Here is a 60,948-nt window from a genome sequence, read left to right as displayed (position 1 = left end):
CTGTGTGCAAGGTTTCTCTATCATAATCATGCAACCAATAGTGCATGATTACTACATAACTACTACATAATAGTGCATGAATAGTGCATGAATACTATACATAAATCGAATAGAAAGCAAATTACTGAACAATAATCATCAAACAAATCATCTGCCATGGCTGGGGAAAGTTCACTAACCTTTTTGTTGTGTTTTTATTTCTGTGCAGATTCTTTTAAAGATGAAAGCAGTGCTAGTTGTGCACGGTGGGGCGTGGGCCATCCCAGAAGAACTGTCCAAGCCGTCTGTTGAAGGAGTGCAGAGTGCAGCACGTCAAGGCTTTTCAGTGCTGAAGAGTGGAGGATGTGCTCTGGATGCTGTCGAGGTGGCCGTGAGGGCAATGGAAGATAACACTGCATTTGATGCAGGTATGCATCAGACCTATTGGTATTGGTGACAGGTGTACAGTAGAACACGTCATCAGTTGACTTTTACAGCAAAACAAAACAAGCAGGAAGAGGGAAAAAAACATGAACTTAATAAAATAGGTGGTGAAATGGAAAAGAAGAGCAATAAAAAAGAGAAGAAGTTCAAAGCAATAAATAGAAGTGTGTAAAGGAAGTGCTGCACCTTGCTGTGGAGAATAAGATCAAGACAGTCTTTGATGAGTTGTAAAGCAAAAGGTATTTTATTGCGGATGCAGGGAATGGGATCGAGGGAGTTGCTGTGGCTGCTTGTATAATCTGAGTTGGTGTTTCTATTGCATGGAGTGAGAGTGACGGTAAACCTGAGGAAGACACAGAAATCGGGATGAAATATGTAGACAGAAGAGGTTTACACTGGCGTGTCTACTTTATCCCCCATCCAGGAGAGGCTCTCTCACTCTTACCTCACATTAGTTTAGAGCAGTGGTTCTCAAACTTTTGTGTCTCAGGTTACCCCAACGTTTTCGTCCAAGGCACCCCTGAATTACATTGTTACAGAACCTTACATTTTTGTTTGAACCCAGCATACATTCTGGGGGGAACATTCACCAAAAATAGCAGATTTACAAGCTCACAACGAGCTTTTAGGTCAGCTAATTTTGGCAAAGAGGTTTGGTGGTCAGTCTTACCAATTGTTATTATAGAGGGTTTAAGTGGTTAAACTGAAGTGATATTGATGAATTCCAAATATTATCACAGTATTCTGCAGCACCCCTGGACTAGTGTCACGTCACCATAGAGTATTAGTATTTACAAATCGTGAAAGGAAAATCGTCAAAGGAAAATCGTAAAATCGTAAAAGGAAAATTGTAATCGAAAACACTGTGAAGAAATCGTTTCATGAACCTAGTATCGTGAAAGAAGAGCTAACAATGGTGTTCTCTCTCTCAATGCTTGCTAACTGGTACAACTGAATTCAATGTACCCTCAGCCACAAGTAATTGCGTAACTGCAGCTGTATTTAACCTATTATGACACTGTGGAAACGGTGTCTGCCAGTTCAGAAATAAGAACACTGACTGTACACACCTCATTGTGATTCATTGTGACATGTGACTATGTAGTACACTACATGGTAATGATTGCGAACGCAGTGAGCCACTTACTATGACAGCAAGGGCTGAATGTCTGTGTGTGTGTCTGTCCCACTGTTACACCACCCGCCCGCCACCAGAGGGCGCAGCTGTAGCACACACACACACACAGGGCGCAGCTGTAGCACACACACACACACACACACACACACACACACACACACACGCACACGCACACGCGCACACACACACACACACACACACACACACACACACACACACGCACACACAACCACACACACACAAGCTGCGTTCGCTTCACGCGTTTGCGCGTCTTACTTGTCATATAATGGATGCTATACTGCAGAGCAGCATGCACAATACTGTAGTATACAGTACATAATTGTGCTGTTTTCAAGTCCAAGGCAAGCAGAGGGAGATCTGAGCCTTCCCACACCCTGTGCCGAGCGGGTTTCTCTGTGGCCATGGGCTCTGTCCAGGGTGCTGAATAACACACAAGTCACACATTTTATCTAGATTGATCAGTAAATGAAATAAATAAATACACATGTAAGCAAATCGGCATGTCAGAGCTGTTGCTTTAGTCTGCAGAATGTAGCTCAGGGGCCAAAGCACGAGAGGAGTACGTTTGAGGTTGTAACCTTGTTCTTGGACTCCAGCTGAAGAATGTGACTCTCTCATTGCAGGTCATGGATCAGTTCTAAACACTGATGGGGAAGTAGAGTTGGATGCCATAATCATGGATGGGAGGACACTTGCCAGTGGAGCTGTGTCCTCAGTAAAGAACATCGCAAACCCTGTGTCACTTGCACGGGCTGTGATGGAGAAGGTGATTTTTGTTCTTAATGTTTCACCTTCTCAACAAAGGTGGTGGTGGTGGTGGTGGGGGGGGGGGGGGTGCAGGCTAATTAGGCAAGTTACCAATGCACTGATTTCCTTTGGAAATGTTTATAACATAAACTCCTTAAACACTATACTTAGTCAACTTGGCTCTGTTTATTGGTCTGCTCTTTTTTTCCCCCTCTACACCAAATCTCTTTGATGAAAATAGCAGATCAACAAGCTCGCAGCGTGTTGCGCTGCAATGCATTATTAGCTTGTAGATCAGCTAATTTCAGCGAATGTTCTCCCCAGAATAGGGATGCGAGGGAGCTTCTCTCCTTGGAGGTGCTGAAACCGGAATTTTGTAAATGAACAATATCAAACAATTCACAATTATGTTTGAGAAATGAGAACACAGACTGCACTTAATATTTCCTGTAAAACTATCATATTGTAACTGACCGATGAACTGACCAGAATGGAGGTAAATTAAATTGTATAATTTTAATGTAAATAGTAATACTATTTCTTGCTGGGCAACCAAATAGAACACCAAAGACCAAACCATCATCTAACTCTCAAAGTTGTAAAGTATGTCATCTTGCCCTGAAAATAATTATCAAGTAATTATTCAATGAGATTATAGGCAAATATCAAAAGTGAGAGACAACTGAATCAACTTTGGCACTTTGTTGTGTGCCAGACATTTATGGAGACAACACTTGTCTTTCATAGTAGTAGGCCTACAGTGCACTGCACAATACACAAATTCCTAAAATATATGGCAGTCTTCTCTTCATTGAGTGTGACTTACCGTATGACTCAATGCTGACTTTTTTCCAAACCAAAGCATAACATTGTATGACTTTGAAGGAAGCTACTCCTATCCATTCACTTCAGTACAACATCAACTTTCAAACGCGTTTGAAATAAGTAATACAACACAGTGGCTCTTATGCCACCTTTAGTTTTGGTCAAAGTTACACTATTGCGTTTTAACCGATTTCACTATGAAAACACCATTGAGGAGGTTTGAAGGATTTTATTGAATGAAGAAATTAATGAATGGAATGGGGCGTAGGTTCTGGGGGGTCGCTGACCCTGGGGTCTTTGGGGAGGGGGTCGTGTGGTGATCAGCTCGCAGCACATATGGACACAATCCCCCCGTAGGAACCTGTGGAAGGAAGAGAGGTAGGGAGAGTGAGGGAGGAGGGGATGGAGCAGTGGGGATGCTGCTGGGCCTGTGGTGGTGGCGGGGATACGGAAAGCATAGAGGATTCTGGGTGGTTTTGGGCAGGTATAAGTAGGCTCAGGTGGATTGGCGTGGAGGGCGGAGAGTGGCGTGGAGGGCAGGGTCAAGGTGTGTTCCTCCGCCTCCTGAACATCTGTTGTTCCAACTCCATTAAAACCGGCGGGAAAGCAACTGTGTCATTTTAGATTTTAACTATACATGAGTGTGTGTGTCATGAGGTTTTTCAAAAATAGCAGATGTACAAGCTCATAGTGCACCACGAAATCTGATATTTTTCAAATATTGCGAAGGATTTATGCAAATCCTTCAAATACATATACATGTATATATTTTAAAGCAATCATTTTTTAACTAAAATCTTTGCTTCTGGGGGTCCCTGGAACAACAAACGACATTTGTAGAATCTTGCCAAAACGGTATATTGTGTGAATATGCTGTCATGGTACGATCTGTGTGAAACTCGATTGTGTTTTGCTACAGACTGACCACGTCATGCTGACAGGCAGAGGAGCAAACCTGTTTGCAGAGAGAGTCGGTGTTCATACAGTTCCCACGGAGACCCTGGTGACTGAATATGAGAGAAAAGAGTGGGAAAAACAGAAGAAGTATATGACTGGAGTGAAGGAACTTTTTAATTCTCAGTGGTATGTATCAGCATTGTTTATTTGATTGCCCGTTCCCTAAGTACCAACTTATTTAATTAACATGACAACTTTGAGGGTTTGAGGATCTAGTTGGACTTTATGACCTGCTAAGTGGACTAGAGTAGCCCTGCTTATAGCTCAGATGCTTAATCTCATTTGGCGAAGTGGAATTGGCAGAGGCATTGCTGTTGTTTGGTTTCATTTTTGAGGGGCGATACAGGTTTAATGTTTGTCTTTAGTTCAATGTTTTGTAATGTAATGTAATGTTTTGTAAACGCATTGACAATGAAGGGAAACTTTACGTCATAATGTGTCATTTATGCCATATTGTCTCTATTGTTAATGGCATTTAATGTTTGTGTTTGCACCGTTTGTTTTACATCACCATTACATCACCTATGAGTTAGACTTTAATATATTAGCGCCCCTCACTTCACACGGGTGGGATTTTTGTATTAATTTGTAAATGTATTTGTTGATGTATTTGTTCCAGGGCCCATGATACTGTGGGTGCAGTTGCTGTTGACTGTTCCGGTAATGTTGCTTGTGCAACATCAACTGGAGGGATAAGGAATAAAATGGTTGGCAGAGTAGGAGATTCTCCTGTCATTGGTATTACTCTTATCTGTTGTTATTCATCATAATGTATCTGTTCTGTCTCTATTTGCCTATTTATGAGTGTATTGTTGCATATCAGTTACACATCAGTTACATAAATTTAAAATATTAGTTGTGAGAAAGTGGCATCCTTATTCCTTAACATTGCCATGGCAACGTAGTCTGAAGGTTTTTATCCAAACAATTTCCCAGTCGGTTCTATTGGTATATGGTCTGTATCACCTTTATAACCCAAACATCTGTTTAGCAGCATTTCTTGGCAGATTTCGTTTAATCACCTGTGTCACAGTGTCACATTAACATGTTAATCAAGCCATCAATCATTCCATTTGGTATTTTTCCAACAGCGCTATTTTTGAACATTTCTGATTGATTGATTGATTGAAATATTTATTAACAGTTTGTAGAATTTACAGTACATTTTAAGCACAAACTCAATACAAAGACTGTCAACTGTGAGTGGACGACCCAATTAAGCATTACACTTGTTTACAACAGGGTCCACATTGTTCAATTCATCAAAACATTTAAAGACATACAGTGTTTGATTGATTGTGTAATTGCATTTTAAAACACAAATATTCTCTTCTGTGTGTCCCTGATCAGGTACAAAACATTTTCAGATGGGGGTCTGTGGCCAAATAAATATCATTTTCTGGGTCCTGAGAAGTCTGCTTTATAGGCATTTGTAGAATTGCCTCCAGTCTCAATGGGTTAATTGGTGGTGAATACATCTTGAAGTGAAGTGAAGTGAAGTGTGGCCTTTCTTCTGTAATTCAGGTTCTGGAGGATATGCAGACAACCATAGCGGTGCAGTATCTTGTACTGGCCATGGGGAGTCAATTCTTAAAGTCACCCTGGCCAGGCTCATCCTTTTCCACGTGGAGAAAGGCTGAGTATCACTCCTTTTTAATATTCTTTTTTTGCACCAGTGTCATAAGAAAATACTCAATACTGCAACATGGAAATAAAAAATATATTTTTTTAATTATTGATAGTAAGTAGAGAAAAATAATCACGCACACTGTCTTCACTTGAGTTTAGATTTTTATTGAGCAAGGTTTCGGTCGTCAGACCTTCATCAGGCATCTGACGACCGAAACGTTGCTCAATAAAATCTAAACTCAAGTGAAAACAGTGTGCGGGATTCTTTTTCTCTACTTATCAGTTCCAGTTATCCGACGCACCTGTCCATTGTAGGTGTGCAGAAGGACTTTTTCTTATAATTATTGATAGTACAAATCAATAATGAAGTACAAAAAGTATTGGTATCAAAATGTATTTGAAGTCTCAAAAGTAGAAAGTACTCATTATGCCGAAATCTTTTGAAAATAGCAGATCTACAAGCCCACAGTGCATTGCATCGCAACAGATTGATGCAATATAGATCGGTTATTTTCAAATGGCCGAAATGTATATAGGGCTGAAGTGTAATTATAATTAAAATCTACAAAGTACAAAAAATTGGAAATACCCCAGTAAAGTAATACCTCAGAATGTGTTTTTCCTTCCTACAGGTAAAGAGGTGTCCCAGGCTGTGGAAGTGTCACTGAGGTACATGGATGAGCGGGTCCAGGGTGGAGGTGGTGCCATAGCAGTGACGCCATCAGGGAAGTGGGCGGTCAACTTCACCACAGAGCGAATGGCTTGGGCTGCAGTGGAAAATGATGTTCTGTCGTATGGACTAGACCCAAGTGACAAGTTTCAAGAGGAATTACAGTGATTTATTTGACAACATTCCTATAATGTATGTAGTTAATTTTTATTTATTTATTCCTGAATTGTAGTTTAGAATTGTCACTGAGATCCCATAGATTAAGGGATATTTCACTTTAAAAAAAACCTTTTGGTCATTTCATCGTCTACTGACTCTACTCAGTCTTATGTGAACACCCAGACAGTTTTTAAGTTACTTGATTCAGTATTTAGATATTTGATATTCATTTTAGCTGCCCCACCCCCTTCCTATACAAACCCATTATAACTTCAAACTCCATTTTAACCATGATAGATTTATCAAAAACACCCGTCCTTTTTCCTGGTGATTGATTTTGTCCTTCTTTTTCATTTACTGTTTTCATTTATTTTTAAATATTGTTTGGATTCTTTAGTCTCCTCGGTCCTGCAGCAGCTTCGCCCTCCTCCTCTTTATTTTCCAACAACAATATTTAAAAATAAATGAAAACTGTAAATTAAAAACCACCCCACCCCGCCCCCTCACGTATTAGTAGGACTCCGAGGACAAAATCAATCACCTTATTTCTGTAAGGTGATATGTTCTGTTTGGGGAGTGGTAATAATATAATCTAAAACGTGGATGGGTGTAACATTTTTATGAGACTCCACAATTGTATGAGATTCAAAGCTTTCAAAGTTTTCAACTTTCATGCGTTTCTCTCCTGATCAGTGCTGAGCAACGGTCTTCTCGTATATTATCAACACACAATGAACATACTGGGGCTTTGAAGTAAGGGAGAAGGGGCTTGAGATGGGTGGGGCATAGTAGCCTACATCCTACAGCCTACATTAAATTTACAATTGTACTGTGATGTTGGACCTTCAAATGAGTAAATGGGGGAAAACCTAATTTTAAAACATTGTATGAGACACTGGAGAAGCTACTGATTGGATTCTTATTTTGCTTGATAACTAATGTATAAAGTATGCCTTGCAATGCCAATGATTGTGGATTTACGATAATCTCTTTAAAATGTTAAATATAAAAACTAAAATATGAGCTTTGTGTTGTGTGTCCTGTTTTGTTCACGGGACTTGGAGGAGTTATACTGCCTCCCTGAGGCTAACTGCAGGCACTGCACTTTTGTGTTCTAGGCACAGCTGTTTTCTACAAATCTGCATACTGTGTAGGCTACCTGAGTCCTACCCTAGCTCCTGGATTCTCAAGGAGTCACATTTCTCCTTGATTGTCATTGGCTATATAAACTGAACTAAAATCTGGAGAAATATAATTTTTATTCGTGGGGCAAATTTATCAAAGGCAGAGACAGTCCATTAATTTAATTTAATTAATTTGCATAATAATAATAATTCTCCAGAGAAGGGAAAGCGGGACTGAGCCTTGCATGGTTTTTGCTGACCAGTTCAGCCCATAGGTTCATCCTTGTTATCTGGCTAATAAAATAAAATATTTTGAAAACGGTCTCAAGTAATGTGAAGTACAGACAGTTCCTACACATAACTTGGGTCTAATATTTCTACAATTGCTACAATGTGTACAAAACCTGTAGTCATATCCACTGTGCATGTTCAAATCATGTATATTTTACATTACTAAATATATATATCTTTTTTTCTTTTTCTTTTTTTACATTTTGCACAAAATATCACTGCGCCATCTAACGGGCAAACTGATCTCAACAGAACGAATGGTCTAGCCTGGCTAATAGTCTGGCTTATTAGCCAGGCTACGAATGGTCCCCCCGCCATCTCAACCAGTGTCCGGTCACGGAGCCAACACAAACACAAAAAAACACAAAGCCATTCCTTCAAACAAGGTCTTATGCAATATGTGTGTAAAAACTAAAAACACGCATGCATTAAATTGTAAACACGGCCCACGTGACCCAGCCAGCAGCACGCAGCAGCAGTAGCAACCCACCAGCAGGCTGCCTAGGCGAATGACGGCTGACTACTTGGAGGAAGTTACTGTCTGCAGGGACCCTGGATTTGGCTGCAGTCGATGAAATGTAAACTCCTCTATTACCTTAAGACAAACTAACACAACATTAACACACATTGGGTAAGAGTCGTTGCATTTATAGGTCCAGTTGGGAACTTGGGAAGCGTTTGGAGCGATGCAAAGGGGGGGGGGGGCGTGATCAGATCACGTTAGCAGCTAATATAGGGCTACAAAAACAAACTCGACAGGCCTTTGCTATGATGCTAAAGCTAACCACAGCTAGCATCGGGGAGAATTATTACACCAGTTGTGGTTTTGTCTTTTGTGCATAATTTGTTTACATCGATGGTGGAACTTTCTTTTGGTGACGCGAGGAGTATGTTATAGGTAACTTCTATCTGTGCTAAAGATTCAAGAGCTTCTGCTTATTTCTGCTGCTGCTGGTGGGAAGTAGTAAACCACTATGGTGTGGTGGTTAATGTTAGCCCTGATCTGCTAATGTGAGCTAATCCTTCACATGTTAACGTGATGGATTATAGAGCTCTATTGCACACGATTAGACACTTGTGTTGCCATCAAGGAAGTCAAGTCACCACAGCGTTTTGTTAAAACAACCACAACAACCGTGCTTTTAGTGTTTATTATCATCTACAGACAGCAGGTGTTTGCTCCAGTTCAACTTTAGGCCTACACGAGTTTCATCGTTTTAAGTGCTATCGCGAGATTATGCGCTTGTCTGGCATGATGATGCTACTATGATGCTAACGAGACACATATTTGTTTGTTGTTGTAGTGCGAACGGATATATGGCTGATTCTGTGCTGCAATTGCGTTCAGATAAGGCTATGTAAACGTAAGACATGCATGAGTTACAGTTCAGTGCTCACACTACTGTACTGGAATGACAGTATATGTGCATGTATGGCTGGCTGAGTTTATCGGTTAGCATGGTAACGCGACCGTTGGACATGGCTATTTACTGGAACCGACTTGCCTGCTGCTTCCCTCAGATACCACGCCATGGTAACTGTTACTGTACAAACATCAGTGGTGGTAATCCTATAGCAGACCTTGTATTGAACTCTACTTTCCTGTGCTTTTTTCTGTATTAAGTAATCAATCATGTAATACGTCATCAATCAATCAATCAATACTGCAATATAGAATGACTCTGTTACAAGTAAAAGCCTGGGATCCAAAATGTACTTGAGTAAAGTAGTAGTAGAAACGTTGAAATGCAGATCTATACAAGCACACAATGTGACCTTGTAGATCTGCTTTTTTCAAATGGCCTAAATGTATATAGGGTTGAAGTGGTTACTGTATGTTTTGTAATAATAATCCAAATCTAGTAACTAAAGTTTTCAAATAATTGTAGTGGAGTAAAAGTACGATATTTGCCTCTGAGATGTTACTGGAGTAGAAGTAAAAGTACTGGAAATACTTCAGTAAAGTGTAAAAAAAAAAGAGAAGAAGAAACACCTCAAAATTGTACAGTACTTGAGTAAATGTACTTAGTTACTTTACACCACTGGTTTATGGACATTATTTTAGTTGTACATAATTGCTTCGTTGGCTCTTGGGCTTGTTTTTGGTTTCACGTGAAGCTCAAGCTAAGTGTGTGGTTTTTCTGCAGCACTTGTGGTTATTATGTCACTTAACAGTCATTAATGGCTGGACAATGTTTATATCGATTTGTCAATATCGTGATATGAGAGACTATTAGATATAGGCTGGCATTTTATTTTTAGACACTTGTTTCGTATTATTGTTGTGTGACATGGCAGTAGTGTTGTTTCCTGGTTGTATTCCTGGTTTTATTAAGGCTGCGTTGAGTAAAGGGATGCAGTTTCCTGAACTTACCTGACCTGACAGTTCTAGCTGTTCTATTAGTTTGCATTTACCCACTTGTTATATCATAACATCAGGCATTACTGATCTGATGACTACTCATACAAAATATCATTTACCAAATATCATTTGGTAAATAATATATGTGGTGTTTACCTGGGGGCTCAGCCAGTGTGTGCCCACTGCCCAGACCTCGTCGTGAGTGTGAATCTCACCCCCAGCCTTGCCTCCGATCTCTCTCCTCTCACACACTGCCATTGGTTTCCTCAAAATGTCAGTCAACACTTCATTCACAGACATAGCTAGAGGCAAAGTCGTACGATTAGTCACACGTTTCCGCAGTGAAATCTGTTCTCCGCATTTGACCCATCTCTTGGAGCTCTGAGCCGCAGCGTGCGCCGTGCTCGGGAATCAGTAGTTGATTTGACCCCCAATCCAACCCATTGATGCGGAGTGCCAAGCAGGGAGGCATTGGGTCCCATTTTTACAGTCTTTGGTATGACCCGGCCGGGGATCGAACACCCGACCTCTCAGTTTCAGGGTGGACACTCTAACCACAAGGCCACTGTCTGGTCAGGCAGCATATTTTACTTAATTCTAAAGTGACTGGGTTGCATTTTTAATGGTTGTGATGTAGCCTAATATACTCTTGTATTTATGCAGGCAGACAAGAAGGCAGCAGCATTCATGGATATTGTGGACACCCTTAATCATTTAATCCCTAGTGACCAGCTGGATGACTCCCTACTAATAGGTCAGAATCTGGAGTGTGAAGCAAGTAATGAGTTTGGAAGTGTCGTCCAACTGGAGGATTCACTGAAGAACATGCTCAGTGACAAAGATCCCATGTTAGGATCTGCTCAGTTCAATCTCTTGGACAATGAGGACTCCAGCTTTCAGATTGCCGGTCCAACGGGTATGTATATGTACAAAGACAGACATGACATTTACAGCACAACATTTAAATTAGTTAACATTTAATTGACATCTTAATATTTTAAGTGAATCTTTATATTCTGACTAGGGTTTTGATCCTTCAGGATTTTAACAATTCCGGTTCCTTAATGGTTCCCTTTAACGATTCCTATAGGGGGTTCCAAATTAACCCTTAGAGGTCTGGAACTCTTGAGAGTGTACAGATGGAGCAAAATGGACCCTTATGTGTCTGTCCTTTTGGTTCCACTTGTACACTCCCAGAGTTATTATATGGTAGTCCTTGAAATTAAAACAAGTTTGAGAACCACCAGTAATGACTTTTAATCTTTCAGGATTGCTTGCTGACCTGGGAGCTGAGTTGCACTTGATATGATAAAATATGGCATAAACTACAATTGAAAGTCTTTGTAATTGCAGGTCTTGAGGTTGCTGCCACAGAACCAGGCCTCGGTGTTGCTAGTGGTGAGCTGAAGAGCACGGAGACTGCAGTAGTCAAGCGACCTGTCGGGCGGCCAAGGAAACATCCACTTCAATTAGAATCTAGTAAGTTGGTTATCATTCAGTATTATTACATATATTATATTTATTAAGGCATATTTGTCTTAATAGCTAGTGATCGTTTTAAAACTTTTTGGCAATTTGCTTCTTTCTTTTTTTTTTAAAACAGAAGAAACTGATGGCCAGGGACTCACCAAAAAACCACCCACAGGAAGACCTGGAAGGAAACCTGTGAACAGGCTGAAGAAGTCCTTTCTAATTGAGAAAGGAGTCACAGGTGCCCAGTTGAAGAAAGAATTAAACGATGGCGGGCGGATAAATATTGATGATTTTAGTGCTGGACTGTGGATAAATCCTGTGGTCGTACTGAAGCGATTGACTGTCACAGTCGGAGGATTCAGGATCGAGCTGCTTCCAGGGCCGTCGTACGCAGCAAATGCTGACGCAGGCCAGTCGGTGTGCTTTGATGACACGTTTTCATATTGCGGAGATATTCAATATGCCATGTTGCAAGACGGTGCAGTCGATGCACAGGCACCAGAGAACCCGACTAATCTAGGCGGTATTGAGAGCATCTCCACTGAAGACGTTCCCCTTGGGCTGGGCCCATATGTAAATCCAAACGAGGTTCAGGCGGCCAACGGGGGACTCGTGAGAAGCCCCCACACAGTAGAGACCAAACTTGACAATCAAAGCGCTCCCGCAAAGCACAAGCCAGTCAGTGCTGAAGAAGATGCCGTTAAGCAGCCACTAAACACACATGGCACCGATTCAAATTGTAAGGAAAAAGTAAAGACTCTGGGCCCGAAGCAGCTCAAGTCTAAACCAGGACCGAAGTCTAAGAACTCGTCTCCAAGCAGCACGATGAAGGGACCCAAATCGCCACAAAACAAACCGGCAAAAACCGCCAAAACTCTGAATGAAAAGAAAGACGTGTCATTGAAAAGGCACGGAGAAGACGTCCAAGATGAGCATGCACCCAAAGTGCAGAAAATGCAGGACAAACATGCTAATAAAGTCAAGCCCAAATTGCCGGGTGCCAGCAAGAAGAGCCCGTCGTCTGACAGTGGCTCCGCTGAGCCGCAGGGACCAACCAAGAATTCACACGTTGGTTCCAAACTGGAGAGTTCCCCACCAGCACATGGTGCCTCAGGTAGGGATGGTCAATATGAAAATTACATGTTACGATTATTGTGGCAAAATTTATTGCTATTATCAATATTATGGTGATGATCAAAATGGCACTTTTGTTTACCACTTGAACAGCCAGCATCCCTATAGTGGTGAGAACGTTCGCCAAAAATAGCCGATTTACAAGCTCACAACCCCTTGCGATGCACTGCGTTGTGAGCTTGTAGATCTATTTTGCCGACTATTTGTGTAGAGTGAAATAAGAGCGTACCAAATGTACATATACTTTACAGGGTATATAGAGGGGTTTTAAGTGGTGCTCAATTTGCAGGTCAACAAAAGCAAATTCACCCTACTGTATGGACAATTTCACGATCAATTAATATCACAATACGATTATTGTCAGTGTTTGTTATCAAGATGAACGATTATTGTCCCATCCCTGGCCACAGGTCACTCTTCAAAATCGATGGAGGATGGCGGGCAAGAGAAGTCCAAGCTCAAGAAGCTAGAGAAGTTCCTTCAGAGGCATAAAAGTAAAACTGTACGAAGCCTGTCTGTGGACGAGCCACAGCTGTTCATTCCAGACAATGCACCGGTGGTGAAAAAGGAAACTGTTGAAACCGTTGAAGAGCAGACCACCAGCAGCGACACAATGTGGGATGGAAACCACTGTGGTCTATGCAAGAAACACCACAACAACACGTGGGTTTTGCACTATTATTATTTAAAGTTCCGTTGTGTTGTACAGTTGCTGTCCTGACTATCATTTAATTTGGTGGCGGATCTTGTTTAACAAACAAGGTGTGATGAGTAGAGCTAAAAATATATATGAATGGTGAGATTTTAAAAGTGTGACATTTCCATTTTGTTTGAGCATAAAACACCTTAATACTGGCTTTGTTTAGGTTCATGGTGGGGTGTGGACGCTGCGACGACTGGTTCCACGGTGACTGTGTTGGCCTGGACCTGACGAAGGTGGGTGAAATGGAAGAGGAGGACCAGATGTACGTGTGTCTGAAGTGCTGCGCCGAGGAGCCGGACACCCAGAGCACTGTCAAGCTAGAGGCACAGGCCAAGCCTGACCTCCAGGACAATAAACCACCTCTCAGACAAGGGCCACCACATCTGCCTACATCACCTGGGGCCAGGCCGCTCAAGAAGGTAAAGGAGAAAACCTCCAGTCCTCTTAGTATCAGGGCTGTCGCGATTACAAATTGAAGTTGACAATTCATTGTCACAATTGTCATAATAATTGCGCTTCACAATTTAATTAGCCCTTTGCTAAGCCCAACCCACTCCAGAAGCTGTCCTTCTCACACATTGAGATGCATGTTTAATGACGGGATTTCTCCATATAAATCACTAATTTCAGTAAACAAGGCTTGCAGTAGGCTATGCACTGGACAAATGTGCATGACATTTCAATAAACTAGAAATACGAGGGGGGAAAAATGGAGAAACTGTATCCATCAATCAACTTTAACGACCATCCGTCAGGAGTTTTCATGTTATGCATGGTAAGACTACGGTTATTAGTATTATTGCCATCACCTGGGTGGGTCAGACGTGTAACTTTCCCAGCTGTTTGTGTTCAACTATACAGCCATGCAAAATAATAAAATTCACAAAGGCATAAGGGCTACAGATGCCTTAAAGGACAACTTTAGTTTTTTTCAACCAAGGTTCATGTTTTAGGTCGTTATTAGAGAAAGTAAAAGATGAATGTAATCTTTTCTTCATTTGCTGCTTTCTTTCATTTTAGGGATTTTGGCTGTTTATGACAGGGGGGGCGGGGGCATTCGAGCATGGGGCTAAATATGTATTTTTTTTTTACAAAATGTCATTTTTTATTTATTTACTCTAGTCCTACTAAACCCCAAGAAATTACATCTGGCCACAAAAGATCACGAGATCTACTGAATGTGTCAAACTGACATATTGAGCCTATACACACAGTATAAGCCTTCCCCCCAGTAGGCCTCCTTCACATTCAGTAGATCTTGTGATCTTCCGTGGCCAGATGTAATTTCCTGGGGTTTATTAGGACTATAGTAAATAATAAAAAAATAAATCGCCATAATATTTTGTAAAAAAATATATTTAGCCCCATGCTCGAATGCCCCCGCCCCCCTGTCAAAAAACGCTAAAATCCCTAAAACGAAAGAAAGCAGCAAATGAAGAAAAAATAACACTCATCTTTTACTTTCTCTAATAACAACCTAAAACATGAACCTTGGTTGAAAAAAACTAAAGTTGTCCTTTAAAACCTCAACCACCAGATCCAGAAACAGCTTCTTCCCCTCAGTCATTATTCTACTGAACTCTTTAACCAAGAGATAATCTTTTTGAAGTAGGGTTTAGCGAAGGGCTAATTGTGCGTTTGGCGTTGAACATTGGAACATATGAATGGAAATTAATTTATTTTTGCCTTTTTTAGGCTTCGTAACTATTTCACTGCAATTGAAGACAGTGTGCAGGAGTCTCTTCTTTTTTTAGGCTTCGTAATCAGGGAAGATGTCCAATAGTTGATATATACAAAGAAATGACAGATATCAATTTGATACATAGTGGAAATAGCTGATCTACAAGCTTACAACGCCAATGAAGTGTAAGATTGTATATCAGCTATTCCTGCTTTCCTTTTATATGTGAAAATTCTTTCAACATGGAAATGATTAACTCAAATAATTGTGATTATGCGATTATGTAATAATTGTGACAGGCCTATCGTATTACTTAGTTGGCCTAGAAATGGAAGTGTCTTATGTGTACTGGTTGCCTTGTCACCTTTGTTCCCCAGCCATTTCAGCCATTGATTTTAGCCAGTGTTACTGCTACATAATAATGGTTTGTTGTTCTTTTTTTTTTGTCCTGCTTTTTGTGAGTTTGAGGTCTACGCATGGGTGTTTGGTAAACCACGGTATCTGCACCACAATTCAGTGTCTTTGTCAGTTTGGTCAGAAATCACATTTTTGTACACACGCGTTCCTGTCGGAGAACCTAACTACGGATGTCTTTCTGGTTCATGTGTACCAAACACGTCTGCCTCATGGGTTCCAATCAGTGTTACTTTTGACAGCAAATTTTGTATTTAGTTTTAGTCATAGACCTTTGAATAAAATGTCATTTAGTTTTAGTCATATTTTAGTCATCTGAAAAGTTAGTCTATTTTTTGTTGACTAAATATAAGATTTTAGTCGACTAAATCTACAGTGCATTTTGTCGAAAAAAAAAAAAAAATTGGCGGGCCTTGTTGGCATCGTAATGATGATTTTATACTTTGTTACTTACATGCTGAAACCACAACCAAACATAAATTGACTTCTCTTCTCCACTTCTCCACATGGAAGGACTTCCATAACATTTTAGGAAATTGCCAGTATATTTAGTCATAGTTTTAGTCATCATAGTTAGTTTTCATTTTATTTTCAAAGGTGAAAAAAGGTAGTCGACGGGCATTTTTTGTCAGTTTTAGTCGACAAAATTAACACTGATTCGAATGCAGGTTCATGACCCGTGTCACATGTCATCTGCTCACTGTCTAATCTCCCCCTTTTCCATACCTCTCCAATGTTCTGTTTACTGAAGCAGGATTGTCTTAAAATATTTAGCTTTCCTAGTTTTATGTCTTAAGTTTGAAGATTAGCTTACAGTTTTGAACAGGATTTGTATTGTGTGTTGTTGCTAAGTTGTTTGTGTTTCATTCCTACATAGGAGTCTGAAAGAAAACACTCGACAGAGGACACAAGCCAAAAAACAGGTATCTTTTTACATTTGTTTGTCTAGTTCATATTATGTTCTCAGCGTAGTAAGTAATTAACCCATTGAGATCTGAAACCAGATTTTACTAAATGTATTCTGTTTTCTGAAAAACCTATAGTTTCTAGATCAGTGCTGCTCAAACCTTTTCATGTCAGATACGCGTTTGGCCACCCATCTGAATATATTATGTTGTTCCAGGGACCCCCAGAAGCAAAGATATGAGTTAAAAACTTTTGCTGTGATAGAATATTCAATGATTTGCACACGTTTTCACGATTACAATGAAATAGCAGAACTACAAGCTCGTAGCACAGCACTCGGTGCCACGCTATGAGCTTGTATATCTGCTATTTTTCAATAGCTAAAGTATAAAATAATGGTTAAGCCTTGCCGAGCCACGAGGCCCATAGGGTAGGAGCCTATCTCCCGTTTCTGTAGCATGAGGCAGCTTCATTAGTCATGTGTACAGTACACCCCCTGGACATGACGCTAGTCAACTTATTTCTTGACTTTGTCAACCCCAATCCAACCCATGTGGCCATATATCACATAGACCAGGGGTTCTCAAACATTTTCATACCACGACCCCATATTATGATGGGTCAAAAAAAATGTTGGCGCCATCATCATCATGAGACTGATTGAGGAGTCAAGTTGCCGTCCTCTTCACGTTGGCTCACTTTTCTTTTTTCCTTTACCGTTTGTGTATATAATATCTATCTATCTATCTATCTATCTATCTATCTATCTATCTATCTATCTATCTATCTATCTATCTATCTATCTATCTATCTATCTCTATCTATATTTCTTCTTTTTACCATAGTTTGAGAACCGCTGACATGGACTGATGATTGATCCCCGGAGCGTGTCTTACTACTAAGAACATTAACTATTGATAACATATTAACTGTTGTGTTTTCTTAGTTCATCCAAAACTGGAGATGAAAAGGAAGACTTCATCTCCAGGTGTGAAGAAACCGGTGTCCGTGGACGAAATCAGGAGGAGTGTGCGGGATTCTCTCAAGGAAATCCTCTTGCAACGGTAGGCACTCTCCACATCAGATGACAATCGCCACTATTCACTTACTTCAACAGGCTGTGCTTAAAAAAAGTGTGCCACGTGTACTGTATGCTGTGGTAACTGTGTGGCTGTGAATCAGGGTATTAATGGTTCAGCAATCAGTACAGTATCACAGCAACGCATGCAATCCACTTGTTGGGTACAGTTGGGCTTAAAGGAGTAGTTAATCCATTTTATTGTCTATCAATTATACAACTTCAAGAAAATAAATAAAAGTATTCAAGGGTTCATGGGGTGTGTAATTGATATAAAATAAGTAATTTATTTTGCTGAACCAGTCATTTATTTTTAACATAATTTAACTATTGTGTCATGTTGCCCCACTTAAGCATGAACTGTACTGTACATGACATTTCTCACGGACCATGTTGACACTAACCCTACCTACCATTAAACTTTGTAGCCTTAAGCCTAACATGAACCCCACTAACTTTGTCGTAACCATAATTACTTCAACCATACTTAGTTGAATGGAGTCCCTCAGGGCTCTGTAATTGGTGTGCTCCCTTTTGTCTTCTGCACAGAATCTTTTCGCCGAATACAGCAGACCTGCTGTTTTCGCTGAATGTTTCCCCATGGAATAGCCAGTGACATTAGCATGTGCTTAAACGTACCACCACTAGTGCTTGATCTTGACTTGATGTCAGTAACTCATGGACGCAGTGTTTATTATAAGGGCATACACAGGCATAGACATTTGTTGCTGAAGCCAAGCTAAACGAGACACTGACCCCCAAAAAATTCAAGTTTTTTTTAATTTAAAACAATTTTCTCAAGATTCAAGTCTATTTTCATTCTTAAAAAAAATAATCAAAATAGCTGATCTACAAGCATGTGCTTGAGCCTCACGATTCATGAATCACTGACTCATTATTTAATCACCCAATTCGTTTATAGGGGTAGAAGCTTCGACTTAAAAAAAGCAATCGATGGTCAGCCATACTGACTCTTGGAAGTGTAAACACTATCCTGTATATAACCGCTTAAATCGCCCCCTAGACTTTACCGGAGTTAAGCTCAAATTCTGTAGAACAAGCTCACAATGCGTTGCGCGGTGAGCTTATAGATTCTTTTCAGCATGCAATCAAGTGTGAAATCGGCCATTAAATGCCACCAAGGCCTGCCCAAATACATTTTAGTCGACTAAATCAATTGTAGATTCAGTAGATTAAAATCTTAAAGATATGTAGTCGACTAAAATTAAATCACTAGCTCAAAGCTGTGAATAGACAACACAATGACGCTATGTTACTTTTCAATAAAACTAATCGATGCTTTTCACTTGTTTAGGTTGAAGGACTCAGATTTGAAGATCATGTCAGAGAAGGCCTCTGAAGTTGCCAAGAAAACGGAGAGAGAACTTTTTCATTTGTATAAAGACACTGATAGCAAGTACAAGAACAAGTACAGGAGTTTAATGTTTAACCTTAAAGATACCAAAAACAATGTAAGTTCACTGTCAACATGGAGTGTGGTATTATTGATATGGAACAAAATGCATATGGAATATTAACCACGTTTATTTGGATACAGGCATGATTTGTTGTCTCGTCTGAATTTTGAGATTTTAACTTCTATTTAACTGTATTGCAGGTATTATTTAAGAGGGTTCTAAAAGGAGAAATATCCCCAGCTCAGTTAATTCGAATGAGTCCCGAGCAACTGGCCTCAAAAGAACTGGCTGCTTGGCGCAAACGAGAGAATCGCCACGTAAGTAACCCGGTGACACTTTCATCAACATTTGTTTCAAAATGACCTGCTGGTTCTTAGTTCTGTGCTTACAAGAATAAAGAAGTCAAATTTGTGATGAAAGTAATGAAATTCAGAAAAATATTCCTCAGAATGGATTGGATAATGGTAACTAAAACGGCAAAAAACATCTTTTCAGACTATTGAAATGATTGAGAAACAGGAGAGGGAAGTGGAGAGGCGTCCCATCACAAAGATCACCCATAAAGGAGAGATTGAAATTGAGAGCCAGGAGCCAGCGAAGACATCCGAGACCCTGGAGGTGGAGGTAGGAGACGGCACAGTCTTGGTAGATTAATTTCCAAGGGGCAGTTACAAACGGATAATAATAATAATAAAACTTTATTTGTATAGCACCTTTCATGACATGAAATGCAGCTCAAAGTGCTTTACAGAACAATGGAGAATAAAAGAAAAGCAAGGCAACGACATTAAAAAACAAGCAGTAATGCAGTACAGTGAGGACATGAAAAATAAAAAATAAAAGATCAATTAAAGGCAATGTTGTAGAAGTGGGTCTTGAGCTGAGCTTTAAAAATGTCTACAGAGGCTGCCTGACGAAGGTACAGTGGGAGCTTGTTCCATGCCGACGGCCCGTAGAAGCAAAAAGCTGCTTCCCCGTATTTTTTAGTTGCCATTTTTTTGGGCAAAGCGAGCAGGCCGGCGGTGGAAGACCTTAGGGGGCCGTTTGGGACATATTTAGGCAGGCAGTCATGTAGGTAGGAAGGTGCGAGACCATTGAGAGCTTTATAGACAAGTAAAATAATTTTAAAATCAATCCTAAAAACAACCGGAAGCCAGTGCAGTGATGCCAAAACTGGAGTAATATGTTCTCTCATCTTAGTTCTAGTTAAAACTCTGGCTGCTGCATTTTGTTGTAAATCTGTCAGTTGTTTTCTTAGGCAGTCCTGAAAAAAGTGCATTGCAGTAATCAAGCCGAGAAAAAACAAAGGCGTGGATTAGCGTTTAGAAAAAGAAAACCCCACTTTGAATTGTGAGTGGGTCACACACTCACTCTAAACCATAGACTGTAAAAAATATGGACAAAGCGTTCGCCGGGTCTAACATGGACGTAAAATGAAGCCTGTTATTCCTGCACTGTAAGTCGCCATATTTCTAGATCCGTTTGGTACCAGCTGGCCATTGGCTGGCTCCGTTTTGGACCAGCTGGCCATTGGCTGCCCAGACAACGAGGCGGGACTTCCCCCCCTTCTTCTCCGTTGGTTTTTATTTTGACTCGAGTGGGAGGGGAATCCCGATCATAGACTGTAACGGTAGCCACGCCCCTCAGAACATACGCGATGTTCTTTTTTCTTTATGGTCATTTTTTTAATTAATGGGACCATAATTTTCCAAAAAGAATATTATGACATTAGAAATGAGACTTTAAACTAGTGACTGGAAGAAGAAAGTATTCATGACCATGTTTATTAAGGTAATACAGTCTAGGTGAAGTTGGGACAAAATACATGGGCCTCTATGGAGCTATGGGGCTTTTTGGGTCCAGTCCAGCGCCACAACAGGCCATATGAACTACCGATTTCAAATGAGGCTTCACGAAATATCTGGCTGACTGCCCCCCTGCTCTAAACTGGGGAGTGGCAGACCAATCTGCCAGGGCAATTTTTTTTTTGCTGAGTGATTTGTCTAGCTTCTAGGCTATGGAGACCTCCGTTTTTACATCAGAAAAAAGCTGAGCTCTCACACTTACAGTACACAACTACACAGCGTTTTTCAGACATTTCTACAATCTCACACAATTTTATCCAATTATTTAACAATGGTAATGTGCTCCGCTCCACTGTGTTTTTACATGTCAAAGTTAGTTATGATTTTGTGCATAAATGTTTGACATTTTTGGACAACCTCCAAAAATACAGATTTGGAAATACTGCTTTAACATTTAAATATGCCACAATGACTAGTTTTCCTTCTTTTTCTTTGTCCATTTCTCAGCCTGAGCCTTCTCCCAAAGTGACAGAACCCCTACTCGATCTTCTGCCACTGGAGACATTGGAGAGCATGAAGACTACTAAGGATACAACCGGACAACACAAGTCCCATTTATTTGACCTACACTGTAAAATCTGTACAGGTAGAACATTCTGAAAGTCTCATTTGAACCGCATGTTTGGGGTTTGGCACATGTATTCTTCCCTAACCCGTTTCCATTTGCTTTGTAAGGTCGCATGGCCCCCCCTGTGGAAGAGGCACCTACCAAAGTAGTTGCTACTACTGTTGTAAGGAGGCAGTCGGCCCCCTCGGAAGAGCATAAGAGCACAACCCCGCCTGTGAAGGATGAAGATCTGCACCTCACCGTTTTAGAAGAGAGCTTCCTTAAAGCCAAGTCTTTCGTCTCAGAGGGAAGGTAAAGAGGCTTTCCGTTTAACGCTGCTTGTAGCGAGGTCTGTCACAATTATTACATAATCGCCATTATTTGAGATAATCGCAATTATTTTAGGTGAATCGTCATTTGTTTCCATGTTGAAAAACATCCATACATGGCAGAAATAGCAGATCTACAAGCTTACAGCAGGTGTACAGCAGCAAGCTAATAGATCAACTATTTCCACTATTTTGAAAATTAATTCAAAAGAAAAACTATTCAAAATTATGGAATGTCTCATTGATTTCTTTATATATTTAATTTAATTGTCATATCTGCCCTGTGCAGTTTGTGATTACGAAGCCTAAAAGGCAAACAGAAATACAAATTGTGTAACGTTCCAATGTTTAATGCAAAAAAGGCAATTAAATCGACAATCGCAATTGTTTGTGAGTGTGACAATTAATCGTCAACTTCAATCTGTAATCGTACTTGTGTTGTGTGTCATTACTATTTAGTCTCGTTCCTTCGTGGCGTGTTTATAACGTGAACCTTTTCTCAGGTCGGAGTTTACGAGTGGCAGAGATGAGGAGGCAGCTTTCCTTTCCAATCTGAATAAGATTTGGAGAGGCTTCATCAACATGCCTGCGGTGGCAAAGCTTGTGACCAAAGTCTTTCCCGTCTCTGGCATTTTGGACAACTTAACAGAGGTACACAACCATGCAAGTGAACATAGTAGGGATGCAAATTATTGATTAATTGATCATTCCTAACCTTATCAATCGACTAACCGGTTAGGAGCTGGGTTTTTTGTTATATTTCCTTTTTATTTATTTATCTGGGAACTGTAATTTCCCTCAATAACGTCCAACATAAAAATCGACATTTTGATGATATACAGAAAGTATACAAAAGCCATATTATATTTCTTAATGAAATATTTATTTGACCATTTGAGATACAGGGCCAGGAAATGGCATCTTTTATGAGGAATAAAATTAAATGAAAAGTGCCACCGTCTTGTCTGTCACATCACATGTAAAAGCAGAGACGTTTTGTGGCTACCAAGGTGTCGCCCACATGTGTGTTCCTCGGCCAAAACTGCCCAATGATAGAACCGCAGAAACTTCAATTAATTCTTAACTGTGTTAAGTTTAATTGAAGAATTTCTTAGCGTTGATTAATCTGTTTCCAATTAATTGTTAACATACATAGACGGGTGTTCAGATTAGAGTAAGCTAGATATTCTATGTCACTATGCAGCTACTCATTGGGTTTCATGACAGGATCTTCCGGACAGTATCCAGATCGGTGGAAGGATAAGCCCACAGATCGTGTGGGACTACCTGGAGAAGATCCGTGCGACTGGAACAAAGGTTAGTTTGTATGTTTGTTGTCTTCGTTCTTAACCACTTATAAAGCCGGATTTATATTTTTGCGTAACTGTGTTGCATAGCAAAAATAGCCGACCTACAAGCTTGCAACGCATTGTGAGATTGTAGATCAGCTATTAATAATAGCAGTTCCTTATACATAGCTTACACATAGCTAGCTAAAACAATGCAAAGAAAATAACTTAAAAGCTTCCTAATGGTTAATAAAAAAATGGTTAATAAAAAGATAAGTACCGGTAAATTATACATTTGGTGTGATTCCTAAGACCATGGTTCATGCTATACTCCAGATAAATTCAACATTTGGTAGAATTTCTGCTACATGTGTCATGATGATAAAATGTTATTTTCTTTTTGTGCACTTGTTCTTCTAGGAGGTATGCCTGATTCGCTTCTCCCCGGAGACGGACGAAGATGAGATCTCCTACACGCTCCTGTTCGCCTACTTCAGCAGCCGCAAGCGCTTTGGGGTCGTCGCCAACAACTTGAAAAAAGTGAAAGACATGTACATAATCCCGTTGGGTGCCACCGAGAAAGTTCCACACCAGCTGGTTCCTTTTGATGGTCCAGGTGAGCGCAACAATTAAGAGGCGGTGTTACATTTTGATTTGATTTGTATTAGTCATTTGAATGCAATTCATTTTGTCATAATTTTAGATTAACACTGAAAAGATGGTTTGCACATTGTAACATATACTAATAGTGTGTTTCAAACGGTTAACCTGCCCTTGTGATTCAACAGGACTGGAAACAAACCGTTGCAACCTCCTCCTTGGACTCATCATCCGGCAGAGTCAGGGACCTAAAAAGGACTTCCTTCCCGTGGACATTAATGAAACGGCCAGGATCATTCCTGAGAGCAAGCCCCTGAGTGTTCCCATGCAAGACATTCGAGCCGTAAAACAGGAAGAGAAGCGCTATCTCACCTCCCTGGCTCCTGCACCGGCTAAGGAGGAAAAATTACTAAACGCCACCGAAGATGCTGATGTACCAGTAACAGAATCCTTTGAAGAAGCATCTGCCACTGAAGAGGGCAATAATCAGGAATCCAACAAACCGCTACGCTTTCTACCAGGTGTGTTAGTTGGCTGGGGTGGAGAGTTGCCTCCCCTGCCAGATTTTGCTAAGCCAAAGCCAGCAGTCTCAAGAGACCCAAGGACCCAGCCAGCTCCCAAGACAGACACTAAAAGTCCCACAGCGACTCCTCATCGCTTTGTCATAAAAAAGAAGGAGCCAAAGCTTGTTCAAGCACAACCAGGGCTTTTGAGTCCGGGAGCTTCCAGTGCCAACATTCTGGTGGTAAAGAATGCTGTAGCGCTATACCAAGTTGCATCGGTCTCTCTGACAGACAAGCCGGATGCTGTAGCGCTATACCAAGGTGCATCGGTCTCTCTGACAGACAAGCCGGATGCTGTAGCGCTATACCAAGTTGCATCGGGCTCTCTGACAGACAAGCCGGATGCTGTAGCGCTATACCAAGGTGCATCTGTCTCTCTGAAAGACAAGCCGGATTCTGCAGCGCTGAACCAAGGTGCATCGGTCTCTCTGAAAGACAAGCTGGATTCTGCAGCGCTGAACCAAGGTGCATCGGTCTCTCTGAAAGACAAGCTGGATTCTGCAGCGCTGAACCAAGGTGCATGGGTCTCTCTGAAAGACAAGCTGGATTCTGCAGCGCTGAACCAAGGTGCATGGGTCTCTCTGAAAGACGAGCTGGATTCTGCAGCGCTGAACCAAGGTGCATGGGTCTCTCTGAAAGACAAGCCGAATGCTGCAGCGCTGAACCAAGGTGCATCTGTCTCTCTGAAAGAGAAGTCGGATGCTGCAGCGCTGAACCAAGGTGCATCTGTCTCTGTGAAAGAGAAGTCGGATGCTGCAGCGCTGAACCAAGGTGCATCTGTCTCTCTGAAAGAGAAGTCGGATGCTGCAGCGCTGAACCAAGGTGCATCGGTCTCTCTGAAAGAGAAGTCGGATGCTGCAGCGCTGAACCAAGGTGCATCAGTCTCTCTGAAAGACAAGCCGCCAGATGTATCCACAGAGGCATTCTTGGCAAGCTTGTCAACAGATCAGGGTGGGAAAGAAGCTGCCGGCGCCACCATGTCCAAGAAAGGAACGGTTAGCCTGCCACCTGAAACTGAAAAAAGCAACCCAGACGGGAATTCCATGGCGCACTCGAAGCCCCAAGCTGCTTTAGATGAAACCAACAGCTGGAAACTCCCCTTCGCCATCAGTGGAATCCTGAAAAAATGTTCTGCATATTCCAATGTGACTGAAGAAAAGAAAACAGGGGTGGTGCCCGAGGCTACTGGGAACAATCCAGCTGCTTGTGTTCCACAACCCGTTCCTGTAGTGCCCGAGGCTACTGGGAACAATATAGCTCCTTTTGTTCCGCAACCTGTTCCTGTACTGACCAGCATTAGGCATGATCCTGCTGCGGCATCTCAACAAGAAGAACCTCAAAGCAACTTGAGTTTATCCCACACTGACAGCAAAGCTCCCTCTATTTCCCAGGCTAACATTAGTCCTGCAGTCGCTGCGACTACATTCACACTGTCAGCCCAACTACCACAAGCGGTCCCTTACACAGATACTCACACCGAAACCACAGATTTCCAATACGAGTCGGTGATGGCACAAGTTGACCCGTTTAGAAATGCTGCACCGTTCCCAGCCCAGCAGCCTCAGGTACCTGGTAGCAGTGTTTACCCCTGTGGCCTGCCTCCTAATGTGATTCCACTGCTGCAGGATCAGAATCATGCTCCGCCATGGGCCCCTGACGGACCCATGTCTCACCACACTCCGCCTGGACCACTGTTGACCTACGCTGACAGTTACTTATCCAACGAACCCCCGTCGTCAGCCAAAGACTACAAGCGGTTGTCGGACGAGTACAGCGACCCCTGGGAGAGGCCTCGGCACCCTGAGGATCCCAGACGACACAGCCACCACAGTGAGTCCCGCCACGGGAAGAAGAGCAGACACCATGACAGGGAGCGTGCTAAAAAGCACGAGCGCAGCCACGAGGACAAGTACAGAGATGGAAGTAGACACTCTGAGGACCGCCATGGCGAGCGCAGAAAAGAGAGGCACCATAGTGACGAGTACCGTTCTAAGGAGAAGGACAGGCACAGACACAGAAGAGACTCTGATTATGAGAACGGCAGGAGAAACTCAAAAGACAGTTAACTCATGAGTACGGCAGAAGTTCTAAAGACCGTTAAATCATGGGTTTTGTATGCCAGGTTGCAGCTGTGCCATTTCTTTACAATTGTACAATTTTTTAAACTGTTATTTACAGTACTGCTAATATGTTTCATCGGACATCTCTTAATCAACATTTTAATGAAACGTTTTTAAGTTTTAACATTTTCATTTTGTATATGTATCACACTTGCAGATCTGATCATAAATGCTCTAAAACGCAAGCGGTTGTTTTCAATTCCATAACATACAGCACAAGTGAGGTACATGGATTTTGAGTTGAGTTCAATTGGGTTTGAAATGAATGTAATGCAGCTGAACGTTATTTCCATGAAGAAAAAGAGAAAAAAAACGTTAAAAAAAATCTGCCACTTCTGGATATTCTCAATTTCTTTATTTTTTAAATGGCTGTTTTCTAATACATCAAATTTCTATTGACAACGTTGTCTGTACATTTTGGCTTGTCATGTAAATTAGAATTCAAGTGTGCCTTTGCACTGTGTTTATGTACAGTCCGTAATAAAGCTAATTTTTTTTTTTTTATTGTTGATTTATACAAGCCTCATGTTCCCTTTAAAAGGTTATAAGAATGTGAATGAAAATGACTACTGGATGCGCAACAAACTGCACAGACCAGCCTGTACAACGGCATGTATCGCTGTCGGGCAAAAACCTTGTATCTCCATTTTTTTGGTAAGGGTGCCACTAGCTCTCTGTGGTTTTAAGTTGTAAGTTGTTCTTCTTGGTGTCACTTTTCAAATGGGGCCTTGGGATCATGTACAGAGCATTTGAATGCTGTTTGCTGTGCATCAAAGGTGTCTTTAGTGCTTTTAAGTGTTATCGTGGATGTTAATCAGATAATACAGAGGAGGAGCCATGACAGAACACAGACAACCTGGTAATGCAATGTGTTAAGTGGCTGTCTACATGATCTAGACGTTGAGGGTTCAAATCCCACTCTGGTCTTTACTCTGAAACTTTACTTTGAATAAAGAAGAAGATAAAAGCGCCCGGAAGTCAGGCTATATGATAGTGATGGTGCAGTTGGTAAAGAAAACGACCTTGAAGTCAAATCACTTTCTACTAAACTCCATTCACACTTTATAATTAAGCTTACTGTGTAGACACATGCTGGAATTTTTTACTTTGAAATGTTTTGTAGTTTCTGAGTTATTGAACTTAAACGCCCAATGCATTCCCAATGGCAATAGCACAAACTATTGCTTACTTAGTTACTTAACACCACTACATCCATGCAGCTGACCTTGGTGGATGTGAATCATGTGATCCTGGCAGCCAGCCCAGGTGTGTTCTGGTCCTGTTGATTGAAAAAAAAAAAACGTCCGTTTTTTCTTCAATCAACATGACCAAAACACCTGGGCTATAGCCCATGGTCTGAGTGGCTTTTTTTTTCAAATCCTTGAAAGGGGCATGCTATAATATGCCGTCTGAGGCTGTGGGCTGAACTTGAACCCACAACCTGTGGCTCACATAGACAGCAGCTTATCACAGAGTGCCACCATGCTCTCTGAGGGTCTCCTCAGCTTTCCATCTCTTTCTTGTGTTCTTCTGGATGTTATTCTCCAAAACATGCTGCAGGGTGAAAGTAGGAGGAACTAAGCTGGATTTGAACTCGCAACCTCTGGCTCACATGGACGTCATCTTAAGGGTGCCACTGAGCTCACTGTGATTTCAACATGGACGTCATCTTAAGGGTGCCACTGAGCTCACTGATTTCAAGTTGTTCTTCTTGGTGTCACTTTTCAAATGGGGCCTTGGGATCATGTACAGTACGATAAGGCGAGGCCAGACGGCCGCCTGTCACAAATCCATTTCTGCCTATGCAACATGCCCAGAATCCATGCATACATTGAGAAACTAGAAAACGACAACACATCTAGCTTGTCCAAAATGTAATTCCTGGAAACGCTACTGCCCAAAACCCTATACCCTAAACCTCACCTCACAGGAAGCCACAGGTTAGTATTTTAACCCATTTCGGGCGGGAACCCCTTTTGGTGTTTTAAGCATTATGTGGTACTTTAGCTGTTGAAAAATAGCAGATCTACAATCTACAACAATGATTTTTTGAAAAATAGTGAAAATGTGGCGCAAATCTTTTAATATATATTCTTTCAGAGCCAACATTTTTAACTCAAATCTTTGCTTCAGTCAGAACGACTGACATAGAAACATGAGGGTTTTTCAGACATGCCACGCATGCCGGGAGCCATGGAGTTGTCGGACTAATGCCTTTTCGGACTGTCCTGACCACCGTATGCACCTCCCGTGTCACAGTGTGTCCGTGTGTAGGAGCTGAAACGATGGCGAACAGCAGATGAAGTGCTCCCACGTCTCGTGTGCGGACCGCTGAAAGGGGGGGTGATTCTCGGAGGCCTGCATCACGCAGTCAGACCAGATGAAGTTTTCATAAACATTTTTATCCCATGAATTATTTAAAGTCCCCCGTTGGCCCTGGTATGACAGATCATCAGACACACAGGGGGGGCAGCTGGACACAGAGAGAGAGAGAGAGGGGTGTGTGTGTGTGTGTGTGGGGGGGGGTGGTCGGGGGGAGTGGGGGGGGGGGGGTGGAGTCATAGAGACAGATAACAAGGTTGTCATCTCCAGACAGGCATCATATGCTGGGAGAAAATGCCAGGCCTAGAAGCGACCTCGAGCTGACCTGTAGTAGCTGTCGGAGAATCTGCGAACACGCGTGTACTGAGAGAGAGAGAGACAGAGCTAAGCAAAGCTTTTTCCAAACCTCAAAAATGATGAAAAACGGCGTGCTATAGTATGCCGTACGGTATGGGCTATAGCCCATGTTAAAAAATGATGAAAAACTAGGTTAATTTTTTTTTCAAAAAACGATGGGCTATAACCCATGTTTTTTTCTTTTTTTTCAAATCCTCAAAAATGATGAAAAATGGCGTGCTATAGTATGCCGTACGATATGGGCTATAGCCCATGGTCCAAAATGATGAAAAACGAGGATATTATTTTTTTCAAAAATTAAAAAAAACAATGGGCTATAACCCATCGTTTTTTTATTTTTTATTTTTTTTCCAAATCCTCAAAAATGATGAAAAACGGCGTGCTACAGTATAGTATGCCGTACGATATGGGCTATAGCCCATATCCTTGCAGTGTATAGCGGTGTATGAGAATGGGTGTTGCGGAGGATGAGAGCATTCCTCTCATCCTCCGCAACACAATGCATTCTCTATTGCAATAGCACAAACTTTGGCATGCTACTAGTCCTACATACTTACACCTAGCAACCCCATTATAGCCTACTTAGGTTCATCTTACGGTGGACATGTTTGCCTGAAAAGGAATCTTTGAAATGTTTCATAGTTTTAGAAATATAGTGCTTTCAAATTTGAGACATTTAACATGGGGCTCAATGGCAGCTCTATAGGCACGTCAAAAGTCACTTTCACCTAGAAACTCCATTCACACTTTTTATTATTCAGCTTACTGTGCAGACACATGCTGGAACTTTTTTTTATTTTTAGGTTTTGTAGTTTATGAGTTATTTAACTTAAACGCCCAATGCATTCTCTATGGCAATAGCACAAAATTTGGCATGCTACTAGTCCTACATACTTACACCTAGCAACCCCATTCTAGCCTACTTAGGTTCATCTTACGGTGGACATGTTTGCCTGAAAAGGAATCTTTGAAATGTTTCAAAGTTTTAGAAATATAGTGCTTTCAAATTTGAGACATTTAACATGGGGCTCAATGGCAGCTCTATAGGCACGTCAAAAGTCACTTTCACCTAGAAACTCCATTCACACTTTTTATTATTCAGCTTACTGTGGAGACACATGCTGGAACTTTTTTTTATTTTTATGTTTTGTAGTTTATGAGTTATTTAACTTAAACGCCCAATGCATTCTCTATGGCAATAGCACAAAATTTGGCATGCTACTAGTCCTACATACTTACACCTAGCAACCCCATTCTAGCCTACTTAGGTTCATCTTACGGTGGACATGTTTGCCTGAAAAGGAATCTTTGAAATGTTTCATAGTTTTAGAAATATAGTGCTTTCAAATTTGAGACATTTAACATGGGGCTCAATGGCAGCTCTATAGGCACGTCAAAAGTCACTTTCACCTAGAAACTCCATTCACACTTTTTATTATTCAGCTTACTGTGGAGACACATGCTGGAACTTTTTTTTATTTTTATGTTTTGTAGTTTATGAGTTATTTAACTTAAACGCCCAATGCATTCTCTATGGCAATAGCACAAAATTTGGCATGCTACTAGTCCTACATACTTACACCTAGCAACCCCATTCTAGCCTACTTAGGTTCATCTTACGGTGGACATGTTTGCCTGAAAAGGAATCTTTGAAATGTTTCATAGTTTTAGAAATATAGTGCTTTCAAATTTGAGACATTTAACATGGGGCTCAATGGCAGCTCTATAGGCACATCAAAAGTCACTTTCACCTAGAAACTCCATTCACACTTTTTATTATTCAGCTTACTGTGGAGACACATGCTGGAACTTTTTTTTATTTTTATGTTTTGTAGTTTATGAGTTATTTAACTTAAACGCCCAATGCATTCTCTATGGCAATAGCACAAAATTTGGCATGCTACTAGTCCTACATACTTACACCTAGCAACCCCATTCTAGCCTACTTAGGTTCATCTTACGGTGGACATGTTTGCCTGAAAAGGAATCTTTGAAATGTTTCATAGTTTTAGAAATATAGTGCTTTCAAATTTGATACATTTAACATGGGGCTCAATGGCAGCTCTATAGGCACGTCAAAAGTCACTTTCACCTAGAAACTCCATTCACACTTTTTATTATTCAGCTTACTGTGGAGACACATGCTGGAACTTTTTTTTATTTTTATGTTTTGTAGTTTATGAGTTATTTAACTTAAACGCCCAATGCATTCTCTATGGCAATAGCACAAAATTTGGCATGCTACTAGTCCTACATACTTACACCTAGCAACCCCATTCTAGCCTACTTAGGTTCATCTTACGGTGGACATGTTTGCCTGAAAAGGAATCTTTGAAATGTTTCATAGTTTTAGAAATATAGTGCTTTCAAATTTGAGACATTTAACATGGGGCTCAATGGCAGCTCTATAGGCACGTCAAAAGTCACTTTCACCTAGAAACTCCATTCACACTTTTTATTATTCAGCTTACTGTGCAGACACATGCTGGAACTTTTTTTTATTTTTAGGTTTTGTAGTTTATGAGTTATTTAACTTAAACGCCCAATGCATTCTCTATGGCAATAGCACAAAATTTGGCATGCTACTAGTCCTACATACTTACACCTAGCAACCCCATTCTAGCCTACTTAGGTTCATCTTACGGTGGACATGTTTGCCTGAAAAGGAATCTTTGAAATGTTTCATAGTTTTAGAAATATAGTGCTTTCAAATTTGAGACATTTAACATGGGGCTCAATGGCAGCTCTATAGGCACGTCAAAAGTCACTTTCACCTAGAAACTCCATTCACACTTTTTATTATTCAGCTTACTGTGGAGACACATGCTGGAACTTTTTTTTATTTTTATGTTTTGTAGTTTATGAGTTATTTAACTTAAACGCCCAATGCATTCTCTATGGCAATAGCACAAAATTTGGCATGCTACTAGTCCTACATACTTACACCTAGCAACCCCATTCTAGCCTACTTAGGTTCATCTTACGGTGGACATGTTTGCCTGAAAAGGAATCTTTGAAATGTTTCATAGTTTTAGAAATATAGTGCTTTCAAATTTGAGACATTTAACATGGGGCTCAATGGCAGCTCTATAGGCACGTCAAAAGTCACTTTCACCTAGAAACTCCATTCACACTTTTTATTATTCAGCTTACTGTGGAGACACATGCTGGAACTTTTTTTTATTTTTAGGTTTTGTAGTTTATGAGTTATTTAACTTAAACGCCCAATGCATTCTCTATGGCAATAGCACAAAATTTGGCATGCTACTAGTCCTACATACTTACACCTAGCAACCCCATTCTAGCCTACTTAGGTTCATCTTACGGTGGACATGTTTGCCTGAAAAGGAATCTTTGAAATGTTTCATAGTTTTAGAAATATAGTGCTTTCAAATTTGAGACATTTAACATGGGGCTCAATGGCAGCTCTATAGGCACGTCAAAAGTCACTTTCACCTAGAAACTCCATTCACACTTTTTATTATTCAGCTTACTGTGGAGACACATGCTGGAACTTTTTTTTATTTTCATGTTTTGTAGTTTATGAGTTATTTAACTTAAACGCCCAATGCATTCTCTATGGCAATAGCACAAAATTTGGCATGCTACTAGTCCTACATACTTACACCTAGCAACCCCATTCTAGCCTACTTAGGTTCATCTTACGGTGGACATGTTTGCCTGAAAAGGAATCTTTGAAATGTTTCATAGTTTTAGAAATATAGTGCTTTCAAATTTGAGACATTTAACATGGGGCTCAATGGCAGCTCTATAGGCACGTCAAAAGTCACTTTCACCTAGAAACTCCATTCACACTTTTTATTATTCAGCTTAATGTGGAGACACATGCTGGAACTTTTTTTTATTTTTATGTTTTGTAGTTTATGAGTTATTTAACTTAAACGCCCAATGCATTCTCTATGGCAATAGCACAAAATTTGGCATGCTACTAGTCCTACATACTTACACCTAGCAACCCCATTCTAGCCTACTTAGGTTCATCTTACGGTGGACATGTTTGCCTGAAAAGGAATCTTTGAAATGTTTCATAGTTTTAGAAATATAGTGCTTTCAAATTTGAGACATTTAACATGGGGCTCAATGGCAGCTCTATAGGCACGTCAAAAGTCACTTTCACCTAGAAACTCCATTCACACTTTTTATTATTCAGCTTACTGTGGAGACACATGCTGGAACTTTTTTTTATTTTTAGGTTTTGTAGTTTATGAGTTATTTAACTTAAACGCCCAATGCATTCTCTATGGCAATAGCACAAAATTTGGCATGCTACTAGTCCTACATACTTACACCTAGCAACCCCATTCTAGCCTACTTAGGTTCATCTTACGGTGGACATGTTTGCCTGAAAAGGAATCTTTGAAATGTTTCATAGTTTTAGAAATATAGTGCTTTCAAATTTGAGACATTTAACATGGGGCTCAATGGCAGCTCTATAGGCACGTCAAAAGTCACTTTCACCTAGAAACTCCATTCACACTTTTTATTATTCAGCTTACTGTGGAGACACATGCTGGAACTTTTTTTTATTTTTATGTTTTGTAGTTTATGAGTTATTTAACTTAAACGCCCAATGCATTCTCTATGGCAATAGCACAAAATTTGGCATGCTACTAGTCCTACATACTTACACCTAGCAACCCCATTCTAGCCTACTTAGGTTCATCTTACGGTGGACATGTTTGCCTGAAAAGGAATCTTTGAAATGTTTCATAGTTTTAGAAATATAGTGCTTTCAAATTTGAGACATTTAACATGGGGCTCAATGGCAGCTCTATAGGCACGTCAAAAGTCACTTTCACCTAGAAACTCCATTCACACTTTTTATTATTCAGCTTACTGTGGAGACACATGCTGGATTTTTTTTTTTTTTTTATGTTTTGTAGTTTATGAGTTATTTAACTTAAACGCCCAATGCATTCTCTATGGCAATAGCACAAAATTTGGCATGCTACTAGTCCTACATACTTACACCTAGCAACCCCATTCTAGCCTACTTAGGTTCATCTTACGGTGGACATGTTTGCCTGAAAAGGAATCTTTGAAATGTTTCATAGTTTTAGAAATATAGTGCTTTCAAATTTGAGACATTTAACATGGGGCTCAATGGCAGCTCTATAGGCACGTCAAAAGTCACTTTCACCTAGAAACTCCATTCACACTTTTTATTATTCAGCTTACTGTGGAGACACATGCTGGATTTTTTTTTTTTTTTATGTTTTGTAGTTTATGAGTTATTTAACTTAAACGCCCAATGCATTCTCTAGTCTATGGCAATAGCACAAAATTTGGCATGCTACTAGTCCTACATACTTACACCTAGCAACCCCATTCTAGCCTACTTAGGTTCATCTTACGGTGGACATGTTTGCCTGAAAAGGAATCTTTGAAATGTTTCATAGTTTTAGAAATATAGTGCTTTCAAATTTGAGACATTTAACATGGGGCTCAATGGCAGCTCTATAGGCACGTCAAAAGTCACTTTCACCTAGAAACTCCATTCACACTTTTTATTATTCAGCTTACTGTGGAGACACATGCTGGAACTTTTTTTTATTTTTATGTTTTGTAGTTTATGAGTTATTTAACTTAAACGCCCAATGCATTCTCTATGGCAATAGCACAAAATTTGGCATGCTACTAGTCCTACATACTTACACCTAGCAACCCCATTCTAGCCTACTTAGGTTCATCTTACGGTGGACATGTTTGCCTGAAAAGGAATCTTTGAAATGTTTCATAGTTTTAGAAATATAGTGCTTTCAAATTTGATACATTTAACATGGGGCTCAATGGCAGCTCTATAGGCACGTCAAAAGTCACTTTCACCTAGAAACTCCATTCACACTTTTTATTATTCAGCTTACTGTGGAGACACATGCTGGAACTTTTTTTTATTTTTAGGTTTTGTAGTTTATGAGTTATTTAACTTAAACGCCCAATGCATTCTCTATGGCAATAGCACAAAATTTGGCATGCTACTAGTCCTACATACTTACACCTAGCAACCCCATTCTAGCCTACTTAGGTTCATCTTACGGTGGACATGTTTGCCTGAAAAGGAATCTTTGAAATGTTTCATAGTTTTAGAAATATAGTGCTTTCAAATTTGAGACATTTAACATGGGGCTCAATGGCAGCTCTATAGGCACGTCAAAAGTCACTTTCACCTAGAAACTCCATTCACACTTTTTATTATTCAGCTTACTGTGCAGACACATGCTGGAACTTTTTTTTATTTTTAGGTTTTGTAGTTTATGAGTTATTTAACTTAAACGCCCAATGCATTCTCTATGGCAATAGCACAAAATTTGGCATGCTACTAGTCCTACATACTTACACCTAGCAACCCCATTCTAGCCTACTTAGGTTCATCTTACGGTGGACATGTTTGCCTGAAAAGGAATCTTTGAAATGTTTCATAGTTTTAGAAATATAGTGCTTTCAAATTTGAGACATTTAACATGGGGCTCAATGGCAGCTCTATAGGCACGTCAAAAGTCACTTTCACCTAGAAACTCCATTCACACTTTTTATTATTCAGCTTACTGTGGAGACACATGCTGGAACTTTTTTTTATTTTTATGTTTTGTAGTTTATGAGTTATTTAACTTAAACGCCCAATGCATTCCCTATGGCAATAGCACAAAATTTGGCATGCTACTAGTCCTACATACTTACACCTAGCAACCCCATTCTAGCCTACTTAGGTTCATCTTACGGTGGACATGTTTGCCTGAAAAGGAATCTTTGAAATGTTTCATAGTTTTAGAAATATAGTGCTTTCAAATTTGAGACATTTAACATGGGGCTCAATGGCAGCTCTATAGGCACGTCAAAAGTCACTTTCACCTAGAAACTCCATTCACACTTTTTATTATTCAGCTTACTGTGGAGACACATGCTGGAACTTTTTTTTATTTTTATGTTTTGTAGTTTATGAGTTATTTAACTTAAACGCCCAATGCATTCTCTATGGCAATAGCACAAAATTTGGCATGCTACTAGTCCTACATACTTACACCTAGCAACCCCATTCTAGCCTACTTAGGTTCATCTTACGGTGGACATGTTTGCCTGAAAAGGAATCTTTGAAATGTTTCATAGTTTTAGAAATATAGTGCTTTCAAATTTGAGACATTTAACATGGGGCTCAATGGCAGCTCTATAGGCACGTCAAAAGTCACTTTCACCTAGAAACTCCATTCACACTTTTTATTATTCAGCTTACTGTGGAGACACATGCTGGAACTTTTTTTTATTTTTATGTTTTGTAGTTTATGAGTTATTTAACTTAAACGCCCAATGCATTCTCTATGGCAATAGCACAAAATTTGGCATGCTACTAGTCCTACATACTTACACCTAGCAACCCCATTCTAGCCTACTTAGGTTCATCTTACGGTGGACATGTTTGCCTGAAAAGGAATCTTTGAAATGTTTCATAGTTTTAGAAATATAGTGCTTTCAAATTTGAGACATTTAACATGGGGCTCAATGGCAGCTCTATAGGCACGTCAAAAGTCACTTTCACCTAGAAACTCCATTCACACTTTTTATTATTCAGCTTACTGTGGAGACACATGCTGGAACTTTTTTTTATTTTTATGTTTTGTAGTTTATGAGTTATTTAACTTAAACGCCCAATGCATTCTCTATGGCAATAGCACAAAATTTGGCATGCTACTAGTCCTACATACTTACACCTAGCAACCCCATTCTAGCCTACTTAGGTTCATCTTACGGTGGACATGTTTGCCTGAAAAGGAATCTTTGAAATGTTTCATAGTTTTAGAAATATAGTGCTTTCAAATTTGAGACATTTAACATGGGGCTCAATGGCAGCTCTATAGGCACGTCAAAAGTCACTTTCACCTAGAAACTCCATTCACACTTTTTATTATTCAGCTTACTGTGGAGACACATGCTGGAACTTTTTTTTATTTTTAGGTTTTGTAGTTTATGAGTTATTTAACTTAAACGCCCAATGCATTCTCTATGGCAATAGCACAAAATTTGGCATGCTACTAGTCCTACATACTTACACCTAGCAACCCCATTCTAGCCTACTTAGGTTCATCTTACGGTGGACATGTTTGCCTGAAAAGGAATCTTTGAAATGTTTCATAGTTTTAGAAATATAGTGCTTTCAAATTTGAGACATTTAACATGGGGCTCAATGGCAGCTCTATAGGCACGTCAAAAGTCACTTTCACCTAGAAACTCCATTCACACTTTTTATTATTCAGCTTACTGTGGAGACACATGCTGGAACTTTTTTTTATTTTTATGTTTTGTAGTTTATGAGTTATTTAACTTAAACGCCCAATGCATTCTCTATGGCAATAGCACAAAATTTGGCATGCTACTAGTCCTACATACTTACACCTAGCAACCCCATTCTAGCCTACTTAGGTTCATCTTACGGTGGACATGTTTGCCTGAAAAGGAATCTTTGAAATGTTTCATAGTTTTAGAAATATAGTGCTTTCAAATTTGATACATTTAACATGGGGCTCAATGGCAGCTCTATAGGCACGTCAAAAGTCACTTTCACCTAGAAACTCCATTCACACTTTTTATTATTCAGCTTACTGTGGAGACACATGCTGGAACTTTTTTTTATTTTTATGTTTTGTAGTTTATGAGTTATTTAACTTAAACACCCAATGCATTCTCTATGGCAATAGCACAAAATTTGGCATGCTACTAGTCCTACATACTTACACCTAGCAACCCCATTCTAGCCTACTTAGGTTCATCTTACGGTGGACATGTTTGCCTGAAAAGGAATCTTTGAAATGTTTCATAGTTTTAGAAATATAGTGCTTTCAAATTTGAGACATTTAACATGGGGCTCAATGGCAGCTCTATAGGCACGTCAAAAGTCACTTTCACCTAGAAACTCCATTCACACTTTTTATTATTCAGCTTACTGTGGAGACACATGCTGGAACTTTTTTTTATTTTTATGTTTTGTAGTTTATGAGTTATTTAACTTAAACGCCCAATGCATTCTCTATGGCAATAGCACAAAATTTGGCATGCTACTAGTCCTACATACTTACACCTAGCAACCCCATTCTAGCCTACTTAGGTTCATCTTACGGTGGACATGTTTGCCTGAAAAGGAATCTTTGAAATGTTTCATAGTTTTAGAAATATAGTGCTTTCAAATTTGAGACATTTAACATGGGGCTCAATGGCAGCTCTATAGGCACGTCAAAAGTCACTTTCACCTAGAAACTCCATTCACACTTTTTATTATTCAGCTTACTGTGGAGACACATGCTGGAACTTTTTTTATTTTTAGGTTTTGTAGTTTATGAGTTATTTAACTTAAACGCCCAATGCATTCTCTATGGCAATAGCACAAAATTTGGCATGCTACTAGTCCTACATACTTACACCTAGCAACCCCATTCTAGCCTACTTAGGTTCATCTTACGGTGGACATGTTTGCCTGAAAAGGAATCTTTGAAATGTTTCATAGTTTTAGAAATATAGTGCTTTCAAATTTGAGACATTTAACATGGGGCTCAATGGCAGCTCTATAGGCACGTCAAAAGTCACTTTCACCTAGAAACTCCATTCACACTTTTTATTATTCAGCTTACTGTGGAGACACATGCTGGAACTTTTTTTTATTTTTATGTTTTGTAGTTTATGAGTTATTTAACTTAAACGCCCAATGCATTCTCTATGGCAATAGCACAAAATTTGGCATGCTACTAGTCCTACATACTTACACCTAGCAACCCCATTCTAGCCTACTTAGGTTCATCTTACGGTGGACATGTTTGCCTGAAAAGGAATCTTTGAAATGTTTCATAGTTTTAGAAATATAGTGCTTTCAAATTTGAGACATTTAACATGGGGCTCAATGGCAGCTCTATAGGCACGTCAAAAGTCACTTTCACCTAGAAACTCCATTCACACTTTTTATTATTCAGCTTACTGTGGAGACACATGCTGGAACTTTTTTTTATTTTTATGTTTTGTAGTTTATGAGTTATTTAACTTAAACGCCCAATGCATTCTCTATGGCAATAGCACAAAATTTGGCATGCTACTAGTCCTACATACTTACACCTAGCAACCCCATTCTAGCCTACTTAGGTTCATCTTACGGTGGACATGTTTGCCTGAAAAGGAATCTTTGAAATGTTTCATAGTTTTAGAAATATAGTGCTTTCAAATTTGAGACATTTAACATGGGGCTCAATGGCAGCTCTATAGGCACGTCAAAAGTCACTTTCACCTAGAAACTCCATTCACACTTTTTATTATTCAGCTTACTGTGGAGACACATGCTGGAACTTTTTTTTATTTTTAGGTTTTGTAGTTTATGAGTTATTTAACTTAAACGCCCAATGCATTCTCTATGGCAATAGCACAAAATTTGGCATCCTACTAGTCCTACATACTTACACCTAGCAACCCCATTCTAGCCTACTTAGGTTCATCTTACGGTGGACATGTTTGCCTGAAAAGGAATCTTTGAAATGTTTCATAGTTTTAGAAATATAGTGCTTTCAAATTTGAGACATTTAACATGGGGCTCAATGGCAGCTCTATAGGCACGTCAAAAGTCACTTTCACCTAGAAACTCCATTCACACTTTTTATTATTCAGCTTACTGTGGAGACACATGCTGGAACTTTTTTTTATTTTTATGTTTTGTAGTTTATGAGTTATTTAACTTAAACGCCCAATGCATTCTCTATGGCAATAGCACAAAATTTGGCATGCTACTAGTCCTACATACTTACACCTAGCAACCCCATTCTAGCCTACTTAGGTTCATCTTACGGTGGACATGTTTGCCTGAAAAGGAATCTTTGAAATGTTTCATAGTTTTAGAAATATAGTGCTTTCAAATTTGAGACATTTAACATGGGGCTCAATGGCAGCTCTATAGGCACGTCAAAAGTCACTTTCACCTAGAAACTCCATTCACACTTTTTATTATTCAGCTTACTGTGGAGACACATGCTGGAACTCTTTTTTATTTTTATGTTTTGTAGTTTATGAGTTATTTAACTTAAACGCCCAATGCATTCTCTATGGCAATAGCACAAAATTTGGCATGCTACTAGTCCTACATACTTACACCTAGCAACCCCATTCTAGCCTACTTAGGTTCATCTTACGGTGGACATGTTTGCCTGAAAAGGAATCTTTGAAATGTTTCATAGTTTTAGAAATATAGTGCTTTCAAATTTGAGACATTTAACATGGGGCTCAATGGCAGCTCTATAGGCACGTCAAAAGTCACTTTCACCTAGAAACTCCATTCACACTTTTTATTATTCAGCTTACTGTGGAGACACATGCTGGAACTTTTTTTTATTTTTATGTTTTGTAGTTTATGAGTTATTTAACTTAAACGCCCAATGCATTCTCTATGGCAATAGCACAAAATTTGGCATGCTACTAGTCCTACATACTTACACCTAGCAACCCCATTCTAGCCTACTTAGGTTCATCTTACGGTGGACATGTTTGCCTGAAAAGGAATCTTTGAAATGTTTCATAGTTTTAGAAATATAGTGCTTTCAAATTTGAGACATTTAACATGGGGCTCAATGGCAGCTCTATAGGCACGTCAAAAGTCACTTTCACCTAGAAACTCCATTCACACTTTTTATTATTCAGCTTACTGTGGAGACACATGCTGGAACTTTTTTTTATTTTTATGTTTTGTAGTTTATGAGTTATTTAACTTAAACGCCCAATGCATTCTCTATGGCAATAGCACAAAATTTGGCATGCTACTAGTCCTACATACTTACACCTAGCAACCCCATTCTAGCCTACTTAGGTTCATCTTACGGTGGACATGTTTGCCTGAAAAGGAATCTTTGAAATGTTTCATAGTTTTAGAAATATAGTGCTTTCAAATTTGAGACATTTAACATGGGGCTCAATGGCAGCTCTATAGGCACGTCAAAAGTCACTTTCACCTAGAAACTCCATTCACACTTTTTATTATTCAGCTTACTGTGGAGACACATGCTGGAACTTTTTTTTATTTTTATGTTTTGTAGTTTATGAGTTATTTAACTTAAACGCCCAATGCATTCTCTATGGCAATAGCACAAAATTTGGCATGCTACTAGTCCTACATACTTACACCTAGCAACCCCATTCTAGCCTACTTAGGTTCATCTTACGGTGGACATGTTTGCCTGAAAAGGAATCTTTGAAATGTTTCATAGTTTTAGAAATATAGTGCTTTCAAATTTGAGACATTTAACATGGGGCTCAATGGCAGCTCTATAGGCACGTCAAAAGTCACTTTCACCTAGAAACTCCATTCACACTTTTTATTATTCAGCTTACTGTGGAGACACATGCTGGAACTTTTTTTATTTTTAGGTTTTGTAGTTTATGAGTTATTTAACTTAAACGCCCAATGCATTCTCTATGGCAATAGCACAAAATTTGGCATGCTACTAGTCCTACATACTTACACCTAGCAACCCCATTCTAGCCTACTTAGGTTCATCTTACGGTGGACATGTTTGCCTGAAAAGGAATCTTTGAAATGTTTCATAGTTTTAGAAATATAGTGCTTTCAAATTTGAGACATTTAACATGGGGCTCAATGGCAGCTCTATAGGCACGTCAAAAGTCACTTTCACCTAGAAACTCCATTCACACTTTTTATTATTCAGCTTACTGTGGAGACACATGCTGGAACTTTTTTTTATTTTTATGTTTTGTAGTTTATGAGTTATTTAACTTAAACGCCCAATGCATTCTCTATGGCAATAGCACAAAATTTGGCATGCTACTAGTCCTACATACTTACACCTAGCAACCCCATTCTAGCCTACTTAGGTTCATCTTACGGTGGACATGTTTGCCTGAAAAGGAATCTTTGAAATGTTTCATAGTTTTAGAAATATAGTGCTTTCAAATTTGAGACATTTAACATGGGGCTCAATGGCAGCTCTATAGGCACGTCAAAAGTCACTTTCACCTAGAAACTCCATTCACACTTTTTATTATTCAGCTTACTGTGGAGACACATGCTGGAACTTTTTTTTATTTTTATGTTTTGTAGTTTATGAGTTATTTAACTTAAACGCCCAATGCATTCTCTATGGCAATAGCACAAAATTTGGCATGCTACTAGTCCTACATACTTACACCTAGCAACCCCATTCTAGCCTACTTAGGTTCATCTTACGGTGGACATGTTTGCCTGAAAAGGAATCTTTGAAATGTTTCATAGTTTTAGAAATATAGTGCTTTCAAATTTGAGACATTTAACATGGGGCTCAATGGCAGCTCTATAGGCACGTCAAAAGTCACTTTCACCTAGAAACTCCATTCACACTTTTTATTATTCAGCTTACTGTGGAGACACATGCTGGAACTTTTTTTTATTTTTAGGTTTTGTAGTTTATGAGTTATTTAACTTAAACGCCCAATGCATTCTCTATGGCAATAGCACAAAATTTGGCATCCTACTAGTCCTACATACTTACACCTAGCAACCCCATTCTAGCCTACTTAGGTTCATCTTACGGTGGACATGTTTGCCTGAAAAGGAATCTTTGAAATGTTTCATAGTTTTAGAAATATAGTGCTTTCAAATTTGAGACATTTAACATGGGGCTCAATGGCAGCTCTATAGGCACGTCAAAAGTCACTTTCACCTAGAAACTCCATTCACACTTTTTATTATTCAGCTTACTGTGGAGACACATGCTGGAACTTTTTTTTATTTTTATGTTTTGTAGTTTATGAGTTATTTAACTTAAACGCCCAATGCATTCTCTATGGCAATAGCACAAAATTTGGCATGCTACTAGTCCTACATACTTACACCTAGCAACCCCATTCTAGCCTACTTAGGTTCATCTTACGGTGGACATGTTTGCCTGAAAAGGAATCTTTGAAATGTTTCATAGTTTTAGAAATATAGTGCTTTCAAATTTGAGACATTTAACATGGGGCTCAATGGCAGCTCTATAGGCACGTCAAAAGTCACTTTCACCTAGAAACTCCATTCACACTTTTTATTATTCAGCTTACTGTGGAGACACATGCTGGAACTCTTTTTTATTTTTATGTTTTGTAGTTTATGAGTTATTTAACTTAAACGCCCAATGCATTCTCTATGGCAATAGCACAAAATTTGGCATGCTACTAGTCCTACATACTTACACCTAGCAACCCCATTCTAGCCTACTTAGGTTCATCTTACGGTGGACATGTTTGCCTGAAAAGGAATCTTTGAAATGTTTCATAGTTTTAGAAATATAGTGCTTTCAAATTTGAGACATTTAACATGGGGCTCAATGGCAGCTCTATAGGCACGTCAAAAGTCACTTTCACCTAGAAACTCCATTCACACTTTTTATTATTCAGCTTACTGTGGAGACACATGCTGGAACTTTTTTTTATTTTTATGTTTTGTAGTTTATGAGTTATTTAACTTAAACGCCCAATGCATTCTCTATGGCAATAGCACAAAATTTGGCATGCTACTAGTCCTACATACTTACACCTAGCAACCCCATTCTAGCCTACTTAGGTTCATCTTACGGTGGACATGTTTGCCTGAAAAGGAATCTTTGAAATGTTTCATAGTTTTAGAAATATAGTGCTTTCAAATTTGAGACATTTAACATGGGGCTCAATGGCAGCTCTATAGGCACGTCAAAAGTCACTTTCACCTAGAAACTCCATTCACACTTTTTATTATTCAGCTTACTGTGGAGACACATGCTGGAACTTTTTTTTATTTTTATGTTTTGTAGTTTATGAGTTATTTAACTTAAACGCCCAATGCATTCTCTATGGCAATAGCACAAAATTTGGCATGCTACTAGTCCTACATACTTACACCTAGCAACCCCATTCTAGCCTACTTAGGTTCATCTTACGGTGGACATGTTTGCCTGAAAAGGAATCTTTGAAATGTTTCATAGTTTTAGAAATATAGTGCTTTCAAATTTGAGACATTTAACATGGGGCTCAATGGCAGCTCTATAGGCACGTCAAAAGTCACTTTCACCTAGAAACTCCATTCACACTTTTTATTATTCAGCTTACTGTGGAGACACATGCTGGAACTTTTTTTTATTTTTATGTTTTGTAGTTTATGAGTTATTTAACTTAAACGCCCAATGCATTCTCTATGGCAATAGCACAAAATTTGGCATGCTACTAGTCCTACATACTTACACCTAGCAACCCCATTCTAGCCTACTTAGGTTCATCTTACGGTGGACATGTTTGCCTGAAAAGGAATCTTTGAAATGTTTCATAGTTTTAGAAATATAGTGCTTTCAAATTTGAGACATTTAACATGGGGCTCAATGGCAGCTCTATAGGCACGTCAAAAGTCACTTTCACCTAGAAACTCCATTCACACTTTTTATTATTCAGCTTACTGTGGAGACACATGCTGGAACTTTTTTTTATTTTTATGTTTTGTAGTTTATGAGTTATTTAACTTAAACGCCCAATGCATTCTCTATGGCAATAGCACAAAATTTGGCATGCTACTAGTCCTACATACTTACACCTAGCAACCCCATTCTAGCCTACTTAGGTTCATCTTACGGTGGACATGTTTGCCTGAAAAGGAATCTTTGAAATGTTTCATAGTTTTAGAAATATAGTGCTTTCAAATTTGATACATTTAACATGGGGCTCAATGGCAGCTCTATAGGCACGTCAAAAGTCACTTTCACCTAGAAACTCCATTCACACTTTTTATTATTCAGCTTACTGTGGAGACACATGCTGGAACTTTTTTTTATTTTTATGTTTTGTAGTTTATGAGTTATTTAACTTAAACGCCCAATGCATTCTCTATGGCAATAGCACAAAATTTGGCATGCTACTAGTCCTACATACTTACACCTAGCAACCCCATTCTAGCCTACTTAGGTTCATCTTACGGTGGACATGTTTGCCTGAAAAGGAATCTTTGAAATGTTTCATAGTTTTAGAAATATAGTGCTTTCAAATTTGAGACATTTAACATGGGGCTCAATGGCAGCTCTATAGGCACGTCAAAAGTCACTTTCACCTAGAAACTCCATTCACACTTTTTATTATTCAGCTTACTGTGGAGACACATGCTGGAACTTTTTTTTATTTTTATGTTTTGTAGTTTATGAGTTATTTAACTTAAACGCCCAATGCATTCTCTATGGCAATAGCACAAAATTTGGCATGCTACTAGTCCTACATACTTACACCTAGCAACCCCATTCTAGCCTACTTAGGTTCATCTTACGGTGGACATGTTTGCCTGAAAAGGAATCTTTGAAATGTTTCATAGTTTTAGAAATATAGTGCTTTCAAATTTGAGACATTTAACATGGGGCTCAATGGCAGCTCTATAGGCACGTCAAAAGTCACTTTCACCTAGAAACTCCATTCACACTTTTTATTATTCAGCTTACTGTGGAGACACATGCTGGAACTTTTTTTTATTTTTAGGTTTTGTAGTTTATGAGTTATTTAACTTAAACGCCCAATGCATTCTCTATGGCAATAGCACAAAATTTGGCATGCTACTAGTCCTACATACTTACACCTAGCAACCCCATTCTAGCCTACTTAGGTTCATCTTACGGTGGACATGTTTGCCTGAAAAGGAATCTTTGAAATGTTTCATAGTTTTAGAAATATAGTGCTTTCAAATTTGAGACATTTAACATGGGGCTCAATGGCAGCTCTATAGGCACGTCAAAAGTCACTTTCACCTAGAAACTCCATTCACACTTTTTATTATTCAGCTTACTGTGGAGACACATGCTGGAACTTATTTTTATTTTTATGTTTTGTAGTTTATGAGTTATTTAACTTAAACGCCCAATGCATTCTCTATGGCAATAGCACAAAATTTGGCATGCTACTAGTCCTACATACTTACACCTAGCAACCCCATTCTAGCCTACTTAGGTTCATCTTACGGTGGACATGTTTGCCTGAAAAGGAATCTTTGAAATGTTTCATAGTTTTAGAAATATAGTGCTTTCAAATTTGAGACATTTAACATGGGGCTCAATGGCAGCTCTATAGGCACGTCAAAAGTCACTTTCACCTAGAAACTCCATTCACACTTTTTATTATTCAGCTTACTGTGGAGACACATGCTGGAACTTTTTTTTATTTTTAGGTTTTGTAGTTTATGAGTTATTTAACTTAAACGCCCAATGCATTCTCTATGGCAATAGCACAAAATTTGGCATGCTACTAGTCCTACATACTTACACCTAGCAACCCCATTCTAGCCTACTTAGGTTCATCTTACGGTGGACATGTTTGCCTGAAAAGGAATCTTTGAAATGTTTCATAGTTTTAGAAATATAGTGCTTTCAAATTTGAGACATTTAACATGGGGCTCAATGGCAGCTCTATAGGCACGTCAAAAGTCACTTTCACCTAGAAACTCCATTCACACCTTTTATTATTCAGCTTACTGTGGAGACACATGCTGGAACTTTTTTTATTTTTATGTTTTGTAGTTTATGAGTTATTTAACTTAAACGCCCAATGCATTCTCTATGGCAATAGCACAAAATTTGGCATGCTACTAGTCCTACATACTTACACCTAGCAACCCCATTCTAGCCTACTTAGGTTCATCTTACGGTGGACATGTTTGCCTGAAAAGGAATCTTTGAAATGTTTCATAGTTTTAGAAATATAGTGCTTTCAAATTTGAGACATTTAACATGGGGCTCAATGGCAGCTCTATAGGCACGTCAAAAGTCACTTTCACCTAGAAACTCCATTCACACTTTTTATTATTCAGCTTACTGTGGAGACACATGCTGGAACTTTTTTTTATTTTTAGGTTTTGTAGTTTATGAGTTATTTAACTTAAACGCCCAATGCATTCTCTATGGCAATAGCACAAAATTTGGCATGCTACTAGTCCTACATACTTACACCTAGCAACCCCATTCTAGCCTACTTAGGTTCATCTTACGGTGGACATGTTTGCCTGAAAAGGAATCTTTGAAATGTTTCATAGTTTTAGAAATATAGTGCTTTCAAATTTGAGACATTTAACATGGGGCTCAATGGCAGCTCTATAGGCACGTCAAAAGTCACTTTCACCTAGAAACTCCATTCACACTTTTTATTATTCAGCTTACTGTGGAGACACATGCTGGAACTTTTTTTTATTTTTATGTTTTGTAGTTTATGAGTTATTTAACTTAAACGCCCAATGCATTCTCTATGGCAATAGCACAAAATTTGGCATGCTACTAGTCCTACATACTTACACCTAGCAACCCCATTCTAGCCTACTTAGGTTCATCTTACGGTGGACATGTTTGCCTGAAAAGGAATCTTTGAAATGTTTCATAGTTTTAGAAATATAGTGCTTTCAAATTTGAGACATTTAACATGGGGCTCAATGGCAGCTCTATAGGCACGTCAAAAGTCACTTTCACCTAGAAACTCCATTCACACTTTTTATTATTCAGCTTACTGTGGAGACACATGCTGGAACTTTTTTTTATTTTTAGGTTTTGTAGTTTATGAGTTATTTAACTTAAACGCCCAATGCATTCTCTATGGCAATAGCACAAAATTTGGCATCCTACTAGTCCTACATACTTACACCTAGCAACCCCATTCTAGCCTACTTAGGTTCATCTTACGGTGGACATGTTTGCCTGAAAAGGAATCTTTGAAATGTTTCATAGTTTTAGAAATATAGTGCTTTCAAATTTGAGACATTTAACATGGGGCTCAATGGCAGCTCTATAGGCACGTCAAAAGTCACTTTCACCTAGAAACTCCATTCACACTTTTTATTATTCAGCTTACTGTGGAGACACATGGTGGAACTTTTTTTTATTTTTATGTTTTGTAGTTTATGAGTTATTTAACTTAAACGCCCAATGCATTCTCTATGGCAATAGCACAAAATTTGGCATGCTACTAGTCCTACATACTTACACCTAGCAACCCCATTCTAGCCTACTTAGGTTCATCTTACGGTGGACATGTTTGCCTGAAAAGGAATCTTTGAAATGTTTCATAGTTTTAGAAATATAGTGCTTTCAAATTTGAGACATTTAACATGGGGCTCAATGGCAGCTCTATAGGCACGTCAAAAGTCACTTTCACCTAGAAACTCCATTCACACTTTTTATTATTCAGCTTACTGTGGAGACACATGCTGGAACTCTTTTTTATTTTTATGTTTTGTAGTTTATGAGTTATTTAACTTAAACGCCCAATGCATTCTCTATGGCAATAGCACAAAATTTGGCATGCTACTAGTCCTACATACTTACACCTAGCAACCCCATTCTAGCCTACTTAGGTTCATCTTACGGTGGACATGTTTGCCTGAAAAGGAATCTTTGAAATGTTTCATAGTTTTAGAAATATAGTGCTTTCAAATTTGAGACATTTAACATGGGGCTCAATGGCAGCTCTATAGGCACGTCAAAAGTCACTTTCACCTAGAAACTCCATTCACACTTTTTATTATTCAGCTTACTGTGGAGACACATGCTGGAACTTTTTTTTATTTTTATGTTTTGTAGTTTATGAGTTATTTAACTTAAACGCCCAATGCATTCTCTATGGCAATAGCACAAAATTTGGCATGCTACTAGTCCTACATACTTACACCTAGCAACCCCATTCTAGCCTACTTAGGTTCATCTTACGGTGGACATGTTTGCCTGAAAAGGAATCTTTGAAATGTTTCATAGTTTTAGAAATATAGTGCTTTCAAATTTGAGACATTTAACATGGGGCTCAATGGCAGCTCTATAGGCACGTCAAAAGTCACTTTCACCTAGAAACTCCATTCACACTTTTTATTATTCAGCTTACTGTGGAGACACATGCTGGAACTTTTTTTTATTTTTAGGTTTTGTAGTTTATGAGTTATTTAACTTAAACGCCCAATGCATTCTCTATGGCAATAGCACAAAATTTGGCATGCTACTAGTCCTACATACTTACACCTAGCAACCCCATTCTAGCCTACTTAGGTTCATCTTACGGTGGACATGTTTGCCTGAAAAGGAATCTTTGAAATGTTTCATAGTTTTAGAAATATAGTGCTTTCAAATTTGAGACATTTAACATGGGGCTCAATGGCAGCTCTATAGGCACGTCAAAAGTCACTTTCACCTAGAAACTCCATTCACACTTTTTATTATTCAGCTTACTGTGGAGACACATGCTGGAACTTTTTTTTATTTTTATGTTTTGTAGTTTATGAGTTATTTAACTTAAACGCCCAATGCATTCTCTATGGCAATAGCACAAAATTTGGCATGCTACTAGTCCTACATACTTACACCTAGCAACCCCATTCTAGCCTACTTAGGTTCATCTTACGGTGGACATGTTTGCCTGAAAAGGAATCTTTGAAATGTTTCATAGTTTTAGAAATATAGTGCTTTCAAATTTGAGACATTTAACATGGGGCTCAATGGCAGCTCTATAGGCACGTCAAAAGTCACTTTCACCTAGAAACTCCATTCACACTTTTTATTATTCAGCTTACTGTGGAGACACATGCTGGAACTTTTTTTTATTTTTATGTTTTGTAGTTTATGAGTTATTTAACTTAAACGCCCAATGCATTCTCTATGGCAATAGAACAAAATTTGGCATGCTACTAGTCCTACATACTTACACCTAGCAACCCCATTCTAGCCTACTTAGGTTCATCTTACGGTGGACATGTTTGCCTGAAAAGGAATCTTTGAAATGTTTCATAGTTTTAGAAATATAGTGCTTTCAAATTTGAGACATTTAACATGGGGCTCAATGGCAGCTCTATAGGCACGTCAAAAGTCACTTTCACCTAGAAACTCCATTCACACTTTTTATTATTCAGCTTACTGTGGAGACACATGCTGGAACTTTTTTTTATTTTTATGTTTTGTAGTTTATGAGTTATTTAACTTAAACGCCCAATGCATTCTCTATGGCAATAGCACAAAATTTGGCATCCTACTAGTCCTACATACTTACACCTAGCAACCCCATTCTAGCCTACTTAGGTTCATCTTACGGTGGACATGTTTGCCTGAAAAGGAATCTTTGAAATGTTTCATAGTTTTAGAAATATAGTGCTTTCAAATTTGAGACATTTAACATGGGGCTCAATGGCAGCTCTATAGGCACGTCAAAAGTCACTTTCACCTAGAAACTCCATTCACACTTTTTATTATTCAGCTTACTGTGGAGACACATGCTGGAACTTTTTTTTATTTTTATGTTTTGTAGTTTATGAGTTATTTAACTTAAACGCCCAATGCATTCTCTATGGCAATAGCACAACATTTGGCATGCTACTAGTCCTACATACTTACACCTAGCAACCCCATTCTAGCCTACTTAGGTTCATCTTACGGTGGACATGTTTGCCTGAAAAGGAATCTTTGAAATGTTTCATAGTTTTAGAAATATAGTGCTTTCAAATTTGAGACATTTAACATGGGGCTCAATGGCAGCTCTATAGGCACGTCAAAAGTCACTTTCACCTAGAAACTCCATTCACACTTTTTATTATTCAGCTTACTGTGGAGACACATGCTGGAACTTTTTTTTATTTTTATGTTTTGTAGTTTATGAGTTATTTAACTTAAACGCCCAATGCATTCTCTATGGCAATAGCACAAAATTTGGCATGCTACTAGTCCTACATACTTACACCTAGCAACCCCATTCTAGCCTACTTAGGTTCATCTTACGGTGGACATGTTTGCCTGAAAAGGAATCTTTGAAATGTTTCATAGTTTTAGAAATATAGTGCTTTCAAATTTGAGACATTTAACATGGGGCTCAATGGCAGCTCTATAGGCACGTCAAAAGTCACTTTCACCTAGAAACTCCATTCACACTTTTTATTATTCAGCTTACTGTGGAGACACATGCTGGAACTTTTTTTTATTTTTATGTTTTGTAGTTTATGAGTTATTTAACTTAAACGCCCAATGCATTCTCTATGGCAATAGCACAAACTTTGGCATGCTACTAGTCCTACATACTTACACCTAGCAACCCCATTCTAGCCTACTTAGGTTCATCTTACGGTGGACATGTTTGCCTGAAAAGGAATCTTTGAAATGTTTCATAGTTTTAGAAATATAGTGCTTTCAAATTTGAGACATTTAACATGGGGCTCAATGGCAGCTCTATAGGCACGTCAAAAGTCACTTTCACCTAGAAACTCCATTCACACTTTTTATTATTCAGCTTACTGTGGAGACACATGCTGGAACTTTTTTTTATTTTTATGTTTTGTAGTTTATGAGTTATTTAACTTAAACGCCCAATGCATTCTCTATGGCAATAGCACAAAATTTGGCATGCTACTAGTCCTACATACTTACACCTAGCAACCCCATTCTAGCCTACTTAGGTTCATCTTACGGTGGACATGTTTGCCTGAAAAGGAATCTTTGAAATGTTTCATAGTTTTAGAAATATAGTGCTTTCAAATTTGAGACATTTAACATGGGGCTCAATGGCAGCTCTATAGGCACGTCAAAAGTCACTTTCACCTAGAAACTCCATTCACACTTTTTATTATTCAGCTTACTGTGGAGACACATGCTGGAACTTTTTTTAATTTTTATGTTTTGTAGTTTATGAGTTATTTAACTTAAACGCCCAATGCATTCTCTATGGCAATAGCACAAAATTTGGCATGCTACTAGTCCTACATACTTACACCTAAGCAACCCCATTCTAACCTACTTAGGTTCATCTTACGGTGGACATGTTTGCCTGAAAAGGAATCTTTGAAATGTTTCATAGTTTTAGAAATATAGTGCTTTCAAATTTACAATGGGGCTCAATGGCAAAAATGATGAAAAACGGTGTGCTATAGTATGCCGTACGATATGGTCCAAAATGATGAAAAACGATGTTAAAAAAAAAATCGAACAACGATGGGTTATAACCCATCGTTTTTTAAATTGAATTATTTTTTTCAAATCCTCAAAAATGATGAAAAACGGCGTGCTATAGTATGCCGTACGATATGGGCTATAGCCCATGGTCCAACATGATGAAAAACGAGGATAAAAAAAAAAAATCTAAAATCAAAAAACGATGGGCTATAACCCATCGTTTCTTTTTTTCATTTTTTCATTTTTTTCAAATCCTCAAAAATGATGAAAAACGGCGTGCTATAGTATGCCGTACGATATGGGCTATAGCCCATGGTCCAATATGATGAAAAACGAGGATTAAAAAAAAATCAAAAATTCAAAAAAACGATGGGCTATAACCCATAGTTTTTTAAATTTATGATTTTTTTTCAAATCCTCAAAAATGATGAAAAACGGCATGCTATAGTATGCCGTACGATATGGTCGAAATTTAATTTAAAAAATTGGGCCAGGCCCCTGCCCTTTCCTGGCACCCCCCTAACTGGCCCCTCCCCTTCCTACTCTCCCCCTGCCCCTCCCCTTCCTACTCTCCCCCTGCCTGGCCCCTCCCCCTGCCTGGCCTCTCTCCGCCTGCCTGGCCCCTCCCCTTCCTACTCTCTCCCTGCCTGGCCCCTCCCCTTCCTACTCTCTCCCTGCCTGGCCCTTCCCCTTCCTACTCTCTCCCTGCCTGTCCCCTCCCCTTCCTACTCTCTCCCTGCCTGTCCCCTCCCCTTCCTACTCTCTCCCTGCCCATCCTACTCTCTCCCTGCCTGGCCCCTACCCTTCCTACTCTCTCCCTGTCTGGCCCCTCCCCTTCCTACTCTCTCCCTGTCTGGCCCCTCCCCTTCCTACTCTCTCCCTGTCTGGCCCCTCCCCTTCGTACTCTCTCCCTGGCCCCTCCCCATCCTACTCTCCCACTGCCTATCCTACTCTCCCCCTGCCTGGCCCCTCCCCTTCCTACTCTCCCCCTGCTTGGCCCCTCCCCTTCCTACTGTACCCCTGCTTGGCCCCTCCCCTTCCTACTGTCCCCCTGCCTGGCAACTGGCCTTCCTACTCTCCCCCTGCCTGGCCCCTCCCCTTCCTACTCTACCCCTGCCTGGCCCCTCCCCTTTCCTACTAAGTGAACTCATCCTACTGTCCTCCTACCTGACCCCTACTCTCCTCCTACCTGACCCCCCACCTACATACCTGACCCCACCACTCTGACACCCAATGACCTTCCCCCCTACACTCCCCCTGACTGAACTCCGCCTACTCTCCTACCTGACCACCTTACTCTCCTCCTACCTGACCCCACTAATCTCCTTCTACCTGCCCAGTATACTCTCCTCCTACCTGAACCCCACACCTTGTACTAGGTATTCTATGGATATCATCTGATTTATCCACTGGGCCACTCCTACTCTAGGTGTCAGTGATTTGAACCATCACCGCCTACTAGGAGTATGTCGGGTTTGAACCGGCACACTTCTACTAGGTATACTACGGATATCATTTGACTTATCCCCTGGGCCACTGAGGCACACAATCATGGTGAATTTCTGGGCGGCTTTAAAGTTGTCCTTCTGGAAATCAGTGTGCAAAGCAAAGTGTCACAGTTATGACTAATGTGGGATTTGAACACTGGACCTGTGGATCCGAAGGACAGCCTCTCATCAGACTGTGCTAACAGCTGGATACTACTACACAGCTGTTTTGTTTGTTTTCTTCTTCTGAAATCGGTCTTGAAACTAAAGACATGAGTCAGGTTCGAACCGGCACACTTCTACTAGGTATACTACGGATATCATTTGACTTATCCGCTGGGCCACTGAGGCACACAATCATGGTGAATTTCTGGGCTGCTTTAAAGTTGTCCTTCTGGAAATCAGTGTGCAAAGCAAAGTGTCACAGTTATGACTAATGTGGGATTTGAACCCTGGACCTGTGGCTCCCAAGGACAGCCTCTCATCAGTCTGAGCTAACTGCTGGATACTACTAAACAGCTTTTTTGTTTGTTTTCTTCTTCTGAAATCGGTCTTGAAGGTAAAGATATGAGTTGGGTTAGAACCGGCACACTTCTACTAGGTATACTACGGATATCATTTGACTTATCCGCTGGGCCACTGAGGCACACAATCATGGTGAATTTCTGGGCTGCTTTAAAGTTGTCCTTCTAGAAATCAGTGTGCAAAGCAAAGTGTCACAGTTATGACTAATGTGGGAATTGAACCCTTTACCTGTGGCTCCCAAGGTCAGCCTCTCATCAGACTGAGCTAACTGCTGGATACTACTACAAAGCTTTTTTGTTTGTTTTCTTCTTCTGAAATCGCTCTTGAAATTAAAAGAGTCAGGTTTGAACCGGCACACTTCTACTAGGTATACTACGGATATCATTTGACTTATCCGCTGGGCCACTGAGGCACACAATCATGGTGAATTTCTGGGCTGCTTTAAAGTTGTCCTTCTAGAAATCAGTGTGCAAAGCAAAGTGTCACAGTTATGACTAATGTGGGATTTGAACCCTGGACCTGTGGCTCCCAAGGACGGCCTCTCATCAGACTGAGCTAACTGCTGGATACTAGCAGTTTAAATCGGCACACTTCTACTAGGTATACTACGGATATCATTTGACTTATCCGCTGGGCCACTGAGGCACACAATCAAGGTGAATTTCTGGGCTGCACACTGAGCCACTGGTTCCAGACAATTCACACTGCTTTTTTGTTTGTTTTCTTCTTCTGAAATCGGTCTTGAAAATAAAAGTATGAGTCGGGTTTGAACCCACCATCTCCTGATCATGTGGCAGCGTTCTAACACACTGAGCCACTGGTTCCAGACAATTCACACTGCTTTTTTGTTTGTTTGCTTGTAAGTGACACATCCAGAATGTATTTTTCAATGTATTGTTAGTTCTTAAACATAAACTCATACAGTTCATGCCCCAGTGAGATCAGTTTGAGAGTCATACGGTTGTCTGAACCTCATTTCAACTGCCGAATCTCAGGTTTGAACCAGGAACCTTCAGATCTACAGTCTAATGCTCTCCCAACTGAGCTATTACAGCTTGCAAGTATCACATCCAGTATTTATTTTTACATTGACTGTTACTTGTTACTTCTTAAACAAAACAACTCATAAAGTTTTTCACCCAGTGAGATCAGCCTAAGAGTCATAGGATTTTCTGTACCTCATTTCAACTGCCGAAAGCCTGGATTGAACCAGGGACCTTTAGATCTTCCATCTAATGCTCTACCAACTGCGCTAATTCGGCTTGTAAGTGTCACATCCAGAATATTTATATTTCAATTGATTGTTAGTTCTTAAACAAATAAACTCATACAGTTTTCCCCCAGTGAGATCAGCCTGGGAGTCATACGGTTTTCTGTACCTCATTTGACCTGCTGAAAACCGGTTCCATTTGTACACTGTCAAAGTAACTAACTTAATACTATCAACATCTATCTATTCTATAGTCCCTCTAAAACAGTGGTTCCTAAACCTTTTCTTGTCAAGGACCCCCACATTTACACTTTATTAACCCGTGGAACCTGAACCTGAACCTGAACCTAACCCTAACCCTAACCCTAACCCTAACCCTAACCCTAACCCTAACCCTAACCCCATAAGAGAAGATTGTTACGGATCTAGCAGTGATCTAGAATGATCAATTATATTAATAAGTTGAAGAATCACTATAAATCTAAAACAGGTCAGAGTATTTGATCCAGTTGTAAACAAGGAAGTGGTCCGGGTTTGATTGGAGGAGACAATGTAAGGAGCCCTAGGATTGGCTGAAGGCGGACCGATCTGATTGGCCAAGGAATCTGTCAATCAGAATGATTGGCAGGTCAAAAACCAGCACCTTCCTACTGAGTGTGTCGGCTAGCACAATTCTACAAGGAACTCTACAGATATCTTGTGATTTATCCACTGGGCCACTTTTTTTTTGACCATGGGCTTTAACCCATATCGTACGGCATACTATAGCACGCGGTTTTTCTACATTTTTGAGGATTTGAAAAAAATGAAAAAAAATTAAACATGGGTTATAGCCCATCGTTCTTTTTTTTTTATTGTTTGTTTTTTTTTACCTCGTTTTTCATCATTTTTGACCATGGGCTATAGCCCATACCGTACGGCATACTATAGCACGCCATTTTTCATCATTTTTGAGGATTTGAAAAAAACATGGGTTATAGCCCATCGTTTTTTGATTAAAAAAATAATATATATATCCTCGTTTTTCATCATTTTTGAACATGGGCTATGGCCCATACCGTACGGCATACTATAGCACGCCGTTTTTCATCATTTTTGAGGATTAAAAAAAAAAACGAAAAAAAAAAAAAACATGGGTTATAGCCCATCGTTTTTTGAATTTTTGATTATTATTTTTATCCTCGTTTTTCATCATTTTTGACCATGGGCTATGGCCCATACCGTACGGCATTCTATAGCATGCCGTTTTTCATCATTTTTGAGGATTTGAAAAAAATGAAAAAATGAAAAAAACGATGGGTTATAGCCCATCGTTTGTTTATTTGTTTTATTTTATTTTTTATCCTCGTGTTTCATCATTTTTGACCATGGGCTATAGCCCATACCGTATGGCATACTATAACACATCGTTTTTCATCATTTTTGAGGATTTGAAAAAAATGAAAAAATGAAAAAAACGATGGGTTATAGCCCATCGTTTTTTGATTTTTTGTTTTTGTTTTTTAATCCTCGTTTTTCATCATTTTGGACCATGGGCTATAGCCCATATCGTACGGCATACTATAGCACGCCGTTTTTCATAATTTTTGAGGATTTGAATGCAAATTAAAAAATTTAAAAACGATGGGTTATAGCCCATCGTTTGTTTATTTGTTTTATTTTATTTTTTATCCTCGTGTTTCATCATTTTTGACCATGGGCTATAGCCCATACCGTACGGCATACTATAACACATCGTTTTTCATCATTTTTGAGGATTTGAAAAAAATGAAAAAAACGATGGGTTTTAGCCCATCGTTTTTTGAATTTTTGAAAAAAGAATTGAACCCTTTACCTGTGGCTCCCAAGGACAGCCTCTCATCAGACTGAGCTAACTGCTGGATACTACTACAAAGCTTTTTTGTTTGTTTTCTTCTTCTGAAATCGGTCTTGAAAGTAAAAGAGTCGGGTTTGAACCGGCACACTTCTACTAGGTATACTACGGATATCATTTGACTTATCTGCTGGGCCACTGAGGCACACAATCATGGTGAATTTCTGGGCTGCTTTAAAGTTGTCCTTCTAGAAATCAGTGTGCAAAGCAAAGTGTCACAGTTATGACTAATGTGGGATTTGAACCCTGGACCTGTGGCTCCCAAGGACGGCCTCTCATCAGACTGAGCTAACTGCTGGATACTACTACAAAGCTTTTTTGTTTGTTTTCTTCTTCTGAAATCGGTCTTGAAAGTAAAAATATGAGTCGGGTTTGAACCCACCATCTCCCGATCATGTGGCAGCGTTCTAACCCACTGAGCCACTGGTTCCAGACAATTCACACTGCTTTTTTGTTTGTTTGCTTGTAAGTGACACATCCAGAATGTATTTTTCAATGTATTGTTAGTTCTTAAACATAAACTCATACAGTTCATGCCCCAGTGAGATTAGTTTGAGAGTCATACGGTTGTCTGTACCTCATTTCAACTGCCGAATCTCAGGTTTGAACCAGGAACCTTCAGATGTACAGTCTAACGCTCTCCCAACTGAGCTATTACGGCTTGCAAGTATCACATCCAGTATTTATTTTTTACATTGACTGTTACTTGTTACTTCTTAAACAAAACAACTCATAAAGTTTTTCACCCAGTGAGATCAGCCTAAGAGTCATAGGATTTTCTGTACCTCATTTCAACTGCCGAAAGCCTGGATTGAACCAGGGACCTTTAGAGCTTCCATCTAATGCTCTACCAACTGCGCTAATTCGGCTTGTAAGTGTCACATCCAGAATATATATATTTCAATTGATTGTTAGTTCTTAAACAAACTCATACAGTTTTCCCCCAGTGAGATCAGCCTGGGAGTCATATGGTTTTCTGTACCTCATTTGACCTGCTGAAAACCGGTTCCATTTGTACACTGTCAAAGTAACTAACTTAATACTATCAACATCTATCTATTCTATAGTCCCTCTAAAACAGTGTTTCCTAAACCTTTTCTTGTCAAGGACCCCCACATTTACACTTTATTAACCCGTGGAACCTGAACCTGAACCTAACCCTAACCCTAACCCGAACCCCATAAGAGAAGATTGTTACGGATCTAGCAGTGATCTAGAATGATCAATTATATTCATAAAACGTCCAAAACTGTGAAAATTAAGAAAATGAAGTTGAAGAATCACTATAAATCTAAAACAGGTCAGAGTATTTGATCCAGTTGTAAACAAGGAAGTGGTCCGGGTTTGATTGGAGGAGACAATGTAATGAGCCCTAGGATTGGCTGAAGGCGGACCGATCTGATTGGCCAAGGAATCTGTCAATCAGAATGATTGGCAGGTCAAAAACCAGCACCTTCCTACTGAGTGTGTCGGCTAGCACAATTCTACAAGGAACTCTACAGATATCTTGTGATTTATCCACTGGGCCACTTTTTTTTTTGACCATGGGCTTTAACCCATATCGTACGGCATACTATAGCACGCGGTTTTTCTACATTTTTGAGGATTTGAAAAAAATGAAAAAAAATTAAACATGGGTTATAGCCCATCGTTCTTTTTTTTTTATTGTTTTTTTTTTTTTACCTCGTTTTTCATCATTTTTGACCATGGGCTATAGCCCATACCGTACGGCATACTATAGCACGCCATTTTTCATCATTTTTGAGGATTTGAAAAAAACATGGGTTATAGCCCATCGTTTTTTGATTAAAAAAATAATATATATATCCTCGTTTTTCATCATTTTTGAACATGGGCTATGGCCCATACCGTACGGCATACTATAGCACGCCGTTTTTCATCATTTTTGAGGATTAAAAAAAAAAACGGAAAAAAAAAAAAACATGGGTTATAGCCCATCGTTTTTTGAATTTTTGATTATTATTTTTATCCTCGTTTTTCATCATTTTTGACCATGGGCTATGGCCCATACCGTACGGCATTCTATAGCATGCCGTTTTTCATCATTTTTGAGGATTTGAAAAAAATGAAAAAATGAAAAAAACGATGGGTTATAGCCCATCGTTTGTTTATTTGTTTTATTTTATTTTTTATCCTCGTGTTTCATCATTTTTGACCATGGGCTATAGCCCATACCGTATGGCATACTATAACACATCGTTTTTCATCATTTTTGAGGATTTGAAAAAAATGAAAAAATGAAAAAAACGATGGGTTATAGCCCATCGTTTTTTGATTTTTTGTTTTTGTTTTTTAATCCTCGTTTTTCATCATTTTGGACCATGGGCTATAGCCCATATCGTACGGCATACTATAGCACGCCGTTTTTCATAATTTTTGAGGATTTGAATGCAAATTAAAAAATTTAAAAACGATGGGTTATAGCCCATCGTTTGTTTATTTGTTTTATTTTATTTTTTATCCTCGTGTTTCATCATTTTTGACCATGGGCTATAGCCCATACCGTACGGCATACTATAACACATCGTTTTTCATCATTTTTGAGGATTTGAAAAAAATGAAAAAAACGATGGGTTTTAGCCCATCGTTTTTTGAATTTTTGAAAAAAGAATTGAACCCTTTACCTGTGGCTCCCAAGGACAGCCTCTCATCAGACTGAGCTAACTGCTGGATACTACTACAAAGCTTTTTTGTTTGTTTTCTTCTTCTGAAATCGGTCTTGAAAGTAAAAGAGTCGGGTTTGAACCGGCACACTTCTACTAGGTATACTACGGATATCATTTGACTTATCTGCTGGGCCACTGAGGCACACAATCATGGTGAATTTCTGGGCTGCTTTAAAGTTGTCCTTCTAGAAATCAGTGTGCAAAGCAAAGTGTCACAGTTATGACTAATGTGGGATTTGAACCCTGGACCTGTGGCTCCCAAGGACGGCCTCTCATCAGACTGAGCTAACTGCTGGATACTACTACAAAGCTTTTTTGTTTGTTTTCTTCTTCTGAAATCGGTCTTGAAAGTAAAAATATGAGTCGGGTTTGAACCCACCATCTCCCGATCATGTGGCAGCGTTCTAACCCACTGAGCCACTGGTTCCAGACAATTCACACTGCTTTTTTGTTTGTTTGCTTGTAAGTGACACATCCAGAATGTATTTTTCAATGTATTGTTAGTTCTTAAACATAAACTCATACAGTTCATGCCCCAGTGAGATTAGTTTGAGAGTCATACGGTTGTCTGTACCTCATTTCAACTGCCGAATCTCAGGTTTGAACCAGGAACCTTCAGATGTACAGTCTAACGCTCTCCCAACTGAGCTATTACGGCTTGCAAGTATCACATCCAGTATTTATTTTTTACATTGACTGTTACTTGTTACTTCTTAAACAAAACAACTCAAAGTTTTTCACCCAGTGAGATCAGCCTAAGAGTCATAGGATTTTCTGTACCTCATTTCAACTGCCGAAAGCCTGGATTGAACCAGGGACCTTTAGAGCTTCCATCTAATGCTCTACCAACTGCGCTAATTCGGCTTGTAAGTGTCACATCCAGAATATATATATTTCAATTGATTGTTAGTTCTTAAACAAATAAACTCATACAGTTTTCCCCCAGTGAGATCAGCCTGGGAGTCATATGGTTTTCTGTACCTCATTTGACCTGCTGAAAACCGGTTCCATTTGTACACTGTCAAAGTAACTAACTTAATACTATCAACATCTATCTATTCTATAGTCCCTCTAAAACAGTGTTTCCTAAACCTTTTCTTGTCAAGGACCCCCACAT

The 60,948-nt window shown here is 39.4% G+C and overlaps 2 protein-coding genes across 8 annotated transcripts; both read left to right on the top strand.

The window, feature by feature from the left end:
* Window positions 1-211: 211 nt before the first annotated feature.
* On the top strand, window positions 212-6,579 carry LOC310865128 (isoaspartyl peptidase/L-asparaginase). The gene is made up of 6 exons (XM_083774134.1): window positions 212-407; window positions 2,206-2,348; window positions 4,074-4,237; window positions 4,731-4,849; window positions 5,636-5,746; window positions 6,373-6,579. The coding sequence occupies exons 1-6, from the start codon at window positions 221-223 to the stop codon at window positions 6,576-6,578; spliced, it is 930 nt and encodes a 309-aa protein (XP_083630260.1). The 5' UTR covers window positions 212-220; the 3' UTR covers window position 6,579.
* Window positions 6,580-8,459: 1,880 nt separating this feature from the next.
* On the top strand, window positions 8,460-26,651 carry phf3 (PHD finger protein 3). Of its 7 annotated transcripts, none has more exons than XM_083775197.1 (17): window positions 8,460-8,562; window positions 11,101-11,262; window positions 11,700-11,825; window positions 11,950-12,933; window positions 13,364-13,616; window positions 13,820-14,075; window positions 16,629-16,674; window positions 17,604-17,721; window positions 19,051-19,207; window positions 19,354-19,470; window positions 19,649-19,777; window positions 21,466-21,604; window positions 21,694-21,877; window positions 22,398-22,545; window positions 23,122-23,211; window positions 23,604-23,799; window positions 23,972-26,651. In XM_083775197.1, exons 1-17 carry the CDS (start codon window positions 8,556-8,558, stop codon window positions 26,410-26,412), a joined length of 5,553 nt encoding a protein of 1,850 aa, XP_083631323.1. In that variant the 5' UTR covers window positions 8,460-8,555; the 3' UTR covers window positions 26,413-26,651. The 7 variants fall into 7 exon arrangements, with proteins under 7 accessions (XP_083631323.1, XP_083631321.1, XP_083631325.1 ...); XM_083775195.1 differs by having other exon boundaries at window positions 8,470-8,562; window positions 11,010-11,262; XM_083775199.1 differs by having other exon boundaries at window positions 8,513-8,562; window positions 11,079-11,262.
* Window positions 26,652-60,948: the final 34,297 nt, after the last annotated feature.

Source organism: Protomyctophum parallelum, assembly GCF_964188405.1.
Source record: "Protomyctophum parallelum genome assembly, chromosome: 10".
NCBI classification, from domain to species: Eukaryota; Metazoa; Chordata; class Actinopteri; order Myctophiformes; family Myctophidae; genus Protomyctophum; species Protomyctophum parallelum.
The sequence above is the reverse complement of the archived record's forward strand: the minus strand, read 5'-3'. Positions and strand labels throughout refer to the sequence as shown.

Excerpts from the sequence above, each read along its gene's own strand:
- LOC310865128 (XM_083774134.1), top strand. The coding sequence starts at position 221 with ATGAAAGCAGTGCTAGTTGTGCACGGTGGGGCGTGGGCCATCCCAGAA. Across the intron at positions 2,349-4,073 it reads CACGGGCTGTGATGGAGAAG|ACTGACCACGTCATGCTGAC; the intron begins GTGATTTTTGTT and ends GTTTTGCTACAG. Across the intron at positions 4,238-4,730 it reads GAACTTTTTAATTCTCAGTG|GGCCCATGATACTGTGGGTG; the intron begins GTATGTATCAGC and ends TATTTGTTCCAG.
- phf3 (XM_083775193.1), top strand. The coding sequence starts at position 9,407 with ATGTGCATGTATGGCTGGCTGAGTTTATCGGTTAGCATGGTAACGCGA. Across the intron at positions 11,826-11,949 it reads TCCACTTCAATTAGAATCTA|AAGAAACTGATGGCCAGGGA; the intron begins GTAAGTTGGTTA and ends TTTTTAAAACAG. Across the intron at positions 22,546-23,121 it reads TTTTGGACAACTTAACAGAG|GATCTTCCGGACAGTATCCA; the intron begins GTACACAACCAT and ends GTTTCATGACAG.